The 72,089-nt window shown below is 45.0% G+C and overlaps 2 long non-coding RNA genes across 2 annotated transcripts; both read left to right on the forward strand.

Moving 5' to 3' along the window:
- The first annotated feature begins 2,466 nt into the window (after positions 1-2,466).
- Positions 2,467-56,874, forward strand: LOC142070553 (uncharacterized). Its single transcript, XR_012666409.1, has 3 exons — positions 2,467-2,698; positions 2,918-3,083; positions 54,491-56,874. It is a non-coding gene; the product is annotated as an uncharacterized LOC142070553 (long non-coding RNA).
- On the forward strand, positions 6,779-7,862 carry LOC142070551 (uncharacterized). Its single transcript, XR_012666407.1, has 2 exons — positions 6,779-6,937; positions 7,325-7,862. It is a non-coding gene; the product is annotated as an uncharacterized LOC142070551 (long non-coding RNA).
- Positions 56,875-72,089: the final 15,215 nt, after the last annotated feature.

A 72,089-nucleotide genomic window follows, 5' to 3' on the forward strand; every position in this document is an offset into this window, starting at 1 on the left:
TTGCTTTGGTAACTTTCTTTTTGTAGTTGTCCTTACAAAAGATACGTGTACACAGAAAAAGGCTTCGCAAAGCTGCAGTCAATCCAGAGTATAGTGCCAGCACTTTCCAGACAGTGAGGTAGATTTTGATCTCACTGAAATCAATGGTAGTTTTGCCATTCACTTCAACAGAACTAGAATTTAGCAGAGTACACTAACAAGGCCCCTGCCCTGAACAGCTCTCAGTCTATATGGAAAAATATAAAGTGATGCATTTTATCTATCCTTGAATTAGGTACCATTTTATTCATCTAAATCCCGAATGGCTTTTGATGCAATAAACAGAAAAAACCCACCCAATTACCAATTAGAATCCTTGAATTAGGTACCATTTTATTCATCTAAATCCCGAATGGCTTTTGATGCAATAAACAGAAAAAACCCACCCCCATTCCCATAGATTAAAGTCACACAGGTTGAAAAGTGACCAAAGGTAATCCTGTGGCGTTGGCTTTGTTGTTCACTTTAATCTGAGGGGCAACAGTTTCCCACTACACCTCATCTCTTTTGCTAGAGAGAATTTTTGGAACTACCCACAGATCCACACACAGTTTTTAGAAGCCCTGCTGGAGGGAGAGAGAATCTCTTCCCCCTTGAGACAGGTATTTCAAAACACAACCTCTGTTTGATTGATTTGGTGGTTTCTGTTGTCAACCAACTTTGGAATAAGTAGTCTGAAGAGCTGAGTGCCATTTGGAGAGATGTTACTTTGTGTTGGCTGTCTTTAAAATAAATAGCCAGGCTTCTTTCCTAGAAGAGGGGTTTTCTTCTGAAATGTCTCCTGTTTGTGAGAAGGACTTTGGAACTGAGCTCTGCCACAGTAAGATGCTAAAACAACGCAAAACACTGAAATGTATTACTCACTGAAAATCATAAAAACTAGAAATCACCAAGTTCATCCCTGATGCCACTGCATTGACTCTAAAGGCAAGAATATAAGGTTGAATTTCGTGTGGAAAAAGATAAGAAGCCAATGAAGGCACCTGAGGAGAGAGGGTCAGTGTAATGGGAGACTAGAGAAAGGCACGTAAGGAAAGTGACATTTTGGGTAGTCAGGAGTGGGGTGGGGAGAAGGGAGCTGCAGAAAGTTCAGAGAGGAGAAGGAAGAAACAGTTGCAGTGAGGAAGGAGCAAAGCCATGGGGGTGAGGGAGAGTCAGTGGATTTAAAAACTCTTATAGAGCCTAGAGGAAACAGCAACAGAGGACTGATGAGGGGGAGAAGGAGGGGATGAATCAGTGGTGGCGATGTCATGGTTATAAGTGTGGATGAGGGGGAGTGTTGAGGATGCTAGAGGGAGGAGGGGGGGTGGGCAGAAGAGCAGGGAGGAGAGGTGGGAAATTTAACACAATAAAAAGTTCATGTTGTTGGGTTGTTGTTGTTTTTTTACTGAAGTGTGTGAAGTTAGAAAAGCCCTGGAATTCTAAATATTTGTAGAAAATCCCCTAAGTACTATAAACAAAACCAATCTGAGCTATTCATGGAAGCACCATCAATTCCTTGCTCCTGGAATAGCAAAGGAGGCGGTGAGGTAAGTGGCCAGGGGAAGCAAAAAAAGAAAATGGTATAAAATGTAACATTAACATTTGGAAAACAGTAGAATTTTCAGAAGTGCCTAATTGACTTAGGGTCCTACGGCCCATTTTCAACAGTGACTTATGGTCCCAAGGGTCAGATTTTAAAGGCATTTAGGTGCCTATAGGAGTTAAGTGCCTAGGTGCTTTTGAAAACCAAACTAGACAGCTACCTGCATCTTTAGGTGTCTGAATACCTTTAAAATTCTGGCCATAAGTACCATTGGGACCTAGGATCCTAAACCACTTAGACACTTTGAAAATGTTACCCTTTGGCTGTACTTATATACTGATACATATGTCTATGCTTACCTCCTTACAGTGCACCTGTCTGGCTGTCTGGAAGGTGCCAGCTGTAAGGGTTAATGAGAAAAGTCCACCTGACTAGTCTTATTTGTATAGCTCCTTCCATTCTCCAAACTGCCGTTGTCATTTGAGGGCTTTCGCCTTGCTTTTGGCACAGTTAAGGAGTGACACTGAACCCTTGCCTTTGTCCTACTTGAATGCCACTCTTTGGCGTGGTGCCAAGGCATTAATGGCCAGGAAAGATCTCCTTTCCAAAGTACATACTCTGAAGTCATATGAGACCCTTCTATATAGGAGAGAGGCTAATGGAAGTTCACAGGGAAAATGCAGTGTGCATGTTTCTTATCTTGCAGGACGGGGACAGCTTTGTGGCTTTCTTTAGCTGCCCATAATACTTGGAAAGTGGTGGTATATTTTTGCAGGCGCTGAGCAGAACAAAAACATGATCAAAGGAGGTTTAGGGCATGAACTAGGCTGCTGAGAGAATAGTGAGGAGTACAGAGAAAGCACCTCCCTTTTGAAGAATTTCTTATCATGGAACTGAAAGATTTTACACTTCCACAAGCCAAGGACTGTGAGAGAAGAATTTCAAGGCAGGAGGGGAGAGCCCCAGTAAATTGTTCCATGATGCAAGTTCAGGACCATATGAGAGAATGTTTCAATGCTATTTTGCTAAGGGAATAATCCAAGGACAGGCAAGGATGGCATTACGGGGATACAAAGAAGAGACTGCCTGGGGAACCAAGGGAGAAGGGGCACTCTCTATTGCTAACTTCCCCAGGTGTGTTGGCCAACTAATGGCCAGACTACTAACCATTTTTCATTTACAGGTTCCCTGTGCCTGCAAGGGGACCTGAAAGTGCTAAAACAAAATGGTGGGTGGGGTTGGGGGGAAGGAGGTGAATAGTCAGGTTAGGAGCTAAATGCCCCAATGAGCAAAAGTAAATGATCTCTTCAGAACAGAAATGTTCATCTTATCCCCTTCCTCTTCTCTTTTTAGGTGTCATGATTCTGAAGCTGTGGTTGGCCAGAAGGTGCTTATCCCACTGTGATACCCCTGTGATGGCATAACTTCCAGGGAGCCCTGCTGGACCTCAGAGGGGTCATAGAATCATAGGCTCGTAGGACTGGAGGGGACCTCAAGAGGTCATCTGGTCCAGGGTCAGGTAAGTTTCCCCTCCACCACTCCCCTTTCTTTTTTCTATCTTTTGTAGCTCCTCAGGTTTTCTGAGGGGGGAGGGGAAGGCCTTTTCTGTTCCCTTTTGGGGTTCTCTTCATAATTCCAGAAGCCTCCAGTTTCATAAGATCTAGTTTTTAAAATGACCGCATGAGAGACTTCTCAGGGCCCTGCAGTTTCCTTGTTCAATTAATTAGACTGCTTGGGCACCTTTCAATGAATCCGACTGTCCTTGACAGGAAATTGTGAGGTTCCCATCAGAGTATTTCTTACACATTTTTCCACCTTGTGTAGAGATAGAATTTGCCCAGCCCCTCTTACAGGTGAAGCAGGGGCAGCATTTGCCAACAAAACCCAGTGGCTCCTCCATGATCTGTGCCGAGCTCTGATGGAGTAAGTAAGTAGGTAGGCATGGGGCACCTGTGTAGAGGGTCTTGGCACACTCTCTTGTAGTGTGGCTCTTGTAGGAGCCTTACTCTCAGCACATCCCTTGCTGGACTTTTCAAAACCCGCCCCCGCCCCGCAACTCGTCCACTTGGCTGCACTCCAGCAGCACAAAGCTGCCTAAAAAAAAATGGCTTAGCCAGCCACAGGATGATCACTCCAATGTGCTAAGGGGATCTCGGGTTGCCACAGCTTCCCCTTGGGATTGTTGGCAGCAGGCACAAGCTAGAGCAGCTGAAAGGCTGTGCTCTGACATGCAATAGGGGACTGGCTCAGCACAGAGCAGCACTGGAACGTGGAGAGTACAGTAGTGACATAAAATCACCCTGTTGTGTGAGGCCACCCTCAGGTGGAGCTGTGGGTCAGGGCCTGGGGTGTTTCTCTTTTACTACATCACTTGCCTTGTTGCTGTTTGGGTGCCCTGAAGGGCTGCCGATTCTTTCTCCCTTTCTCATTCCTAATACCGCAACACATGGGGCCCTGCTCACTCATTCTCTAAATCTGCCCAATTTGCTCTGTTTTAAGTGCCTTCATTTGACTGATTACTGTTATCTCTTTTTTTAATACTCAAATAATGAAACGAATAGGTGCCCCTAGATTCCCCCCGCCCCTCAGCATTTCTATTTACCCAGTCCAAGAGAGCCCCACTTTCCACTGCATTCCTAGCCCTTTGTGGAAAGGACATACCCTTGTGGACAACGATGTAAACCTTCCTTGGTAACCTTTGTTTGTCTCCCCACAAACACAGTACTTACCATGTGTATTATCATGAGTTCTTTCTTTGATAAATCATTCATCTTTCTTTCCTTTGAGTTTAGTCTGTAACAAAAGTGATTTACAGTTAGATTTATTCCTTTGTTGCTAATTTTGATTACAAATTTCCAATCTAATATCATCTTTGAATTTTATATTTCACCAGTTCTAAACAGTCCTCTACGTGTGCCATCACCCCTTTCTCTCTCTCCCATACAGAGCATGTCCTTCAATACTGATGTGTCAGTTGTTTGAGTCAATTGTAATAAATCAGTTAGGAGAGCTCATAAATTTCTTTGTGGAGCATTATCCTCATGCCGATCCCTCAGGGAATGAAGAATCATTCTGCATCTTACCTTTTCCCATAGATTCACAGATTCCAGGGCCAGAAGGGACCACTATGATCATCTAGTCTGATCTCCTGTATGGCACAAGCCATAGACCTTTCCTAAAATAATTCCTAGAGCAGACCTTTTAGAAAAACATCCAGTCTTGATTTAAAAATTGTCAGTGATGGAGAATCCACCATGACCCTTGGTAAATTGTTCCAGTGGTTAATTACTCTCACCATTAAAAATGTATGCCTTATTTCCAGCCTGACTTCGTCTAGCTTCAAGTTCCAAGCATTGGATTGTGTTGTATCTTTCTCTGCTAGACTGAGGAGACCATTATTAAATATTTGTTCCCTGTGTCGATACTTATAGACTGTATTTGGTTCACCCCTTAACCTTCTCTTCTTTAAGCTAAATAGATTGAGCTCCTTGAATCAATCACTATAAGGCATATTTTCTAATCTTTTAATCATTCTCGTGGCTCTTCTCTGAACCCTCTCCAATTTATCAACCTCCTTCTTGAATTGTGGACTCCAGAATTGGACACAGTATTTCAGCAGTTGTTGCACCAGTGGCAAATACAGAGGTAAAATAACCTCCCTACTCCTACTCGATATTCCCCTGTTTATGTATCCAAGGATTGAATTTGCCCTTTTGGACACAACATTATGGCAGGAGCTCACATTCAGCTGATTATCTACCACAACCCCCAAATCTTTTTCAGAATCATTATTTTCCTATGTGCTACTTTGATTGTCATGCACATGGTTGCTCTTTTCTCTGTTGTTCTAGTTTTAATGTCCTTGTAACGAGAAATGGGAACTGACCTTCAGCATTCAAAACCAGCTCAGCTTAAGAAAAGAAGATCACCACCACCAAATACTCTCCATTCCTTATTAAGGCCTTAATTCAGCAAACCGTTCCTGTTCAGCAAAGCACATAATCATGAGTTTAATGTTTAAAGTCATACATACATTCCATGGTTTGTAATGGGATTTAAGCACATGCTTAAAGTACTTCCCCGAATGGGAATGGAGGAGTTAAGCATGTGCTTAAGAGCTGTGCTGAACTGGAACCAGACAGCGTATCAATGCTGTCTAACTCCCAAAGCCTCCCCTCTTGATCAGTGCTTCAGCCAATGATTCATCTCCGTGATACAATGCTGATTTCTTTTCTTGTTCATGGCACTAGAGTAAGTGTCTGTGGCAATAGATCCTCTAAAATGATCACCAATTGAGATGATCTATACGGCGTCCTTTCCAGCTCCCAAAAGTCTTCATTAACACATGCAACCTTCCTCTGGAAGGGTCAGTCCTGACTTGGCCATTGATGGCTGGGTTCTCCAGAACTCATTTCAGAATTCCATTCATTACTCTTAGCCCTGGTCTACACTAGGACTTTAGGTCGAATTTAGCAGCGTTAAATCGATTTAAACCTGCACCCGTCCACACAATGAAGCCCTTTATTTCAACTTAAAGGGCTCTTAAAATCGATTTCCTTACTCCACCCCTGACAAGTGGATTAGCGCTTAAATCGACGTTGCCGGCTCGAATTTGGGGTACTGTGGACACAATTCGATGGTATTGGCCTCCGGGAGCTATCCCAGAGTGCTCCATTCTGACCGCTCTGGACAGCGCTCTCAACTCAGATGCACTGGCCAGGTAGACAGGAAAAGAACCGCAAACTTTTGAATCTCATTTCCTGTTTGGCCAGCGTGGCAAGCTGCAGGTGACCATGCAGAGCTCATCAGCACAGGTGACCATGATGGAGTCCCAGAATCGCAAAAGAGCTCCAGCATGGACTGAACGGGAGGTACGGGATCTGATCGCTGTTTGGGGAGAGGAATCCGTGCTATCAGAACTCCGTTCCAGTTTTCGAAATGCCAAAACCTTTCTGAAAATCTCCCAGGGCATGAAGGACAGAGGCCATAACAGGGACCCGAAGCAGTCCCGCGTGAAACTGAAGGAGCTGAGGCAAGCCTACCAGAAAACCAGAGAGGCGAACAGCCGCTCCAGGTCAGAGCCCCAAACATGCCGCTTCTATGATGAGCTGCATGCCATTTTAGGGGGTTCAGCCACCACTACCCCAGCCGTGTTGTTTGACTCCTTCAATGGAGATGGAGGCAATACAGAAGTAGGTTTTGGGGATGAAGAAGATGATGATGATGAGGTTGTAGATAGCTCACAGCAAGCAAGCGGAGAAACCGGTTTTCCCGACAGCCAGGAACTGTTTCTCACCCTAGACCTGGAGCCAGTACCCCCCGAACCCACCCAAGGCTGCCTCCTGGACTCAGCAGGTGGAGAAGGGACCTCTGGTGAGTGTACCTTTTAAAATGCTATACATGGTTTAAAAGCAAGCATGTGAAAGGATTACTTTGCCCTGGCATTTGCGGTTCTGCCTTTGCAAAAGGTTTCTGGGGAGGGCAGCCTTATTTCGTCCTTCATGGTAGGACACTTTACCACTCCAGGCCAGCAACACGTACTGGGGAATCACTGTAGAACAAAGCATTGCAGTGTATGTTTGCTGGCATTCAACCAAAATCCGTTCACGCGGTGGGAGGAGGCAAAATGCGACCTTGTAACGAAAGCACATGTGCTATGTATGTAATGTTAACAGCAAGGTTTACCCTGAAAGAGTGTAGCGACTGTTTTATAAAATGTGTCTTTTTAAATACCGCTGTCCCTTTTTTTTTCTCCACCAGCTGCATGTGTTTCAATGATCACAGGATCTTCTCCTTCCCAGAGGCTAGTGAAGCTTAGAAAGAAAAAAAAACGCACTCGCGATGAAATGTTCTCCGAGCTCATGCTGTCCTCCCACACTGACAGAGCACAGACGAATGCGTGGAGGCAAATAATGTCAGAGTGCAGGAAAACACAAAATGACCGGGAGGAGAGGTGGAGGGCTGAAGAGAGTAAGTGGCGGGCTGAAGAGAGGGCTGAAGCTCAAAGGTGGCGGCAGCGTGATGAGAGGAGGCAGGATTCAATGCTGAGGCTGCTGCAGGACCAAACCAGTATGCTCCAGTGTATGGTTGAGCTGCAGCAAAGGCAGCTGGAGCACAGACTGCCACTGCAGCCCCTCTGTAACCAACCGCCCTCCTCCCCAAGTTCCATAGCCTCCACACCCAGACGCCCAAGAACGCGGTGGGGGGGCCTCCGGCCAACCAGCCACTCCACCACAGAGGATTGCCCAAAAAAAAGAAGGCTGTCATTCAATAAATTTTAAAGTTGTAAACTTTTAAAGTGCTGTGCTTAAAGTGCTGTGTGGCATTTTCCTTCCCTCCTCCACCACCCCTCCTGGGCTACCTTGGTAGTCATCCCCCTATTTGTGTGATGAATGAATAACGAATGCATGACTGTGAAGCAGCAATGACTTTATTGGCTCTGCAAGCAATGATTAAAGGGAGGAGGGGAGGCTGGTTAGCTTACAGGGAAGTAGAGTGAACCAAGGGGTGGGGGGGTTCATCAAGGAGAAACAAAGAACTTTCACACCGTAGCCTGGCCAGTCATGAAACTGTTTTTCAAAGCTTCTCTGATGCGTACCGCGCCCTCCTGTGCTCTTCTAACCGCCCTGGTGTCTGGCTGCGCGTAACCAGCAGCCAGGCGATTTGCCTCAACCTCCCACCCCGCCATAAACGTCTCCCCCTTACTCTCACAGATATTGTGGAGCACACAGCAAGCAGTAATAACAGTGGGAATATTGGTTTCGCTGAGGTCTAACCGAGTCAGTAAACTGCGCCAGCGCACCTTTAAATGTCCAAATGCACATTCTACCACCATTCTGCACTTGCTCAGCCTGTAGTTGAACAGCTCCTGACCACTGTCCAGGCTGCCTGTGTATGGCTTCATGAGCCATGGCATTAAGGGGTAGGCTGGGTCCCCAAGGATACATATAGGCATTTCAACATCCCCAACAGTTATTTTCTGGTCTGGGAATAAAGTCCCTTCCTGCAGCTTTTGAAACAGACCAGAGTTCCTGAAGATGCGAGCATCATGCACCTTTCCCGGCCATCCCACGTTGATGTTGGTGAAACGTCCCTTGTGATCCACCAGAGCTTGCAGCACTATCGAAAAGTACCCCTTGCGGTTTATGTACTCGGCGGCTTGGTGCTCCGGTGCCAAGATAGGGATATGGGTTCCATCTATAGCCCCACCACAGTTAGGGAATCCCATTGCAGCAAAGCCATCCACTATGACCTGCACATTTCCCAGGGTCACTACCCTTGATATCAGCAGATCTTTGATTGCGTGGGCTACTTGCATCACAGCAGCCCCCACAGTAGATTTGCCCACTCCAAATTGATTCCCAACTGACCGGTAGCTGTCTGGCGTTGCAAGCTTCCACAGGGCTATCGCCACTCGCTTCTCAACTGTGAGGGCTGCTCTCATCTTGGTATTCATGCGCTTCAGGGCAGGGGAAAGCAAGTCACAAAGTTCCATGAAAGTGCCCTTATGCATGCGAAAGTTTCGTAGCCACTGGGAATCGTCCCAGACCTGCAACACTATGCGGTCCCACCAGTCTGTGCTTGTTTCCCGAGCCCAGAATCGGCGTTCCACAGCATGAACCTGCCCCATTAGCACCATGATGCATGCATTGTCAGGGCCCATGCTTTCAGAGAAATCTGTGTCCATGTCCTGATCACTCACGGGACCGCGCTGACGTCGCCTCCTCGCCCGGTATCGCGTTGCCATGTTCTGGTGCTGCATATACTGCTGAATAATGCGTGTGGTGGTTAATGTGCTCCTAATTGCCAAAGTGAGCGGAGCGGCCTCCATGCTTGCCTTGGTATGGCGTCCGCACAGAAAAAAGGCGCGGAACGATTGTCTGCCGTTGCTCTGACGGAGGGAGGGGCGACTGACGACACAGCTTACAGGGTTGGCTTCAGGGAGCTAAAATCAACAAAGGGGGTGCCTGTACATCAAGGAGTATTTCAGGCAGGACTGCACGGAGGGTTCCAATAAGAAATGGTGCACCTAAGTTATCGTTGTTATTGGAACAAGGAGGTTAGCCTGGCCTCTGATTGATACATGGCTAGATTTACCTCGCTGCACCTTCTCTGTGAGTGACTGCAGTGTGACCTAGAGGAATGAGTCCCCTAGACAGGGGAGGAGGCAAATGAGTACAAAACAAATCTGGTCTATTTCTTGTTTTGACCCACTCCATCTATCTTTTACATCTTTGGCTGGCAGCAGACGGTGCAGAAGGACTGCATGCCATCCACATCTCATGGCTGCTCGGCAGAAGATGGTACAGTACGACTGCTGGCCATCCCCATCTCTTGCCTGCCTGGCAGAAGATGGTGCAATACGACTGCTAGCAATCCTCATCTCTTGCCTGCCTGGCAGAAGATGGTACAGTACGACTGCTAGCAGTCCGTATCGCCTGCCCGCTCACCATAAGACGGTTCAATAGGACTGACTGCAGGACTAAAGAGAATGACCTGGTCAAGTCACTCCAAATTTAGTCCCTGCGCCCATGTCTGCCCAGGCGCTCCCAGCCGACGCGGCCAGGAGCACCTCGGACATGATGAGGACGACTACCAGTCGTATTGCACCGTCTGCTGCCAGAAGGCAAGGGGTTGCTGCTACTGTGCAGCAAAGCCGTACCGCGTCTGCCAGCACCCAGGAGACATAGGGTGACGGTTACCTGAGCGGGCTCCATGCTTGCCATGGTATGGCGTCTGCACAGGTAACTCAGGAAAAAAGGCGCGAAATGATTGTCTGCCCTTGCTTTCACGGGGGGAGGGAGGGAACGGGGGGCTGACGATATGTACCCAGAACCACCCGCGACAATGTTTTAGCCCCATCAGGCATTGGGATCTCAACCCAGAATTCCAATGGGCAGCGGAGACTGCGGGAACTGTGGGATAGCTACCCACAGTGCAACGCTCCGGAAGTCGACGCTTGCCTCGGTACTGTGGAAGCGCTCCGCCGAGTTAATGCACTTAATGCACTTAGAGCATTTTCTGTGGGGACACACACACTCGAATTTATAAAACCGATTTCTAAAAAACCGACTTCTATAAATTCGACCTTATTCCGTAGTGTAGACATACCCTTAGACCATACCTATCTATTATTCCACTATGGGGTCTCATGAACAGGCACTTCGGGAAGACACATAAAGCTCATTTGACTTCTTTTCTACATCAGATTTAAAATGAAATAGCCCCAGCTTCAAAAGTGTGTACATTAAATACATAGTAACACTTACTGTATTAACATGCATATTTTTAGAAGAGGCGAAAGGAGGATTCTATTTATATACTCCTCAAAGATCTATTCATGCAAACCCAGAGTTTAGGTATTCTGCTTTCTCTGTGGAAAGGAGGGTCTTCCCTCCATTTCAGCAGCTGCCTGAAGAAAATATTGTAGAGAATACAGCAGTTTATAGATAAACATAGAGTATATACAGTCCTATCATTCAGGAAGACCTCTTACCCCAACCTCTGGAAACTTAGTGCAGGATTTTTTGTCAATTGGTGCACATAAGAACCCCTGCTTTTCCGTTCTCTTTCCACCACAGGCCAAGTTAATCCCTGGTGGAATTCTGTGGACATCTGTGGAGTTACATCTAAAATGATTTTAGCTCATTATTATGGTAAAATGATGTGCTTAATTGTCCCTGAAACTAGATTTCAGGAGGGGGAGGAGAAGGGTCTAGTGAGCTAAGCAGAGGACTGATAACCAGGAGCTCCTGGCCTCTGCACCCTAGCTCTGAGCTGACTGTCTCTGGCCATAACCAAGCCCCTTAACCTATCCCCCTCACTTTCCCAAATCTGCAAAATGGGAATAATAATAATACTAACCTCAGAGGAATGTGGTGGTGATAAGTTTGTGTTTGGATAGTGCTTAAAATATAATGGACCAAATTCATGCCTGATTTAACTTCACAGAATTGAATGGGCTTAAATGTTACTTTTACAATGATTTTCCACGTGCTCATTCTCTTGAGAAATCTGCAACCTCAAATTATATGCAGGGAAAAATTTGGGGCCAGATTTTCCTCTCACTTATACTGGTGCAAATCAGAAGAATACCCTCTGAAGCCAATGGAGTTACGCTATTGTAATACTGGTGTGTAAGTCAGAGGACAATCAGGCCCATTTACTATAGAATGCTGAGATTTGAAGAACAAAAATCATAGGGCTTAGTCATCAAAAATAGGGCTTAGTCATCAGAAGCAATTTATTTCTTTTCCTCCTAAAATATAAAGCTGTAAAGTTTACAATGGGATAAACAAAGCAATAACAGACATCCCTGTATCGCTTCTCATCAGGTAACGTTCCTTCCCCATAGTTTGATACAGGGATTCTGTTTCATGTCTGTAGCCAAATGCTTTAGCTCTGGTGCCCATAAAAGGTTTCTGGTCTGACTGTCTTGTTATCAGCCCATCAATATCCTGACACTTCCTAGCAATTAATCCTGTGCTGAAATGAAATTAAGTTTCCATTTATTTGGCAGAATGACCCCAGGACTTCCTATTTGGGGAATACAAAGAATAATGCATCTGCAGTTTACAGGAAGTTAAAGGCTCTGATTTCCTGCAGAGGCAGTACAAGAACAAACAGGGAACACATATTTCACAACGGCAGTCGAAAGTGCACGTAAGCACCCTGGCGGCCTCCAAGATGAAAACAATTGGAAGGGGAACATCCCTGGTCCCAAAATCATGAGATGGTGTTTTGTTGCTTACACAACATGCCATTAGGAAGTAGATGTAGTTCAAGGTTAATTATTTTTCCAGGTGATTATAAAATTTCCCCTTGGTATGTGTCTTGACTCTTACATCAGTAAGATTGTTCTAATGAAGAAAGTAAGCTACAACCATGATCTTTATATCTATTTCTGCTCAGAACAATACGGTGACATATTCCTTTCCGGCTCTGTTTAAACAAGCTGGACCAGATTCATCCTGGTGCAAACTCCACTGAAACAGATGGAGTTACATCAGGGTGTACGTGTCTCGTCATGTTGAAGGGTGAGCCTGACTGAAAATACTGTGTGTACTTGTCATGGTTGTTAATCAGCACAGAATTTAATCTGGACAAATTGTGCAGCAGACTAAATCTAGTGGTTTAAAATGAAAGACACATGGATAAGTGCAAGTAGCAGCCAACCTTCTGGGGTTATTCAATGTGAAAAGAGGGCAGAGGGGAAGAGAGCTTCCCTAAGAAAGAGGCTTTAGTAGTTCCATCAAGCAACTGAACACTTCTTTATGCACAAAAGGTAACACTTTAAATCGTCCCCAAAATTGCCTTGCAATTGTTGTATTTAAGGTACATCATCAACTTAAATCACACTTCTACCTTAATTTTTTCCTACTACAGTTACAAGTAATACTTTTTGGGGGTGGGGGTGGGGGAGTCAGACCACTCCACACAGCTCTACTTCTAACCTTTGTAGATGAAAGCTAGTCTGTCCCTAGACAGATCGTTGCAAGATGGTGACCCCTGAGTCACAGTGCGAACATCAGGCAGGGCACACGAGCCTGTGAAGGTGCCAGGAATGAGATAAGGCATCAGGGAAGGGGAATATGTTTGAAAATAAGACAATAAACTATGAGTTGGAGCATGTGGAGGGAGCATCAGGCAAACTGAGAGCAGTGTAGGCAGTGCAGGAGTGTGGTGGTGGTGTGGGGAGTTGCAAGGTAAAAGGCATGACATACAGAGGGAGAATAAAATGGGTAGCAGAATGTTAGGGACATATGGCAGGCCAGTGAAGATAGGACGGGACATTTGAGGGACAGGAGATTGTGCGGGAGCGGTCAGGGAAAATGCTAATGGTGCAGCTGCCTATGTCTAGTTAGAGAGGAGACTAAAGAGGGATAGAATGGCAGCGTCCCTCACCCCAGGGGATAGGAGAGTGCAAATCGAGTTCTCTCTTACCAGTGAAGAGGGAGGCCACATTCCTGTGTATGTATGTAAGGTTGAATTCTGACCCTGAGATAACTGCTCACAAAGTACAGATGGGTGCCTTCCTGCTGAAGGCAAACAATCAATCAGAAAACAGGCAAGAAACTGTGGGACCTTTTTTTCTTTCCTTTTGATTTTGGTGTTGGTTTATAAGTGCCTGAAATTGCAGTGGTTACAATGTACCTCTCCAGCCCCAGTGATGCGTATACGCTGCCTAGAGCCAGATTCCAAACTAAGGTGTGTGTTGCAGTAGAACCTCAGACAACAATAACAACGAGGAGTCCTTTAAGGTGCCACAAGGACTCCTCATTGTTTTTGCTGATACAGACTAACAAGGCTATCACTCTGAAACCTGTCAGACAACAATGCGTGACTGCTTTGTGGGCAGATTTTTCTTTGGCCTTTGACATGCTATGGAGTCTGAGGCTCCTTTGAAACAGATATCAAGTCAGGGACTCAACTGTCTCACCCTCCACCCTGTTGCATGCGCTGGAGCATCTCTCTTCATCCTTGACTTTTGGTATATCTCACTGCAATTCCATGTTATACATGTGTTGTCACATAATTCTTCACCTTCTGCAAAGAGTGGGCTTGGCTCAGTCCCGGAGCCTGGCAGAGGTCCCTTGGTGATGGACAGTCTGCATCAAGGGAGATCACTTCACTCCACCAAGTGGTGTGCAGTCAGCTGCCACAGCCCCAGATGTGGGCTCACTGGCTAGCGACGGGGGGTAGCCAGAGCATCTGGAAGATTTGCTGGTTCGGCTTACAACCTAAGCAACCTTCCCTGGAAAGGCTCTGCTGGAGTCTTGGAGGCAAATTAAAGCTGCCTTCCCTCAACAGAACCCATGGGAGTGTGGCAGTGGAAACTACTCCTGGTCCTCATCTTGGGGGAATTTCCCAGCAGGGTGCAGCTTTACCCGGCAGCAATGGAATGTTGACGGGATCTGCAATGTTAGGGTGTACTTTATACATCAAACAAACAGCTGCATGTGAGCTACCACTGCTGCATGCCCAGAGCTGCTCATGAGTTACTGCTGAGCATGTAATGGCAGCCAGATTTGCCTATACAGAACTGGTTCCCATATTTCTTCTACCAGCAATGCTTCAGTTGCAAGCAGTGGGAGTTTGCCTGTAGGGGGAATACAGGATCGGGCCCATGGTCAGTGACTGTACAACTATGGGATACCTGGAGTAGGGTAGATGCAAAATGTGATATGACATTCTATTCTCAGAGAGGTTTTTAACTTTCTGCCTATTGTCAAAACCCGCTCTCTGTTGAGTCAGCGACAAGATAGACAGTTGCTCTTCATTAGAGAAGTCGTTCATTTGCAGTTTCTATCAATCAAAGCCTGTTCCTTCTGTGGGAATTTTAATTAGTCGATTATTAGTCCCTTCATCCTTTTAGCCTTGCCTGCAGCAGGCTTTTCTTGCTGTTATTCTCAGCCTCCATCTGATGAGAGGTAGTAATTACGCGAAGCACCATCGTGACTGCTACTATATGCTTTGTGGGCTGCTGTGAAATGTCTTTATATGCAGTTTTAATGTGAGCATCTGGAAAGCTACAGTAAAACTATATAAAAACCCCTTGTTCTAATTAAAACCAGGGGCCTGCTTCTCCACTCATCTGCAGCAGTTGTACGGTGGGGAAACGCCACTGAAGTCAGTATTATATATGAAAGCACACATGTGATTGCATTGCAAGGGGGGGGAATAAAGTCAGGAAAGGGCTATAGGGCCTGGTATTCCTCTTACTTATACAGGACTTTATGTTTCCATTGATTTGATTGATTACTGAGGAATTTCAGTGGCGACACTTCTATTTTATAACTGTGAAAGGAGAATCAGGCTCCTGCTTTATGAGGGATAGACCAAGTTCTGGTGACACAACGCACGAAGCACCATGCAAATGCAGATGGCTAATTATGTGCTGCATCTTTCAGAAGCTGAAGCCTCGGAGGAGGGAAGGCTTTGTCATCTTCACCACTCCCAGATTCTGCAGGTGCAGCCCCAGGAACTGCTCTAGTTTACAGTAGCCTCCCCCTGGCTTCTGATGGTCTGCTCCACAGGCCAGGATAGCTGTAGCATTGAGTATTATGGCTATACCTCCTTCTGCCCCAGTTTGTCCCTGTACATTGGTGTGGGGGACAAAATCTGGGCCATTTGTTTAGGGTTATTTTCTTTGTCCCTCCCTTCCTTAACTTCCCCTGTCACCCACCTGCAATGACTTGTGCATCTAATATATCAGCTGTGTTCCTCTTTTTAATTTAAGGAAACAATGATACACACTCCAAAGTTCTTTAAGTAACTTTGATTTATTTCAGTCAAGTCAGCTTCTTTCCCCTATTTATAAACTCCCCAAAATGTACAGTTTGGGGGGGACGACACAATAATCTAACTACTTAATTTCCAGTACTGGTCACATGGAGGTAAATTAAGGCAGAGGTTCTCTGAGGCCCTCCCAACATGCTATAAAAATTCCCAGGCCCAAATATGTTAGCCTTAATCCTGTTGTCAACATTTAATAAAGAAATGGGACAATAAGTAAAATTGTGAATATTTTTACATTTTAGTAAGGATTTATGACATCATGTCACTTGTTTCACCTGCAAATGTACTCAGAAATATACCTGGGAACAAAAACTAAGATCTTAATATTAAGCATGTAGGCCCAAATCATTAGCTCACTTCCTAGCCTGAGTAGCCTGCAATGGTGAGAAGCTTCCATGGGACTTTTGTATTACCCTTCTGCTATGGAGGGGAAGAGCGAGATGGTAGGATCAGCTTTCACAGTGGATTCTCTGTCCCGGCCTGAGCCTCCTCTGGGTCTCCCTCTGGCCTCTTTAGCACAAAAACCAAGCAGGGGACATCTATGCCTACCAATCCAGACCCCACCTGAGCAATGCAGCTATATTGGTTCTACTGACCAGGGATTGTCCATATCCGTACAAGAGGGTGGAGAATTTGCTTCTTCATTTGCTTCTTACAGTGAGAAGCTGATAGATTAGTATTTATTCCTCAAGGTGAAGAATACGTTCTATGAGTAAAATATAATGTTGGATCTTGTATTATGAAGCTTCATGTCATTTACATAATATCCAATACCAATCTAAATCTTTTGAAGTTGACCTTTGAGGCCTCCTGTTTATACTCTAGGCTTGGCTTGATATGCAGAACTTCTGTGCCTGAAAGGATGTTCTGAAAAGTCTATGTTAAACTTTTAAAGTGAATGAGGTCTGTGAGATAGTTCTGTGGTTAATGTGATAGCACAGAATCAGCTAATACTTTGCTTACAAACTCTTTCCCTTGGAGGTGCTGTCAAGGTTCCTCCCCCACTCTGAACTCTAGGGTACAGATGTGGGGACCTGCATGAAAAACCTCCTAAGCTTATCTTTACCAGCTTAGGTCAAAACTTCCCCAAGGTACAAAATATTACACCCGTTGTCCTTGGACTGGCTGCTACCACCACCAAACTAATACTGGTTACTGGGGAAGAGCTGTTTGGACGCGTCCTTCCCCCCAAAATACTTCCCAAAACCTTGCACCCCACTTCCTGGACAAGGTTTGGTAAAAAGCCTCACCAATTTGCCTAGGTGACTACAGACCCAGACCCTTGGATCTTAAGAACAATGAACAATCCTCCCAACACTTGCACCCCCCCTTTCCTGGGAAATGTTGGATAAAAAGCCTCACCAATTTGCATAGGTGACCACAGACCCAAACCCTTGGATCTGAGAACAATGAAAAAGCATTCAGTTTTTTACAAGAAGACTTAATAAAAAATAGAAGTAAATAGAAATAAAAAAATCCCCCCTGTAAAATCAGGATGGTAGATATCTTACAGGGTAATTAGATTCAAAAACATAGAGAACCCCTCTAGGCAAAACCTTAAGTTACAAAAAAGATACACAGACAGAAATAGTTATTCTATTCAGCACAATTCTTTTCTCAGCCATTTAAAGAAATCATAATCTAACACATACCTAGCTAGATTACTTACTAAAAGTTCTAAGACTCCATTCCTGGTCTATCCCCGGCAAAGACCCAGCATACAGACAGACACAGACCCTTTGTTTCTCTCCCTCCTCCCAGCTTTTGAAAGTATCTTGTCTCCTCATTGGTCATTTTGGTCAGGTGCCAGCGAGGTTACCTTTAGCTTCTTAACCCTTTACAGGTGAGAGGAGCTTTCCCCTGGCCAGGAGGGGTTTCAAAGGGGTTTACCCTTCCCTTTATATTTATGACAGGTGCCTATAAAGCTGTTCAGTATTAACACCAGTTTGGTTTAAGTTTTTCAAACAAGTATATGCTTCCCCCCTGGTCTGTCTGAAGGAGCTCTCTGAGCCCTTTGTTTCCCAATCCATATAGAAGAGTTTTTTCTAGGCCTGGTGGAGATTGTGCTAACTCCATTATCAAAGCTGTAGGAGTACAGAGTAACAGCTAACACACTTTATATGTCCGTTCTGGAGGATGATTGTTATGATGGGATTTGTTCTAGCATTAGAGAGCCATTCAAATTTAAATACATGTATTTAGGTGTTACCAGTGTAAGGGGATGGGCGATTTAATGCTGAAGTGAGGTAAGGGTTTGCAGATGGGTTATAATGGAGCCATTCTAATACAATATGAAGGGAAATTGCTAAGTTTGATAGACAATCCATATGGTTTAGATGATTGCATTTTGGCTAGGCTTATCCTTGTATTTTTTCCCCTCTCCATGTAAGAGCTTTACAAAGATGCTCTAATTTCTTTTTAATTATTAAGGGGAAAAGGCACTGGGAAAACCAGAATAGGACTAAATAAACTGAATAGCATATTCAGTTGTCATAAAAAGATTAAAATTTTATTTGAGGAGATATCAATAGCAAGGTCTTCCTCCTTCACTGCTGGATAAATGCCATTTTATTAAGGTTGTTATATTTTAATGAGATATTTTAAAGATGGAGTGGATTTCAACAGAAAGGTACCAGAATCTGAGCTGCAACTAGCTGATCTGAAAATCTTGGGGTAAGAGCCGATGTGTCATACTTCCTAGCAGAGTTTCTTTTGTTTTTCGTACGGCAGTTTTCAAACCATAAAATCCACCATATTGCTGAAGAGCTAAGATGAGTTCAAGGTAATTTTCAAAGATATTTCAAAATGGGTAGGTTATCTGCAAATAAAGACACTTATATTTATAGGAGCCAATACTAACCCTCAAGATATCTGAATGGGATCTAAGGGCAATAGCTAAAGGTTAAATAAATAAAGCCACAAGATTGGGAAGTAGGACATTTCTGTCCCAGACTGCTTTTTTTTCTTTTTAAATAATCAGAGAAGGTGTCATATAATAATAATAATAATAATAATCACATTAAGGTGTCATCTACACAGGGAAAAAATTTCAGTATGACTTAAGATGTGAATTTAAACCAATATAGTTATACCAATATAATACACACACACACACACACTCGCTGTTACTCTCTCATGTGGACGCTCACCAGAAACGTCACTTTTATGCTGGAATAAGAGTGTCTATGATTGGGGAGTGGAGGGGTGTACAGCAGAACTCTGCTAGTATAGCTACACAGCTATAACTGGTAAAACTTTCCCAGGTACATGCAATTTTAAAGTAACACAAGCTTTGGGGTGATTGTATAAAAAGAGCAAGTCTAGGTCTAAATTTGGGCCCAGCATTAAAGGCTTTAATCCTTTAAATATATTAGGGGCCAGAACTTCAGTTGGTGTAAACTGATATAGTTTATTTCAGGGTAGCTATGTCAGTTTCCACCAGCTGACAATCTGGTCCATACTTCCAACATTCTCCATCAAAGACTTCTCAAAACAAGGTTGAGGAGAAAGGCCTCTGACTGATTTCAGTGAACATAATAGACATTTGTTTTAATAGACTTCTTAATTTTATTGGCAGCCACTGTATGAGGAATGAAAACAGATGAGCTAGATGAACAATAGGAGAAAACCTATGCGGAAATATGTTAGCCTTAATCCTGATGTCCACATTTAATAAAGAAATGGGACATTAAGTAAAATCTTCAATATTGTTACATTTTAGTGAGGATTTACAACATCATTAAAAGTGGGTGAAAGGGAGTCTTGAGGAATTGATGTTATATTTCAATAGATAGGGTGCTAGCTCCATAGCTGGTATAAATGGCATCGCTCCACTAACTCTTCTATTAAATATGTCACTTCACACCAGTTGAGGTTCTAGTGCAGACTGTGATTAGAGATTTTACTTCCTTCTAAATATTCTTTTACTAGATTTCCAGACCTGCAGTTTCCCCTGCTTGTAACCCTTTAACGGTGTGATGTTCCCCTCTGGTGTTATCCAGACCGGTGATCTGCTAGGCCACTCCAATCCCTGACTCTAGGAGCCAGCCTTACCCTGCACTGCTGTGAGAACTCCCATTCCTGGGCTGTTCACGCACAGCCTCTGGCATGTAAGCTGCTCCTTGGATTGTACAACCGAATGACACTAGCCAATATCTCTGGTCCCAGACACAACCCTAGGAACCTCCGTCTTGCAGTGTCCGGTTATGCCCACTGGACGCTGCAAGCTTATATGATTTTGTCAATTTAACAAATAAATTGATATGTACCAGGCTTGTTATCCCAAGGGGAGTTTCTTACATGCTTCAAACCAAATGCACTGCTTCAGGTAGAATAAACAAACAGATTTATTCACTATAAAGATAGATTTTAAGTGATTATAAGTCAAAGCATAACAAGTCAGATTTGGTCAACTGAAATAAAAGCACAACGCATTCTAAGCTGATCTTAACAATTTCAGTGCCCTTACAACTTAGATGCTTCTCATCACAGGCCGACTGGTTGCTCTTCAGCCAGGCTCTCCCCTTTGATCAGTGCTTCAGTCACTTGGTGTGGTGGCTGTAGATGTAGGTGGAAGAGAGAGAGAGCATAGCAAATGTCTCTTCCTTTTATCATGTCCTTTCTTCTCTCTTGGCTTTGCCCCTCTGTTCCCTTCCCCCCCGCCCCGCTTCAGAGTCAGGTGAGGATTTCCTCATCACAGTTTCAAACTGACCAAAGGAAGGGGGTGACTCCCTTGAGAGTCTAAAAACAGATTCTTTTGTTGCTGCCCAGGCCAGCGTCCATTGTTCCTGTGAGGCTGGGCTGGGTTTGTCCCGTACCTGCCCTGATGAGGTGTGAACTGCCCCTTTGCTCCTGGAGAGTTTTTTATTTGGGCTTGCTTTAAGCCAGAAGGATACATTTTCAGCCTCATAAATATATACATGAAACGATAACCTATAACATCACTATAACAATTACTATAACAGCCATGCTCAGTGCATCATGAGCCTTCCGAAGACACCCAACATGACAGACTTTGCATTGGCTACCACACAATCGTTTTACAAGGATGAACATGGGGGTCCTGGGTGTTCCCCCGAGGTACAGAGTGTCACAAACGGCCAAAGCAATCTCTGCAGAATTGTAATATTTGTGTGTGTGTGTATATATGGTCTTTGGGCCTGATTTTGAGTATTGTTTAGGGCCAGATTTTCAAAAGTGCTCAGCACCGAGCAGTTTGCCTTGAGAACCAGAGGAGATGTTGGGTGCTGAGCTCTTTTGAAAATCTGTCCCTTGGTGACTTCACAGGATCAGGCCCTTTCTCATAAGAGAAAGATCTCTTAATGTCTGCTCAATGTGCTGCATATAAAAAGATCATATCCAATGTTCTATACAATTAAGCCTTAAAAGGTTTTGGGCTGGCTGGAAGTCTGTCCAAACAGGGATTAGAGACAACGTTAAAATCTCCTCCAAGAACAAGAACACCCTGAGGGGAAGAACAAATATCAGACAAAACTAGAGAGGCAATTCAGATCAGCTGCAGGGGGCATATATGTGCTTCCTCAGTTAATTCTTTCACAATATAATTTGTTAGTGGGGGATGTATTTGTCATCAGCTATCGTTTTCTCTCTGGAAAGGCAGATTTTTGTGTAGGAGGATAGCAGCTCCTCCAGGTTTATGTGCGCTAAAAGATGTAAACAAAAATGTGTCCAAATGAACCTCTGAATGAACTTTTCCTTTTCTCAGTCATTACTTGCAAATAAGCATGATCAATTCTCTATTTTTAGAAACAAGAAAAACTGACACCTCCCTCTTTTATCTGGATCTGGGTATCCCCAATAGCCCAAGAAGACCTCTTTTTATTTCTACTGGGGCTTGCTTTACTCCTGTAGGTGCAGGATTTGCACTCTGGCCCCTTTTGCACATTAAACTTTAAACTCTGTCTATAGCTCAATAGGAGGCTCCCCAGGAGGTGGATGAATCAACGCATCTCCCATGTGCCCTGTACCTGATCCTTCCTAGCTACCTCTTTCCAATTTGTGGGCTTCTTGTGGCACCAAAGGGGTTGCAACAGGCAATCTATGGTGCTGCACTCTGTTCCCAGGAGGAGTTTCCTCTCAGTAAGCTCTGCCAATAGAAGCTGGCGGATCCAGAAACCATGCATGGCTAAGTCTATGGGCTACAGCATGGTATCAGTGGTGAGCGGAGCTGTTCAGCCATGTATAAGGCTTCCGGGAGCAGAGGGGCAGAACATCCACCAGCCCTGAAGATAGTCCAGCATAACCTCCCCACCAGCCTAGGAATACCCCCTTCCTTGCTCCTCCTAGACAGTCTAGCACTGGCAATAGCACTGCCCTTAAGCAGTCTTGGTGCCTGGGGAGTGCAAGATCTATGCCTGTGCCTGGCCCCTCGCATGGAAGGTGTGGGAGGCTCCTTGTACTCTCTCCACCTCCCTTCCTTTTACATACCTCTGTAGTGGCCAGGTACAACCAGACCCTGTGGGAACACCCTGAACATATGTCAGGGTTCCTTCCCCACTCTGAACTCTAGGGTACAGATGTGGGGACCTGCATGAAAGACCCCCCCTAAGCTTATTTCTACCAGCTTAGGTTAAAACTTCCCCAAGGCACAAAATCTTTGCCCTTGGATTAGGTAAACGCTGCCACCACCAAGCGATTTAACAAACAATCAGGGAAAGGACCACTTGGAGTTCCTATTTCCCTAAACTATGCCCCCAAGCCCTTACACCCCCTTTCCTGGGGAGGCTTGAGAATAAACAAGATGAGCACAGACCAGCCTTGGATTTTTAAGTCCCAAAAAACCCAGTCAGATTCTTAAAAAACAGAACTTTATTAGAAGAACAAAAAAAGATAACAAAACAACTCTGTAAGATCAGAATGGAAGATAATCTTACAGGCAGTCAGATTCAAAACACAGAGAATCCCTCTAGGCAAAACCTTAAGTTACAAAAAGACACAAAAACAGGAATACACATTTCCTCCAGCACAGTGAATTTCACAAGCCAAAACAAAGAAAACCTAATGCATTTTTGAGCTAGATTACTTACTAACTTTACAGGAGTTGGAGGGCTTGCATCCTTGATCTGTTCCCGGCAAAGGTATCAAACAGACAGACAAAAGCCTTTTCCCCCTCTCCAGATCTGAAAGTATCTTGTCCCTTCCTTGGTCATTTTGGGTCAGGTGCCAGCCAGGTTATCTGAACTTCTTAACCCTTTACAGGTAAAAGGACTTTGCCTCTGGCCAGGAGGGATTTTATAGCACTGTATTACCATTGTGGTTACCCTTCCCTTTATATTTATGACAACATACATTGAGAAATAATCACCTGGTAATTACATGGGTCGAGAACAACACCACCACAAAGGTGTAGCGTTGGATCAGTCACCTCATTTTGCACCTCCAGGTCACTAATAACCCAGCAGAATAAATACACCACTTTATACATGTGTGTGAGCAGAAGGCTGGTCTTGTTAAGGCAACGAACTGAGATTCAGAAGGGTGGTGTTCATTTCCCTGACTGACCTTTCGTGAATCACTTCATCTCTCTGTGTCATCTCTGGCTTTCTCCTGAAGTTTGTCTGTCCTGTCTAATTAAAGTTTGACTCCTATTAACTGCAGTGGGCTTTGAACCCGGCCCTTAGGCTGTAAGCTCCTCAGGACAGATACTACTGGAAGATACTATTCTCTACTCCCTGTGTGTACAGCACCAAGCACGGCGGGGCCCTGATCTTAACGGGGGCCTCTCGATGCTACTGTGATGATAATAATAATAAGAATCACCTTGGCCACAGCATTTGTGGCTGCTGCCATCAGAGGATTCTGCTCTTGGGAGCTTTGGGCCTTTAAAGAGTGAATGCTGTTACCCCATTTCTCCCCTGCTGCTGGAATGTAGCTGCGCCCCTCTGTGGTACTGAGTGCCAGCTAGGCCGTATGTGGGAAAACACAATGCTGTACAGTGTCATCCTCTCCCTGCTCCATTTCATGCAACCCGTTTCCCAATTCACAGCTGGCAAAGATCATATGTCAGAAATGTCAGGTTAATTCAGTGGCAACGTAAGAGCTGCAACTGATCATGACCTCCATCTGCTTATTTCTTTACACAATGATAGCTTGTTTATGTAGTGCCTATGCCCTTTCTCCTTGTATTCGTGTCCAACAAGCCAGTTGCACAAACAGCTCACTTGAAAATCAACACTAGTTCCCGTACTATGACTCCACAGACTGTACGTGGAGGGGGTAGAAGCCTTTCCTAGAGACCATGCACTCAGTCACCTTTGTCCTATAGAGGTGTGTGTTTGCCTCTTGATTGTCTGCTAGTACTCTATCAGTGCAGAGCGATGCAATTCTGGCTGGCCTTTAATACCACACTCCCTTGGGGTGAAGTCCTGGAGACGACAGAAAACCCAGACTGCTGAAAGTATTAGAGCTGGATCAAAAAATGTTTTTTTTCTTCCTTCTCACATGGACTAGTTTGACTTTTCTTTCTTTCTTTCTTTCTTTCTTTCTTTCTTTCTTTCTTTCTTTCTTTCTTTCTTTCTTTCTTTCTTTCTTTCTTTCTTTCTGCGTGAGGGTGGGGCCAGAAATTCAGATACTGAAATATTTTGTCTGAAAACCAAACCCACATACAGTATCTCATTTTCTAGCCCTTTGATTTTTTTCGACCACAATTCAAAATTTTCCATGGAAAACAGTCTCTTCTTGTGGAAAAAATCATTTTGTGAAGAATCCAAACCCATTTTTTTTGTCAAAACAATTTAACTGGAAAATTTTCAGCCAGCCCCTATTATTTTTCTTGTGGACGTACCTGGAGACTTTAACTAGGGATGAGACCCCCTTGTGCTATGCATTATATGGCCATGTAAAAGGGCAGACCCAGCCGCCAAAGAGCTTACAGTCTACAACAGGCAGGTGCAACAAACAAAGGGGATGGTGGAGGATAAGGAACTGTTGCAGTCCTGCTATACAGGGGTGCTGGGATGTGAGGGGCTTGGAAAGTCTGGCCCTAATGGAGCCTATCTCTGACAGGGCCTACCCTGCAAGAGGGGAGAGCAGGCTCCAGAACCAGCAAATTGCATGGGTCCTACTGAAGAGTCCCTTCTGGATGGATTGGTGGGTTTATAGGGATCTCTTTGGTTGCTATTGCACCGTGGATTGCACTATTATACCATGTGGAGTCCACAAATGAGGGCTGTTCCCATACTGTATGGTGATATGGAGGAGAAGCCAGTTTGTATCTTAACCTGTTCTGCCTGGCAGGCCTCTCAAAGACTTCTCCACTGAAGCAGGGCTGCAGTCGACTGCCTGCATTTTCTTTTTTGTGGAGATTGGTGGGTTTATGGATGCAAAATTCCCTAATCCTGCATCTTCACCAGTAGAGACAAAGCTCCAGTGGCTTTTTTAAACTATCTGGGTACAAGAGTTACACTTACCCAATCAGGGCTGGATTAAGGCAGATGAGCCCCCACAACACGGGCTCCCCAAGGTTCTGCCCGTAGGGCTGTGCCCTCCACCTAGAGTGATGAGGGCAGGAGGTCCCTATCTCAGAGAGCCGGGGGCAATGGTATGGCTCCTCCATATTCCCCCCTGGAGCAGCAACTGGGATTCTCTCCCCCTAGAGAGGAAGGGGTGGCAGCAAGAGGACCCTCCAGCAACCAATATATATCTGCTTTGGTAGATGGGCCAGGCCTGCTGTACTCTTCCTCTCTTGCCACACACAGAGTGCCCAGTAGGGGAAGTGTTTGTAGGGCCCCCTCGGAGCAGTGGCTCTTGGAGCTAGTGTAACCCTCATACTTCTATTGCAGCACTGAGTGGTGCAAATCAAGGGAAGGAACAGTGGGGAGGAGATGGGATTTTTTGTTTTTGGGACTGTGTGTGTGTCTGCAGAGCGGCCAGAGTCAGGTGGGGGTGACTCCGCTGGATCAGCCAGAATCGTCTAGAATTGGGGTGTGTTAGGAACTAGGAATGCTCGATAGCTGTTTGAAGCTACTTGGATAACTTTTGTTGTGGGCAAGCTGCCTGGCAGGACGCACCCAGAATTGCTCGCTGAAAGTGGAACCAATGGGAACTCAAGGGTAGGGAGAGGAATTTATAAATAGGAGGAGTGGGAGCCTGGTAGATGGACTTAGTAAACGTTTTTCCTTTAGAGACTTTTGTTTGCTCAGAGATTTAACTTTTTTTTAAAAAAAATATATGAAATATAAGTCCTGGAAGGACTTAACTGTGGTCTATACTCCAGGAGAGAAGTAAGCTGGGATAAATGAAAGGGAAAGAAATATTATACCTAACATTGGCAAAGCACTGCCTCCATGACACTAACGCTCCATTGAGATAGGAGAGTTGGATTCTCTCAGAGCTGTTTTTTCAGGATGTCTGCCTACTCAGGCAGACATGTCTGCAGCAGTTACATTTGGGACAGGCTTTCAAGTTTTTCTCTGCAACCACAAGGGCTAGAAAATTACTTTTCTTTTGAATGAAAGTTGAGGTTCTGATGTAATCACCTGATTCCATGAGCTGGGACTGTAGGAATGGGCCCGTAGTGCCTCCACCTAACCGTGGCCCTGGAAATACTACCTTGTGACTTGTGTGATGAGGGAGGGGCGGGGAGATAAAATGATGTGATGAGGAGCCAGGGTGGGGGAGGAGAACTGGACCTGCCTGGGCAAAGAGACAGGGACTGGGTGGGAGGCATTGGGACAGAGAGTCCAGAGGGGTGAGACGCTAGGGCTACGTCTACACTACACACCACTTTTGGTGGTTTGTAGGGTATGTGTAGCCACACGACACAGTGACAAGCGAGCTGTGCCCTCACTGCGGTGTGTAGCTGCACATGCCAGTGAAAGGCTCTGCCAGGGGTAAGGCAGCAGGGAAAAGCTTCAGTAGTTCCCTCTGCTGGAGCTTTCGCTGTGGCGAGGAAAGACTCTCACCAGGGGCAGGCCATGGAGAAAGACTGAGCCTTTCCCCCCTGCCAGAGCATTTCCCCACTGCCAGAATTCTTTCCCCACTGCCTCACCACTGCCAGACCTTTCCCCAGGTCCTGCAGTCTTTTCCTGCAGTGGGAAAAGACTCCAGCAGCTGGGAGGCAGTGGGACACTATACAGCTAAAAAGAGCCGTGTAAATGGGCAGGCTCAGCTTGGGCAAATAGAGAGCCATGTTGGTTGTGTTCTCGCATACATACCCACATCCTTCAGGTGTGTCTGTACTCTACTCACCTAAGTCATGCCTCACCATCTACACTGCTGCTTAAAACTGTGCGAGGCAGACTACCTGAGTGCATACTCTACATGCCACTGAAAGACGAATGCAGTGTAGACATAGCTTAGAATTTGCTGGGCTGGGCTGAGCAGGGAGACTGGAATGAGAAGCTTGATGCATGGAGACTGGGATTGGCTAGGTGAGGATAATGGGACTTCTATGAGGAACCAGAGTGAGGAAGAGGAAGAATGGGGACAAGGGGACGGGACTAAGGGGTCAAGCTTGGGGGGCAATGGGCAGAAAAGTCTATGCCCACTAGAGAACACTTTGCCCCAGGGCCTGCAGTGGAATCCAGGATGCTTGAGTCTCACTATTACTCTGCTGTCATGAAATATCTGTGAAACCCCAGAGAAAAGGGTGTGTCTCATCCCCCTTCAAAGCTGGTCAGCAGAGAGGATGACAACCTACTACTGCTGTCAGTTATTTCATTAGCTCAAATGACAGAGATCTATGAGGAGGATCTAAAGGTTCCAACCCGCTGATGACCCATGTGGGTGTCAACATGATGCCACATGATGGAATTTCTGTTTTTTTCGGTTGGCTTTTTTAACTATATAAGAAATTACACACAAAACCCCCTACATTATTAGGCTGTAAGTTGAAGCACTCAGTAATGTTCTTTTAACATTGCGTGTGTGTGTGTGTGTGTGTGTGTGAGAGAGAGAATGTGATTTACATCCTTTCTATAAGGAAAGGATGTTTAAGAGCCTAACCAGATCAGCAGCATCCCTTTAAACCACTGAGTTTTTTCTTGTGTGACTAAACAGGGAAACGACCTAAAATAAAATTTCTATAAGCAGTTTCTTACCGTTACTTACGTCATTACTTTGCGTAATGAGCTACACTAGCAACCCTGTTGAATGGGATATCATACTGAAGGACCATATGTCATGGTTTGGGCTGCCAACAAATCAACGTTGCAATAATTTGCAGACTGTTTTATATTTCTTTGATTTGGGAGTCTGTGTAATTAGTTCCCCAGAACAGTCTGGTGGAGGAAATACAGTCTGCTATTCAAGCAGAATTAATGCCCTGTTCTCTAGATTGTGCTTCAGTTTCCCAGCACTGATGCCAGACTGGAGAAGAGATCAGTCTTGCGACATTCTCTCTTCAGTCCTGCTTTCATTGCAAAACTATTTCTGCTCCTTTGCCTGGTTCTTTTGTGGACCTGCTGACTGGCACAAGATGTGCTTGTGCTGTAATTAGAAATACCTTCTGCAGGTGGCAAGGAAGGATTTGTAGCCATACGTACAGATCTCAGCAAAAAGGAAACAAACCTGAACATTTATATACAGAACCAACACAATGGCAGATCTAACAGCACTTTCCTCCACCTTGAAAACAGAGCTAGTTAGAATTTCCTATGGACTGTGCTTCAAAGACCTGGTTAATAAACCTTTACTGACCATGGCAGGGATCATGCAGGAAAGGTAATTTAAGTTACATTGGGAGGTAAGAAACCCCTCTAGATCCATTCCCTATCAACAGTTATAGCTCGCTGTTGGATGTAAGATTATGTTGGTACTCTTTCCATTTCCCTTTTCTTTCCTCCCCATGGATTGTTTCATGCCAGTTGATTTTAAGCACCACTTACATGCATTCAAAAAGTACTCTTGTAAAATTTAGTGTCTTTCTCCTTTCCATTTAGGTCTCATGTTAAAACTAAATATCAAATACCATAACCAGTCCATCTGTAATTTTGGGACAAGGGGCTAGCAGGTGATTTTCCCCCCCCCTTTACGCAAACTCAGTAGTGTTCACAACTGATTGTGACTTTGAATGTTGGGTTCCATTCACAGTCCTAACTCAGATGGTGGACTGATTAGAGGACCCAGTTAGCTTGGCCTTTGCAGTGAGAATCACTGCTTGCTTTCATATGTCCAGTGGAAGAAATGCTTAAATTCTTCAGGTCTCTCCCTGGTTCTGAGAGCTAGGACTTAGCAACCCTGGGGTTGGAGGAGGGGGACAGGGAGGAAAGTGATAGAAATATGGGGCAGAGGGCTCCTCAGGGCTCCAAAGAAGCTATGAAGGAGCCCCTGAATTATAAATGAAAATTCCCCCAGCCTGGCCTTGGTATCAACATGTCTCATGATGTTTCATCTTTGAAACCTTCCTTAGAAAGAATGTGGTAGGAAAAACCTTTCCACTCAAACATGACATGACGCCAGTAAGTGGCAGCAGCTCCCCACATGACAAAGAGACCATCTGCATCTTACATCATCTGCCTGTTCCATTTTGTTTAAAATAACGGATAAGTCATTCCAACTGTGTCAGCAGAGCCCAGAACGCTCCACAGGATTGACTGGGGAGATTGACTAACAGAAGGCTTGAGAAAGATAAACTGAAAGCTGGGAGAAATCCTGTTCAAAATGCCTTGAGAAAGGAACTAAGGAAATTGTGCAAACATGGAGTGAAGAAAAAGATATTTTTCGAAAATATGGGAATACTTTATATGAGAGAGACTTGCATTGGTATTCACGCTTTTCTGTATCTTTAGTCATCAAACACAGCTGGCATTTAGCTTTAGATAAATGGTAAGAAACAAAGCATTGTGTGATAGTAGTTCAGACAATCAGTCACACCCCACATCAGCCTTTTAAGGCATTCTTTTTCACATTGCAATAGCAAATACAATAATGAACCGGTTACTGTTAATAGGCACTGAATAGTACTGGCCAAAGCAATGGAATATCCCGATCAACACTGTATAGCTGAGCTCTTTCCATCCATAGATCAAGTGCCTTACACAGGAGGGTAAGGATCATTATCACGCTCCACTTCTTTTAAAATACAGGTGGGGAAACTGAGGCATAGAGTGATGAAGTGACTAGCTGAAGGTAACACAGTGGTATTAGCAGAATTGGGACTAGAATCCAGGTCTCCTTGGCTGAGGCCCTAGCCGCTGATCCATACTGCTGCCATTAAACAGTGTCCTGAAGGTCAAAGATTTTGAACAGAAGCAACAAACGAAATTGAAGTCAATGCGCACTACTGTTACTTAAAACCTTTGAAAATTAAGCCACTGATTTTTCACTTGGGTGATTCAGAGAAAAAGGAGGCTTCCTTCACCTGCTCACTGCCCCTGTGCTTTTTAAAATATCTATATAAGTTTTCTCAAATTAAGGAGTAAATTTGGGGAATTTGCATTTTTTAAAAAAATGTAAAAAAAGGACACCATAGCAAGGAAGACACTAGCATTTGGAGGGAACTCGTGACCACACAGGGTGAAATCCTGGGTCCATTGGAGACAATGGCAAAACTCCTATTTACTTCAATGGGGGCAGGATTTCACCCATACATCTTGTCTTGACTAGAGTAAAAGGGGTTTGTTGCTTAAAGAAGTATGATCTCCCTAACATACTAAACCCCTAGTGCAGGCAGGACAGTCATACTGGAGCACATCCCAAGCTGGTTGAGTTAAAGCCTAGGTTTGCATGAGCTAAGATGGTCACACTGAGGCTTAGCAATGAGTGCAGGCTTCAACTTAACCAGCTTAGCACGTGCTAGAGTACCACTGCCCTGTCTACAGTAGAGTTTGGTAACGTGTGTGTTAGATTGTGGTAGCTAACGTGATCTAAAAGTCCCCACTTTTATGCTAGTCAAGAAGAAGCTGCAGAACCTGATTCTCCCTGGATCTGTAGGTACTGTAATTATTTACACCTGTGCAAAGCGAGAGCAAAATGAGTGTAAAATGCAACCAACTCAGGATTTGTTGCTCTCTTTCATCTTTGTGGTCACTCGGCATAGGCACAAATGACCAAAGTGTTGCACCTTGAGAATTGGACCCTCAGCTGCTTCTAAAGAAGGGGTGGGAGCAGTTCATTTTGTACAGGTCTTCTACTTGCTCCTAGCCATGGTTACAGCACTAACTCGTGAGCATAGGCCACACCTCAGTTGGGAGTTACCAGACCTCATTTTCATTACACTACCCGTACTATATCTACAGTGACTAGAGAAATTTAGGACATACTTACGTTACTAACCTATTGCAACACTAAGCTAGACACACTCTTTAGGCTCAGAGGCACACTAAATTGCCTAATGTGCTGTAATGAATAGAGAGCCAGATCCTGACCTCAGTACAGCCTCTTTGTCCTGCTCTGGCAGCACAAAGCGGGCATAAAAGCTACCACAGTGGAGCAGCAGAGGATTCTGTCGGGTTGAGGGAATCCCCAGGGGGCATAGGTGTGCCCCATAAAGTGCCCAGTATAGGTACCATGTATACACATAGTAAGAGAAAGCCCCTGCCCAGAAGAACGTGCAGTCTAAACAGACAAGACAAACAAAAGGTGGAAGGGTGTTTAGGGCAGTAGCCTGGGACCTGAGAAAGACCAACCCACTAAGTAGAGATGGGAAACTGGACCTCCACTACCACAACCCCTCATTTGTGCTGTCCCACAAGGATCAATTCTCTCTCCAGTCTTTTCAACATCTATATGCAGCCAGCAGGTGAACTGGTCAGATGGCAAGGGCTCAAGTGCCAGCAATATGCAGACACCTCACAACTTTACCACATACAACCACACCACCACCAAGATGGCCCATTGCTTGGAGGAGTCAACGAATGGCTATGCAGTTGGTGTCGGAGAGAAGGCTTTGGATTCTTTGACCATGGAATGGTGTTCCAAGAAGGGGCAAGTGCTGGAGGAACCAACTAGGGGCAGAGCTCTTCTTGACCTGCTGCTCACAAACCGGGAAGAATTAGTAGGGGAAGCAAAAGTGGATGGGAACGTGGGGGGCAGTGACCATGAGATGGTCAAGTTCAGGATCCTGACACAAGGAAGAAAGGAAAGCAGCAGAATATGGACCCTGGACTTCAGAAAAGCAGACTTTGACTCCCTTAGGGAACTGATGGGCAGGATCCCCTGGGAGAATAACATGAGGGGGAAAGGAGTCCAGGAGAGCTGGCTGTATTTTAAAGAATCCTTATTGAGGTTACAGGGACAAACCATCCCGATGTGTAGAAAGAATAGTAAATATGGCAGGTGACCAGCATGGCTCAACAGTGAAATCCTTGCTGATCTTAAACACAAAAAAGAAGCTTACAAGAAGTGGAAGATTGGACAAATGACCAGGGAAGAGTATAAAAATATTGCTCGGGCATGCAGGAGTGAAATCAGGAAGGGCAAATCACACCTGGAGTTGCAGCTAGCAAGAGACGTTAAGAGTAACAAGAAGGGTTTCTTCAGGTATGTTAGCAACAAGAAGAAAGTCAAGGAAAGTGTGGGCCCCTTACTGAATGAGGGAGGCAACCTAGTGGCAGAGGATGTGGAAAAAGCTAACATACTCAATGCTTTTTTTGCCTCTGTCTATGTTTTTTTGCCACAAAGCTTTTGACGCTGTCTTCCACAGTATTCTTGCCAGCAAGTTAAAGAAGCATGGGGTGGATGAATGGACTATAAGGTGGATAGAAAGCTCGCTAGATTGTCGGGCTCAACGGGTAGTGATCAATGGCTCCATGTCTAGTGGGCAGCCGGTATCAAGCGGAGTGCCCCAAGGGTCGGTGCTGGGGCCAGTTTTGTTCAATATCTTCATTAATGATCTGGAGGATGGTGTGGATTGCACCCTCAGCAAGTTTGCAGATGACACTAAACTGGGAGGAGAGGTAGATACGCTGGAGGGTAGGGATAGGATACAGAGGGACCTAGACAAATTAGAGGATTGGGCCAAAAGAAATCTGATGAGGTTCAACAAGGACAAGTGCAGAGTCCTGCACTTAGGATGGAAGAATCCAATGCACCACTACAGACTAGGGACCAAATGGCTCGGCAGCAGTTCTGCAGAAAAGGACCTAGGGGTTACAGTGGACGAGAAGCTGGATATGAGTCAACAGTGTGCCCTTGTTGCCAAGAAGGCCAATGGCATTTTGGGATGTATATGTAGGGGCATTGCCAGCAGATCGAGGGACATGATCGTTCCCCTCTATTCGACATTGATGAGGCCTCATCTGGTGTCCAGTTTTGGGCCCCACACTACAAGAAGGATGTGGAAAAATTGGAAAGAGTCCAGCGGAGGTAACAAAAATGATTAGGGGACTGGAACACGTGACTTGTGAGGAGAGGCTGAGGGAACTGGGATTGTTTAGTCTGCGGAAGAGAAGAATGAGGGGGGATTTGATAGCTGCTTTCAACTACCTGAAAGGGGGTTCCAAAGAGGATGGATCTAGACTGTTCTCAGTGGTAGCTGATGAAAGAACAAGGAGTAATGGTCTCAAGTTGCAGTGGGGGAGGTTTAGGTTGGATATTAGGAAAAACTTTTTCACTAGGAGTGTGGTGAAACACTGGAATGCGTTACCTAGGGAGGGGGTAGAATCTCCTTCCTTAGATATTTTTAAGGTCAGGCTTGACAAAGCCCTGGCTGGGATGATTTAGTTGGGGATTGGTCCTGCTTTGAGCAGGGGGTTGGACTAGATGACCTCCTGAGGTCCCTTCCAACCTGATATTCTATGATTCTATGATCAGCTCATGGATGAAGAGGAGCTGGTTGAACCTGAACCCAAGCAAGACAAAATTGATGCTGGGGGGCAGAGGAACATGTTTTGACAATTTTGCAGCCCTGATCCGATTGTCATTAGTAGAAGACATAAACTCACAACTGGTCAAGTCAGTCCATAGATTAGGAGTACTCTTGGATTCCACACTGATGCTAAACTCTCACACAGCAGTATCCACAAGTAGCCAATGTGGATAAAAATTGATGATTTTTTAATTTTAATTGGATTTTTTAAATTTAAACTAAATACAGGTTTATTTTTTATAAAATTAACTTATTTAACATTGTCAACCTATATTATGATCTAAACTTATTATAAGCTATTAAAATAGTTTCAATTAAATAAAAAAATAAAGCAGTATGTGTTTGCTGCCAAATTTTTAAGAAAGTTCTACAAGGTCAGTGGTTTGCGTAATTGGCTATGCATCTGGGACCAGAGTTTGCTAAAGTGCTAAACCAGCTTTTGATAGCAGGTGCCTCTTCTGCAGGGGCAGAGAGAATATTTTCTTCATTTCAGTTTGTTCAACTAGTTAAGTTCAATGACTAGTTCATTCGAAGTTAAGAAAACAACTGGGAGTTGAAAACCTTGTTTTCCTTTTCCAATCTATGAATAAAAAATAGGTGTGAGAGGATGAAATCTACTAGTTCTCAAATCTTGATGGACATGATGACCAGAAACAATCAGTTCAGTTCATTAACTGGGGGGGGGGAGTGGGACTTTTTGGCCAGAGGGCCACATCGGGGTTGCGAAATGGTATGGAGGGCCGGGTAGGGAAGGCTGTGCCTCCCCAAACAGCCTGGCCCCCACCCCCTATCCACCGCCTGACTGCCTCCCTCAGAACCCCTGACCCATCCAACCCCCCCTGCTCCTTGTCCCCTGACTGCCCCCTCCTGGGACCCCCAGCCCCTAACCGCCCCCCCAGGACCCCACCCCCTATCCAAATCCCCCCTGCTCCCTGTCCCCTGACTACCGCAACCTATCCACACCACTGTCTCCTGACAGGCCCCCTGGGATCCCCGACCCATCCATCCCTCCCCCACTCCTTCTCCCCTGACCGCCCCCTTCCAGAACCCCCGTCCCTAACTGCTCCCCCCAGGAACTCATCCCCTGTCCAACCCCCCCTGCTCCCTGTCTCCTAAACACCACCTCCCGAACCTCCACCCCATCCAACCTCCCCCTGTCCTCTGACTGCCCCCTGGGACCTCCTGCCCTTCCCCCATCCCCTTACCAGGCCACTCAGAGTGGCAGGACAGGCTTATTTGGAAGCCTGGGGGTGGGTGCAAGCTGTGCTGCCTGCGTGGCAGTGGGGACAGTGGGGGAGGGGCCGGGGGCAAGCCTCCCGGCTAGGAGCTCAGGGGCTGGGCAGGATGGTCCTTCAGGCCAGATGTGGCTCACGGGCTGTAGTTTGCCCATCCCTGAACTAGAGCTAATACTACCTTTTAAAATAACTCAGGATATCAAATGGAGGTCAAGGTCCCAGTCCTTATCTACAAGTTGCTCTGTGGCCTGGGCCGAGGATATTTAAAAGATCAACTAAGGCTTTGGGATGAAGACTGTTATTGACAATTCTGCTCCTCAGGCACAATGGAACTTTCTACCATAAGGGTAAAACTTGTCTGTGAGGGAGACAGAGCTTTCTTGGGAGTCAATCCAAGATTGTGAAATACTCCCATGAGGACGAAGAGAGATCATAGAATCATAGAATATCAGGGTTGGAAGGGACCTCAGGAGGTCATCTAGTCCAACCCCCTGCTCAAAGCAGGACCAATCCCCAACTAAATCATCCCAGCCAGGGCTTTGTCAAGCCTGACCTGAAAAACCTCTAAGGAAGGAGATTCCATCACCTAGGTAACCCATTCCAGTGCTTCACCATCCTCGTAGTAAAAAAGTTTTTCCTAATATTCAACCTAAACCTCCCCCACTGCAACTTGAGACCATTACTCCTTGTTCTGTCATCTGCTACCACAGAGAACAGTCTAGAACTCTTTGGAACCCCCTTTCAGGTAGTTGAAAGCAACTATCAAATCCCGCCTCATTCTTCTCTTCTGCAGACTAAATAATCCCAGTTCCCTCAGCCTCTCCTCATAGGTCTTGTGCTCCAGCCCCCTAATAATTTTTGTTGCCCTCCATTGGACTCTTTCCCATTTTTCCACATCCTTCTTGTAGTGTGGGGCCCAAAACTGGACACAGTACTCCAGATGAGGCCTCATCAATGCCGAATAGAGGGGAATGATCACGTCCCTTGATCTGCTGGCAGTGCTCCTACTTGTACATCCCAAAATGCCATTGGCCTTCTTGGCAACAAGGGCACACTGTTGACTCATATCCAGCTTCTCGTCCACTGTAACCCCTAGGTCCTTTTCTGCAGAACTGCTGCCTAGCCACTCAGTCCCTAGTCTGTAGCGGTGCATGGGATTCTTCCTTCCTACGTGCAGGACTCTGCACTTGTCCTTGTTGAACCTCATCAGATTTCTTTTGGCCCAATCCTCTAATTTGTCTAGGTTCCTCTGTATCCTATCCCTACCCTCCAGTGTATCTACCACTCCTCCCAGTTTAGTGTCATCTGCAAACTTGCTGAGGGTGCAATCCACACCATCCTCCAGATCATTAATGAAGATATTGAACAAAACTGGCCCCAGCACCGACCCTTGGGGCACTCCGCTTGATACCGGCTGCCCACTAGACATGGAGCCATTGATCACTACCCTTTGAGCCCGATGATCTAGTGAGCTTTCTATCCACCTTATAGTCCATTCATCCAGCCCATATTTCTTTAAGTTACTGGCAAGAATATTGTGGGGAGCCCATATCAAAAGCTTTGCTAAAGTCAAGGAATAACACGTCCACCGCTTTCCCCTCATCCACAGAGCAAGTTATCTCGTCATAGAAGGCAATTAGGTTAGTCAGGCATGACTTGCCCTTGGTGAATCCATGCTGACTGTTCCTGATCACTTTCCTCTCCTCGAAGTGCTTCAAAATTGATTCTTTAAGGGCTTGCTCCATGATTTTTCCAGGGACTGAAGTGAGGCTGACTGGCCTGCAGTTCCCTGCATTCTCCTTCTTCCCTTTTTTAAAGATAACATAAACCTACATCTCTCTCTCTCTCTCTCTCTCTCTCTGTATTATAAAATCAAACTAAACAAATAGGCCCAAAATGCCCCACTACTCATACTTCTCCCCGGTGAAAGGATGCAAGAAGCAGCACATGACAAATGTTAATAACATTGCTTAATCCACTATTGAAAGGCATTCAAATACTGAGGTGATGAGCATGGTATACACACCTATACAAAATAGAATAAAGTCTCAATTCCTTGCTGTGCCACAGGCTTCATATGTGACCTCGGGCAAGTCACTTAGTCTCTCCGTGTCTCAGTTCCTCATCTGTACAATGGTGACAATAGCACTGCCCTGCAGGGGTGTTCTGAGGATAAATACATAAAAAGATTTGGATGCGCTCAAATGCTCTGGTGATGGGGGCCATCTGAGTGCCTAGGATAGACAGAAAGAGTGGGAGACAGGACATTAGAGACTAGGGGGGAGGGGAATTGCTCAGTTGTGCAGGGTTGAGTTTCAAGCTGTTAAGTACATGTAGCTGCCATTAACTTTGGTTGGAGTGTTGTGTGCTCAGCATTTCTCAAAATCTGGCCCAAGTTGAGTTCCACCTACAGTTGGTTGGACATTGTTCACTGGTTCTGATTATTTTTTTTTTAAATTAAAAATGCCTTTTCAAAATGAAATAGAAATTTTTGCAAGAAAATTAGCAGTTTCATTTCAATGTTTTTGGCTTTCAGTTGTATGACATAAACCAAAAAAGTCTATAAATATTTTCAGTGAAAAAGAAAAGTGGGTTCTTTGAATTTTTTCACAAGAAATAAGATGCAGTTTCTGACAGACCTGCTTTGATTCCACCTCTGTTTTCTGATTTTGATGAGACTGGCCTATGTCCTGCAAACAGAATATCTTCTGGGGAATCCAGTCCAGATCAGCAGTGATGGAAAGCTATTGCCATCTGAGATCCCTTTTATTAAATGAATTGGTGGCCTCAGTTGCATTCTTAGTGGAGGGTGAAAGACTACCTGCCCACCTGGCATTAATTAACATCCATGTTGATAATCTCAGAAGAAGATCCCAGAGACTGTGTGGGTATGAGAATAAACTTCTCTCTGACTCCTGAAACCGGTCCCTCCACAGCAGGTTGAGATACATGGGCAGAGCAATGTGGGGAAGTCTGCTTCCATTGTCTTACCTGTTCTACAGCTACAAAGAGGGCTTTGGTCTCTAGGCTGTCAATCTGCTACATTTCATAAGCACTACATTCACTTACAAGAGTTTTAAATGAGGAAAATTAATTTTGAACTGATGCGATGTCATCATACTTGACATGGCATCATATGTCATTGTGTTACAATGCTACCATTTGTGCACATCACATCTTTGTCCTGGAGGCAAAGACATAAACATGGCCAACTCAATACACTGGGGCATAACATGATGTCCAACTATTTCTGCCAGTATCAATGGGTCTGGCTTTCAGACCAGAAGCTACTAAGAGCAAGAGAGAAAAAAGGGAACTAAAACACCTTCCCCAGCCCTGTAAAAAAAGTTATCAGATGTCATTCTCAATTATCACCCAGCTAGCTCGCAGACGTCAGTACAGAGACTAATGTGACATCTGTAATGCCTGAGAGAGTGGAATTCAAATTTGTTTCTGGGCAGCTGGTTGCTGCTTTTTCAGCCCATGCAGAACTAATGTTTGTGAAATATACTGTGCGTGATGAATTTCCTCTAGCTCCCCAGACTGATAGTGTTCTTCTGTCCCCTTTTTCTTTCTAAGGGCTGAGAACACGGGAACTGCATCATCTCTTCTTTCAGGTGTCATTATTTCACTTACTAACTTGTTCCATCACTGCGCTTTCCCAGGCAGCTGCTATCTTAGACTTGCATTCCATCTGCCCGCAGTCAGATGATGTGCCCTGATAGAAAACAGTAAAAACAAAACCAGTCTCTGAAAGGCATTTTCCAAAACAATGCTCAGTTCTGGGGTTAAAGGCACCTCTGACTGTGACCTCTTCATGGCCTCCTTGGATATGACTACACTGCAAAAAAAACAAAAACAAAAAACAGAAAATCAGTGGTGAGTCACAGAGCCTGTGTCAACTGATTCAGGTTTTCAGGGCTCATGCGACAGGGCTAAAAATAGCAGCGTAGACATTCCCATGTGGGTTGGAGCCCAGACTCTGAGGCCCACCCTCCTTGCTGGGTTTCAGAGCCTGAGCTCCAGCCTGAGCAGAAATGTCTACACTGCTAATTTTAGCCTCCTAGCATGAGCCCTGTGAGCCTGAGTCAGTTAAACTGGGCATTGAGACTTGCTGCCTCACGGTTTTGTTTTGTTTGGGTTTTTTTTTTTTTTTTTTTGCAGTGTAGATGTGCCTCTTGCCCTCACCTTGCTCAAGGTGGGAACTCATGTTCCTTTCCCTCCATACTAGGCCTTTAAATTGCAGTACCACCAGTTCTTCACTGTGATCATCATAGCAAGTCTAACTTGCAGCCCTGCTTTTTCCCAGGGGCTCTGACATTTGTTACCAGGGACCAGCCAGCATTCCCAAAGCACAGCACATTTACTTAGGTCAAAAGCAGCACACAGAAAACATATCATAACATAACAGTCACCATGCATGCTAAGCTTAACGGGTGTCACCCATCAGACACATGAGTTCCTGGTAGGTCCGTGCCATTCTTCGTTACGGAATGAATCTAAGTTTGAGTCAGATCAGCTTGACTTTTGATTCAAATTCTTAGTTCGTTGTTTGCTAGGTCTCTTGAACCCAGTCAAAACAAGTATGTGTATTTTCCCCTAGCAGGTTAATCTTTTTTACTTGTCCAGATATTTACATTAAATTACCCCCTAGTGATTCTGTATTCCACAGGAAGCCCAACCAGTGAGCCAGGAACATACAGAAACACATACTGCTTATTGACATAATCGTCTATGAATATCCTATGTGCCCAAAGCAGCTGGCACATCTCAGTACAATAGTCTTTGAAGTATCCCCGCTGCCAGGCTCTCACACCTGTCACAGTACAGTATACAAAAGCTCAGTTTTCCAAAGGGAAGAACTTATGCAAGTCACTTTGTGACATTTTGTACATGGGGTATTACAGGGACACTTTGTGACGCAATGTAACAGGATGGTATCAACATGTCATTATGTTTCAATACAAACTTGCAATGTGGTGATGTTGTGTGGGCCCTGAAAGTTCTTTGAGCTGGGCTTTCAGGACATTGGATTGCTCCATCAAAACTGAAAAAATCCTGGTAAACCACACAGATGCCAACCAGGTTTTGCTTAGCTTCATTTTCTAACACGTGAGAAGTTCTTGGTATTAAATAAATAGCTTTTGAAAAGACAGTTTATATTCTTAGGACAGAGTGATTTGATTCATAGTTTATGAAGCAAAAACAACGAGGAGTCCTTGTGGCACCTTAAGGACTAACAAATTTATTTGGGCATAAGCTTTGGTGGGCTATAACCCACTTCATCAGATGCATATGTGTGAAGTGGGTTATAGCCCATGAAAACTTATGCTCAAATAAATTTGTTAGTCTCTAAGGTGCCATAAGGACTCCTCGTTGTTTTTGTTGTTACAGACTAACACGGCTACCCCTCTGAAATTAGTTTATGAAGGAATCTGGTATGAATCTGCCCAACTTTTGACCCTTCTTCCCCCATCTATGTAGAGAATCATTCTACTCCCTCTGCTTATTTCTAGCATTAAAAGGCTATCATCCAAGCTGGGAATCTGAGCTGTAAAACCATGTGCATATATGGCATGTTTCAGGCTGTGGTCCAGCTAGGGGCAGCTGTTGGTTGGATGGAGATGAAGGCTATATATTGAATGAAAATCAGTTAATGCAATCCAGGTGAACAGCCCTATTCTGTAACACATCAACTCAAATGAAGTGTGTAGAAAACAATCCAGTATGAATAGTTTGTGTTAGGCTGAAATAATCTCCCTTCCCCCTTTCTCCCAATGCCGATGCCTGGTCTCCTGGTGTGGAACTTCTCAATCCACTCAACGAAATTAGAAGCACTTGTACATCTACCTCTGTATGTGTGAGGAAAAGTATATAAAGAGATATTATATCAATGCTATTGTTCAGGGTGGAAATTGAATGCGAATGAAATCAGCACTGAATCTCCCTCTACAAGAACCAGCTTGCCTGCTTCAGTTTTTCTGCAGATTTTTTGTGAATGCTACATAGTGTAGAGGAAAAAAAATCTCTTCTTCTTCCTCCACCACCTCCCATCCCTCCCCCTGCAGCTTGGAATGATGCACAAATGGTTCTGTTCATTTCTGGAGTTATAACAATTGAGTCCGGTAGCAAGTTGGAAAATAACAAATTACTTTAATAAGAGTTTAAAGGGAGGTAATGACCGGAAAAGTGACTACAGTATGTAAAAATGGCACTGTCTCCTTCTGTAGCTCTGTTCCCCAAGAATTCAGAATCTGTGTTTGCTTTGGCCAAACACAAGGTATTGCGCTAAATACAGAGGTAAATGGATGAAATGTCATGGACTGTGCTATACAGGAGGTCAGACCAGGTGATCTAGGTATGTCTTCTGGCCTTACAGTCTACGAATGATCTTTGCTTAGTTTGCTAATAAAAAGAAATGTTTACTCCTTTTTTCTCTGGCTAGCCCTCCAGAGCCAGAACAACAACCGGAGAGCGAGCTGGATTTTGTTTCCGGCTTGTGTGCTCTAAATGCTGACTGCAGCTTCTTTATTGTTGGTGCTTACATGTGAATCACAAAGAACCGAGCTTGACTCTCAGCGTTCCGGTTGAGTTTGCTAGTGTGTCAATTAGGAAAACATCTTTTTATGTATAAATTGATCAAATTTGCTATGGAGTCATTGATAGATAACACACTGCCTTTGTTTGTTTGTTTGTTTTTTCCGCAAAATACCTTGTCAAAATACAGCCACACTGAAGAAGCAAAGGGATTTCTGAGCTTCCACATATTTATACCCATAAAACTCTCCAGAAGTTTATGTATGGTATGCATACATGCAAGACATGAATGGTATGAAACACAGAAATATTGGCTCACTGATTGACCATTCCCACAGGGACTGATACTGTTTAATCCTTTCATAAGAACCATGGTACCATTCTATACCCTTCTATAGAATCATAGAAACATAAGGTTGGAAGGCACCTCACAAAGTCATGTAGTCCACCCCCACCCCAAGGCAGGACCAAGAAAACCTAGACCATCCCTGACAGGTGTTTGTCCAACCTGTTCTTTAAAACCTCTAGTAATGGGGATTCCTCCCTTTGAAGCCTGTTCCAGAGCTTAACTACCCTTGCAGATAGAAAGTTTAAGCACCTGGCACTGGCCATTGTTGGAAGACAGGATATTGGGTTAGATGGACCTTTGGTCTGACCCAGGATGGCCGTTCTTAATTACTTCTTGTGCTACCTTCAGTGGAAATAGAGAACAATTGATCACAGTCCTCTTTATAACAGCCCTTAACATATTGAAGACTTATCCAGTCCCTCCTCAGTCTTCTTTTCTCAAGACTAAACATACTCAGATTTATTTTTAACCTTTCCTCACTTGTCAGGTTTTCTAAACCTTCTGATTAAGTTGTCTCCTTTAAAACTATAACACTTCCACTTTGTTAAAACTGGAGCTATGGAGTCTTTAAATTAAGACTGGATGACTTCCTAAAAGATATGCTTTCAGTCAGCCACAAATCACTGGGCTCAATAATGTTCACTTATACAGTAATGAAGAATAATTCCCTCCACTGCAGAAAACACAGTAATAAAGTAAAGAGCCCATGCAATCATAGGTCCGCCATGCACCTCTAATCTTTACCCACTCATTGTTACAGCAAGCACTTCTGAATGCATGGGCTCATCAGCCATTGTGGGCATGATGTTAACCTGATTAATATGCCTCTGGTTAGAAGTGCTGTAAATTCCCTGAGCTCATGGTCCTCTTCCTCCTGCCCTCGTCTCTCTTAGTAATATGAGCACTTCGGGGGTGGGGGAGGCATCATTGTGATTTATCCCGTGGGTTTGCAATGAGAGTGATCTGATGACCCTGCACATTCATCAGCTGCTCCTTCAGCCTGGTCCCATCTGTGATTTTTTTTTATCTGCTCCGGCTGCTTCGGGATATGTGGCACGTAGGCACATACGTCCTTGCACACACACGTTTGCAAAACTATACTTGTATAAACTTTGTCAGGAAGTCATCCAGCCAATGTTTCCAGAATGCTGCTTTTAACTCTTCACTGATCAGTATCTGGTATCCTGGCTATTCCCACAGCTGGTGGGCATTCGCTCTCCTTCTCCCATTTTGTTTATTGATCACAATTGCTATCCTTCATGCAGGCTTTTTAGATCAATAGTAATAAGCAGTCTACAAACACCTGGGAGGAATTGCACACCTGACATCACACTACTTCCCATGAATACGCACACACATGGCTTCACAATAAAATGCTACCTTTGCTTTACAGGAAGATGATACACCAAATGTATCTGCGTACATGTAATGTGTGGGAGGCTACCTGAAATTGGCTAGAATAAGCAGTGTTAGTGAGTTAAGAATGTCTATGGGTATGCAGGCATTTTGGAGTAGTTTTTTAACATCTGAATTCTTAACAGGCACATGAGTTGGGAAGGAAGTTCTCATAGCCTTTAAATGTTTACCCTGGTCAGGAAAAACCACTTCCTAAGGGACCACATCTTCAGCAAAGACATGGCTCACTCTGAAAAGAGGCAAGATCACACACCCACACGTGCACACAAACATCTCATGGGGATGAGAAAAGAAAACTTAGCTTATTTACTTGAGTCAAAAGGGTGCTGTTCTTTCTGCTGTCATGAATGAATGACAATTACACGTAAATGATGGTAAAAGTATTTGCTTAGTGTCCTTTAACCCACTATTAGTCCAGTAACATTTTATCAGATTTGAATGGCTACTACAAGAATTTGGAGCCCGCTCTAAAGGGATGGAGTGGGTGGGAGATGTTATCCTCTGCAAACAGGTGCAGAAAGGGGATGTCAGAGCCAGCATTGGCATTTGGTTTCCATTGCAGGTCAAATTCTGATCCTACTTTTATCACTGTAAACCTACAATATCTGTTATGCCAGGGGAATTACTCTGGATTTACACAATGGTAACAGAGATGGGAATTTGACTGTACATTTTTACATGAAGTTGAATCTCCCTTAGTGTGTATTTATACCATGCTCATCATCATACCTAAATACCTGCTGGCTGATCCCTTATTTGGTTGTACACATTAATCTTCTATAATTATGTAAAAAATAATAACATGTAAGTAGATGAAATATGTGAGCTTGATTCTTCTCTCACATATGCTAGTGTAAATTAGGAGTAGCTCCACTGAAGTCAATTGAGTTACACTAGTATGAATCTTGCTTCCCTATTAGAGGTGTTACAGACATGTGATCTAAGTGGAAGGGGGTGTGTGTGAAAGAAGGGATGGCGGGGGGGTGTCTCACTCAGCTTCAGAAGGAAAGGGAGTTAAATGTCAAAAATTCCAGAAAAGCTAGGGATGTCTTTTACGGCAGGCAAATCCACTCTAGCTTCTCCTCTCTAACAGCTGTTCATGTGCCATAAACAGCAAAGAAACCTTCTGTTTCTAACTCCTACTGAAATCCATGAGCTTCAAACCACAACTGCTGACTGCTTCTAGTCAAGTGTTTTAACAGTGTTTCCTAGTTTACCATCTCTTCTACAGGCTTAGGGATCAGGAGTGATCTTTCAAGTTTGCATATTGGGAGCTTGAAGATGTTTTGTTGAGAGCTGTGGAACATTCAAGCTTTAGACCACAGGATACTCAGTGTGTGTGCCTGTAGTTATGTATTAGCTTCAGTTCTTTAGTTTTTCTTAATTTGCCCTTTCCCTAATATATCTTGTCGGGGTTACTTACAGGTACTGATATTGCTTTCTCTCCTGAGCCAGAAAGTCATGGGCTCACATTCTGCACAAAAGTTTAGGCTTATAACCAGCTTGACAGTACATTGCTGTGCTGAGATTGGGGATGGAGCTTGAAGCATATTTAGAGGTATGTTAAGTGAAGGGGCTATAAACAGACATTAAATGAAGAGATTCTCTGCCTCTCTCTGAAAGTGAAAGATCTCCTGTGTCTAGGTCACTATGCCTGGAATGTCTATTCTATTCTATTCTATTCTACCCAGGTTCTTACATTGCCTTCATTACCATAGCATCTGAGTACCTTCCAGAAGTGCATAAAGCAATGTGACTACCATTTGCAAATGTGATTCTCTTTCTTTTCCCCTATTAATGGTGGAAGAGAACTAACTGCATAAGAAAGTGCTAGACCCAGAAGATTCCAACTCCACACCTATTGCAAAGGGTGGGATTGCTTCTTCCTCACTGTATCACCGTATCACTAGACAAACTGGAGGGCACAGGTGCTCCTTTTGTTAGGGCTGCCACTTTCAATGGCAGTGACAGGCAGAGTCTTGTCTCCAGGGAACCTCTGTCTTGTGGCTAATGCTGGCTCTACTGAGGGCACCATGGATGACTCCCAATATTGAATGGGTCTTCTCACTAGAAAAGAGATAGTAGTCAGGGCTGGGGAAAGAGGAGGGGGCACAATGTGCTTGACACAAATACATTTTTAATAGACTAGGGTTGAGCTTTTACTCACCATGAGCCTCATCTTTATCCTATGGGCCTGATCCTGGGCACTGTTGAACACTCTCATAATAAAACCCAGCTGATCCAAAGCTCATTGTAGTCAGTGGAAAGACATCCACGAGCTGTGGTGGGCTTTGGATTAGGCCAGTGTAGCTCTTTTCATCTGTAGATCTCAAAGTACTTTGCAAAGGGGTCAGTATCACCCCATTTTTAAAGGCAGGGAAACTGAGGCACAAACAGGTGACGTGATTTGCTCAGGGTCACCCAACAAGCCAAAGGTAGAGTCTGGGGTAGGGCCCAGTCTCTTGAGTTTCAGTCCAGTGCCTTATATACTGTGGGTTTCTGCCTCTCTCATTGGTCTCCAGTGAGCTTTAGGTGAGGGTAAGCACAAAAATAACTACTCCAGCCACGCTTTACATGTAAGCCTAATGTAGTACATTACCATCCAATTTCTTCCATGAATTATTCATCAAAGAATTCAAATTAATACTAAGGACCACAGAATAGAGTTAAAAGGAAGGTATCCTCCTAATGTGGTAAGTCAGTGTGTGGACAGCACATAACCTTGTATGCTGAATGGAGAGACAATATTCTTGTAGGTGCATTTTCATCTACGTGCCATATCCTTTAGGGATTAGATGTACAATATTTAGGAAGAGAAAGGGCGTACAGTGCTGTAGTTCTGACCTTTCAGTAACCTGTTCGGGAGCAACAAAGATTCCTTTTAACCATGTATGGTGTAAGCAGAAAGCAGCAAAATTAGAAAGGAATCTGATTGATAGCCCCAAAGATAAATGCCACTTTAGCCCCAGTTAATCTAAACTGTTGACAGAAGCCAGTTCATACTTGAACTGGGAGAGCTAAGTGCTCCTCTGCTTCTGGGTGGGATAAGGTGCCATGTAAAATGTGTTATTTGTTTTTTGATTTATCTGCCTCTCTTGCATTTAACTCCCACTCTTCTTCTCCAATGAGTATGCACATGCTGGAAGCATTAAAAACAGACAGCAGCAAGTTCTCTTCACTAACACGTCTCCACATCAAAGGCTTTACTGGAATCTATTGATTCTGTCAGACTCACGTAAACACTGTGATGGTTTTAGTGAGAAGTCATGCTCTTTTCTGTTGACTTTAAAAAAATGTTCCACTATGTATAAATATTCACCTTACAAAGAATTCAATACATTGCATAAAGCTTTTCAGAGTTCTCCCTCAGTGCCAATGAATATTCAAAAATACATATATTGACAAACAGCATTGACCTCACTTATATGGCATCACAAAAAAACGAGCCATTTAGCTTTTAAGGTTTGCTTTCACTGTTGTTTTGTGTTTTGCATGTAGCTGTTCTTATCTGACCTATTGTTTACTTCCTGTTTTTAAAATGAATGCACTCTATAACAGTGTGAATGAGTTTGGAATGCAGCCAGGTGAAGTGTGTTCAGAAAGCCCAGAAACCATTTGATGATTCTGGAGAAGAACAACAAATCTTAATAATGAATTTCTGGGGAGTTCTGAGTCAGATTCATCTCTATTTTAAACATGCCAAGTGTGTCTCATTTCGAGTCTCCTTAGAAGCTTAGATGTTGATCAAAAGTTCAACAATTTTTTGACCAGAAATAGACCTGCATTTAGTTTTTCATTACAGCCACTAGGATTTTCTAGTTGTACATAGTTTCAACACAATGCTGAGTGAAACATAAAGGTTACTATAGAGATTTTCTTTGAAATATAGGGGATATTTGACCTTGAGACCCAAAGCAAAAGGTGGAGCGGATGGGAGCCTACAGCCCATACAAACAAAAACAGTGGCATGAGGAACCCCAGCTAAGGGAAAGTGTTAAGGTTCACCCAGCTCTGTTCTGGGTGTTGTAACATGGGTAGGAATCTCTGACTTGATCTTGTTTGTGCATTGAAAAGTGTCCTAAATGCAATACAAATGAAATTTTACACTATGAATGTAGTGAAAGTGAGGGACTAATACACTGGCTTGACCCACATATAGTACAAACAAACCCTGATGCAGTGCTCATGGGCACAATACTAAAGTGGCCTCTTCTCCAGGAACATCTTACTTGGTGACTTCCTGCACCCTACTAACTCTCTTGAGTGCAGGGTTGCCCTCCTATAGAATTTCTCTCTCCCCCCCCCCATTATGTCTTTTTGGGACTGCTCCTTTAAATTTAGGAACACCAAGTAGCTACAGTCCTAAAATGTCAGTTTTGCTACAAGCTGCTGCTGGCTGTACCCTTCTCTCTCTTACCTAATATGTTTCCCACATAGTTTTCCCTTTCTGATTGCTGAGGAAAATGGTACATTCTCATACGTTTGTATGAAAGCCTCTTTGTATGAGAGCCTCTTTGCACAGGCTTATCAGTGCACCCCAATGCTGACCTGCAATGCATCTTGCTATTCCATGATTGGGCTTCTCTTGAGCAAAGACTGCCAATAATGCCTAATTATATGGACTTGAAAAAAATCCATTCCGGACTAGGATGATAACCTAGCATGATATTGATTTAAAGGTGTGTTTTCCTTATAATTCCCATAGATATGTCTGTTTGTCTTGGCAGGATACCAAGGCAGACCAGGTACTTCAAGCCACCTTAGAGATGCACCTGTTAAGCAGAGAAAAAGTTAAAGGGTTGCAGCTCTCTTTGCTTTCCCCTTCTATTTCCGTTAGCTACCGAGTCCTCCCAGTCTACACAGTCACACAATATAATGCCTCCCATAATTCACACGCACACATAGATAAAGAACTTCCTGTGAGGGGTTGGGGGTAATCTTTTGGGGATATTAAATCCAAGGGTGGAGCAAGTTGAACCCGTGTCTTTACAAAGGGCTCTTTCTGTCATTCCTCCCACAGTTAGACATGTCCATTCCTGTTTCAGCCAGGAGTGCTGACCGGAGTCCCATTCCTGGTGCTCCTGACTGCCTAGCAAATGCATTTTTTGAGCACCAGGCTCGGGTAGCGAGACCAAGACTGAATCTGAAATCAAATCTCCTAGTCTATTCCTACTCTTGTTGAAATCAATGGCAAAATCCTATTCACTTCAATTCGAGCAGAATTGGACCCGTAAGGCCTGATCCAAAGCCTGGGCTGTTGTTCATTTTAGGCATTTACCATGTTCTCTTTTAGATCTTAATTTTAGGGATCCTCTCCAAAAACATGAATAATCTAACTCACTGACAGGACAAAACTGCCAGGAGGTGGCTGAGATTTGACAAGCAGTGATATCAGCCTTGGGAAAGAAACTTTTCCGTTGACTCAAATGTGAGGCTGAGCCAGGGGTGGCCAACCTGAGCCTGAGAAGGAGCCAGAATTTACCAATGTACATTGCCAAAGAGCCACAGTAATATGTCAGCAGCGCCCCATCAGCTCCCCCCGCACCGCAGCTCCCAGCACCTCCCACCCACAGGTAGCCCTGCCAATCAGCGCCTCCTCCTCCCTCCCCGCACCTCCTGATCAGCTGTTTCGTGGTGTGCAGGAGGCTTTGTGAGAGAGGAGCAAGGGCACAGCAGGCTCAGGGGAGGTGGCGGGAAGGGGTGGACCTGTGGCAGGGGTTGAGCAGTGAGCACCCCCCAGCACACTGGAAAGTGTGGTATTGTTCTCTCTGTTGTCACTGCACCAGGGATTACAGTCCACGCCTAGGGTTCACTTATACCTACAGGGCGTGTTGCCGTAAGAGGTGTGTTATAGCTGAGCTGGCCTCTTGAAAAGCTTTTGGGATCAATCTCACCTGTGTGTGATTTATCTCCCAGAGCATGTGTCGAAGAACCAGGCCTGCAGGGGAGCCTACAGGCCAGCCTGTGCTCAGTATGAGATGAGACCTTCAGAGCAGTGAGCACCCCCCAGCACATTGGAAAGTTGGCACCTGTAGCTCCAGCCCCAGAGCCGGTGCCTATACAAGGAGCCGCACATTAACTTCTGAAGAGCCGCATGTGGCTCCGGAGCCACAGGTTGGCCACCCCAGGCTAAGCTTTCGACTTTTAATAAATGATTCCCCTAGCGGTAACTTGACTGTTCCCCGTTCCCAGTGTCCTTTCCTCAGTACATAGCACCTAGGCTAACAGAAAATGTACAGCATTCTTAACTTTCCTTTAGACCAGTGTTTCCCAAACAGTGGGTCACCACCAAGCAGTGGGTCATGGGAAGACTCTAGATGGGTCCCCACATCCAGGGCTGGATTAACCCACCATTGGGCGTTGCATAGGCAAACATACACTTCTCTTGGCTCAGTGCAGGGGAGACACCCTGTGGGGTGGGGCTTGGAGAGCGGGGTGTTGAAACCTGGCACATGGAGTCACTGCACCACTCACTCAAAGTTGTCCCAACTGCCTCCGGCATGACTCCAGGTGCCAGCTCACAACCCCAGGAGTGGGGAACTTGGCCCAGTGCCGTGGGACAGGAACCACTGCTGTGGGGTAAAAATGGGACAGGATCCCCTCCGCAAGGCTTCACCTCCTCACTGGGCTGGGCTTAGGGTTGCAATGCCAGTGCACATATGTAATTACGGATCGCCCCAAAAGACAAAATGCAACTGGTGGGTCAAGTTCATAAAAAGTTTGGGAACCACGGGTCTCCTATGGATGGTCCCATCTTCAAAATTGTCCACACTGATATTTTTAACCCTTGTATTCAGTTAAATGCTCTGAATATAGATGCAGTTATTTTGGATTGGTTTTTATTATTGTTTGATTTCCCCAAAAATGGGAGGTACATGCACAGTGTCCAACTGCTGAGAGAGTGAGCTGGTTTCACTCCAGCTTCTCTAAGTATGTATCTCTGTGTCCTGCGTTGAATTCCATTTGTCACGTTCTACAGCAATGCTCCTCTGTGAATCTTAATGTACATTATTACTCCTTTGCCTAAAACAGCATGCCGACAGGACTGGTTTTCATTTTTATGTGGCGTTAGGGTTATCAGGATTCTGCCTTTCCAATCCAATGCATTGTCCGCTTTGAGCAGAAACCCAAGATTCTAGTTTAGTCTCAAGTATCAGGGGGTAGCCGTGTTAGTCTGTATCCACAAAAACCACAAGGAGTCCGGTGGCAAAATAAATCTATTAGTCTTTAAGGTGCCACCGGACTCCTTGTTGTTTTTGTAGTTTAGTCTCAGTTACCAGTGGCCTATGGAGACTTGATGAGTGTCCCAAGTTATGGAGCTACATAGGCTGCAACTTAAATGATTCTTCCTCTTTGGCAGTGCCTTTATAACACTAACACCGGCATCACACAATTACGTGTCTTTCCCAGAGGCAGTCACAGACTGTCTCCTAGATCAAGGGGGCTAGGCAATCCCGTCAGAACAAAAATTCCCCCCACAATGGGGATCAGAGAAAGAGGAAGTGAATTTCTTACACTGATTGGGAATGGCCACTTCATAACAATGCTGGTGGGTAGTGGGTCCTCTCCAGCAATTGGGGTGGGAGCTCCATTTCCTCGCTGAAAAATAACTTAGCTTATGACTAGATTTTTTAAAATGGGCAATCTGGCATTGTTCTCTCTGTTGTCACTGCACCAGGGGTTACAGTCCATGCCTAGAGTTCACTTATACCTACAGGGTGTGTTGCCATAACAGGTGTGTTATAGCTGAGCTGGCCTCTTGAAAAGCTTTTGGGATCAGTCTCACCTGTGTGTGATTTACCTCCCAGGGCATGTGTCTAAGAACCAGGCCTGGAGGGGAGCTAACAGGCCAGCCTATGCTCAGTATGAGACGAGACCTTCAGAAAATAGGAAGCATGGAAAACTCTTTAGTAATAGAGATTTGAGCTAGGGGTTGGGGGAAGCCTCCTAGGAATCAGGAATTTTGTGCAGGGAGTGAGTTGGGACAGAGACTGAAGGGTTCTCCCCGAGGAGACAGTCTCCAGGGTAAATGCGCCAGGAAACAGTTAAAAGGGCTGCGTAACGTGTAAGTGAAGGAGATATGCTGCTGCCTCGTTTTGAGTCTCTGGGTTGGAGTCTGGAGCTGAGAGAGGGAGTGGGCTCTCCTCCATTTTAGCTGTGCCACCAAGAGGTGACATCCTGTCACGTGAAGGGGAAAAGAACTTACTGAATCTGAGCCTGTGGGGAGGACTTGGAAGGGGGCTGCTAAGGGGGGGAGCCCTGTGTTAATAGAGTAGAAAAACTACCAAGGCTGGGAACAGACTCTTCTAGAGAGTTAAACCTCCAAAATCTCCCATCTAGTGGGAGAACCTGTGACTTATCTGTTGGAAGAGGAGGAAACTGAGGCAGCAGCTGTCTCTCCGCTCTCGGAAGTGGTATGCTGCTGTTACAGGGGGCAGGAAGGAGAGGAGTAGAGAGTGGTTCAGGAATGTGATGTACAGGGACTCATCTGTATGAGCTCTCTTTCCCATGAGCTGCTCTGTGCAACTGAGCTTCCTCACTCAGTCTTGCTCAGTGGGTGTCAAGGTTCCTTCCCCACTCTGAACTCTAGGGTACAGATGTGGGGACCTGCATGAAAGACCCCCTAAACTTATTCTTACCAGCTTAGGTTAAAAACTTCCCCAAGGTACAAACTTTGCGTTGTCCTTGAACCCTATGCTGCCACTACCAAGCGTGCTATACAAAGAACAGGGAAAGAGCCCACTTGGAGATGTCTTCCCCCCAAAATATCCCCCAAGCCCTACACCCCTTTCCTGGGGAAGGCTTGATAAAAATCCTCACCAATTTGCATAGGTGAGCACAGACCCAAACCCTTGGATCTTAAGAACAATGAAAAAGCAATCAAGTTCTCAAAAGAAGAATTTTAATTAAAGAAAAAGTAAAAGAAAAACCTCTGTAAAATCAGGATGGTAAATACCTTACAGGGTAATCAGATTCAAAACGTAGAGAATCCTCTAGGCAAAACCTTAATTTACAAAAAGACACAAAAACAGGAATATATATTCCATTCAGCACAGCTTATTTTCTCAGCCATTTAAACAAAACAGAATCTAACACATATCTAGCTAGATTACTTACTAACTTAACAGAAGTTCTGAAGAGCATTCCTGACCTGTTCTTGGCAAAAGCATCCCACAGACAGACAGACCCTTTGTCCCCTCCACCCCAGCTTTGAAAGTATCTTGTCTCCTCATTGGTCATTTTGGTCATGTGCCAGCCAGGTTATCTTAGCTTCTTAACCCTTTACAGGTGAAAGGGTTTTGCCTCTGGCCAGGAGGGATTTTATAGTTCTGTACACAGAAAGGTGGTTACCCTTCCCTTTATATTTATGACAGTGGGTCATCCTGGATATGGTCCATTTGCATTATCCCTTTGTGTGGGCTGTATCTAGGACCCTTTGGGGACTTGCAAGAGCTGCTCAAAAGTCCACAGATGGTTTCAACTGTCTTAGAGACTTCAGAAAGGTGCAGCAATATGTCAGAAAAAGCTGGGTTGTGAAGTGAAGTCTTTCTGTGGAAGCCCAAAGCTATGGGCATCAATGAAGATCTCAGGACTGGTGGATTAGGGGCCCATCCATGTTCAGATGCCAATTCTAAGCTGCTTTTAACATGTCTAAAGCAACCGAGAATCTGTCACTTGAAACAGGTGCTTTTTACTATTAATAATGGCTTGGCCACTTTGAGACCCGTTGAGACGCTGTAACTGATTGCAAGATGTAAATTTAGCTGAAATGTGCTTTAGAATGGCATTCCACTCTGAAGGAGTGTCATTTAGCTCTGTCCCACAAGGGGTGACGGAATGAATGAATATGGGGGGGGAGGGGTTGAAACTGTCTTGATGGCTCTGTCTTGCTGTGCACTAGGTGGTATTATAATATTCTCTATCTTTACATGGCACCTTTGAGCTGAAAGAGCTTTACACCCTGTGTGTATAAAGAAACCCGGAAAGCTGCTGTTCAGATGGTGGCAAGGGAGAGCTGAAATGGTGGCCGAGAAAACTGGAGCACATAGCATTGGTGATAAGAGTAGGCTACAGGCTCAGCAAGAAGAACCAGTTTCAAATGTCTTATTTTCAAGGCCTGCCCCACTCTATTGCATGGGATACTCTTTATTTACTTTGGGAGGAATGAAGGGGAATAGTCAGCACTTGGTGGGACTTGCACCTGTGGTTCCAGAGAATCAAGGTTTTTCAAACCTCCTGTTCAGGCCATGGAATTGCATCTTCTGGTATAGTGCAGGATCCCCTTGTACCAGAGCAACCAGTGGTGCCTTGCTCCCTGGCTCTGTGAAACATAAGCTCATTACAGGGATGTACTTGAGCAAAGGGGAAGTTTCTCCAACAGATGGCTGTTCACACATGCACTTTCTGGTAGATTCAGGGATTAGCATTGGTGTTGGCATTAGAGTGGAGTAACAGTTAAGGGCAACTGCTCCTGTATTTCCCCTCCGTGTTCCAACAAGGACACCCCTTCTCAGCCTTCCAGCTCCCCAGCTGTTGCTTTTCTTATGTGGAAACCCACATCTTGCTCCCTTCAGACTGGGATATTTCCAGGCTGCAGTTTTCTCCCCTCACTGTGTTGTTCCCAGGAGACAGGCCCCCCAAGCAGGCCTACTTGTTTTTCCCTTCAGAGATGGTTAATAAGGTGACTGCCCACAATAATAGTTAACACACAACTTTTATATGCAAGTCTATTTTATTCTTAAAATGAAAACTCTACAGACAAAACATATTCAAAACAAAAAAGAGTCTACATATTACTAAACTTACCAGAGATCACCCTAACTCTAACATTGGACCCACACCCCAAAGGTATTAAACCTAATTCAATAAGGTTTAACTCAAGTTAATTCAGGATATTCTCAGTCTGGCACAAGCAGATTGCCTGCTCTCACACATGTTTGTCAGATGAGAGGGCATTACATAGGGGACTGAAATCGGGCACTGAGCTCTTCAATAACTTGTATGGGCCAGAAAAAGAACTCTCACATAGAGGACAGGACATTAAATCATTAGGAGACAAGGACAATGGGTTCCTGAAAGGGTGATTCCCTATAACAAGAGACCAAGGTCAGTGGCCAAGTAAAAGGAGATAGTGAAAAAAGAAATAAAGGATCCTATAAAGAGGAACTGGGGAGAAATTGGAGCGTGGTGGGGAAGAGGAAATGCAAAGGAGGGAGTGTGAGAGAAATGGAAAGCAGACGTGTTAGATCACAATCAGTAGGTGGCACATGCTGTTTCAGTATAAAACAAACTCGTAGCTGTTTCCCTGTTGTCTCCCTGATCAGGTAACCACTGCTGCTTTCTGGGACTGCTAACTTCTCTCCATACTTCCAGTGCCTAGGACAGTGGCAATCAAGTGACCAAGCAGCAGATGGATTTGCTGTTTCTCCCCTTCCCTCATAGAAATGAAGGGCTAGAAGGGATCTCAAAGTCATCAAGTCCAGCTGCCTGCACTGAGGGAGGACCAAGTAAACCACATGCCAACGCCAGAGATGATCAGATAAGACTGTTGTCAGAAGTCAGCAGGGACAGGAGTCCGCCTGAGGATACAGGTGCTATACTGGAAGCTGTTGCATTTACAAACATTACCAGGCAAAGGTGGAGATTGAAATACCATGAACACTGGGCTGCGAAGAGAGGCAAATGTAGTTTAGACGACATCTAACAGTGCTGCCATTATAAAACTGTCAGTAACTTCAGAGCATTCGTTTTACTAGACTTCTGCTGCATTACCTTGACTCTTCTGCAAGAAGTGAGCCTTCATCCACACAACTTTGGCATGTGATTTTCTCCAATTTTGATAGCTTTTGAAAACAGGTCATTTTGCATTTAACCTTGAGGGTACTGCACTGTACTTGATTCTGTATCAGAGTTACCTGGTTTGGACAGTTCTGGCATAAGATCAACTCCTAGTTGTTTTGAGTCCTGCTCTGATTCATCAGTATACCTGGTGCTTCACCCACTTTGTCACACCAAGACAGGCTGAGTGAGTCATTGGAGCAGACTCTGAGCACCAGCACTTGAACTGGGCACAGCAGTGGTGCCAAAATACCATGCAGGACCTTGATGAAACGAGTAAATGGATCATCCTAGGTGTGGCCTGTGCAAAGCCTGATGCTGTGTGGGTACTGGGGAGTGTATAGTATTGGACCTGTTCCCTGATTGAACAGGGCAAGTTTATTGACTACACCTGACCTTGGACAAAGGAGGAAACTGCTATCCCTAAGGATTCTACTGGGATCATTCTGCACCTCCAGGTTACATGTTCTATTCGTTCTTATGCTAGTGTTCGCTCTTGAGTAGGGAACTGAAGCTGAATGCGACCACCACAAAGGAAGCATTTATTTTCAGCTCTGGAATGTGAAAGGCCAGGGGAGGGGGCAAAAGTTTCTTAGAGGACTGAAAACTTAGCAGAGCTCTGCTAGGGCTTGGTTCTGCACTCCTTACCGACCTGAAACTCCCTCCGAAGCTGGGATATTCTAGATGCAAAGAACGCCAGTTGAGCCAACCCAAACATTTTAGGGTGGACCTGAAAAACACTTTAGGGAGCTAGGGAGGGCACTCTTCCACACACTTAACCAACTCTTCTTCTTCCCCTTGATTGCAGCACTATGTGCAACCTTAAATATAAATGTGCGCTATTGATATCATTAGCGAACCCTCCAGCAAACATCACCAGGCTGGCACAGGCCCTCCACACAATTTAAGACCTGCCGGGGGGCTGATCTGGGGAGACCACTGGCTGAGCAGGGATGTCTCCGTACCCCTTACATGCCAGGGAAGCTGTCTCTGTGCTGGGCCCCCACTGGCTAAGAAGACCACAGTGGCAGTGGGTGGTGAGTGACCAGGAAAGGAACTGCAGACCTGCATCTGTGGGGACCAGAGGACCCAATACCCTCCACTAGAGCTGTTCTGGAAAATGGCATTTCTGTCCTGCAGAAAACTCTGATATTTCAACACTTGTTTTCATCCTGGAACAGGGCAAAAAGTCAAAATAGCAGGAACTTTGACCAAAAAAGTTCCTATTTCAGTTTGGAAATATTGGCATAAATAACGTTGGTGGGTTTGATGAAAATTAAATGGGGTGTTTCAAAACGTCAGATACTTTCTGACTGATGTAGAGTGGCAGGAAAACTTTCAGTCAAAAATCTCTACCAGCTCTACCCCCACACAGCTGGCCTGGAGGGGCCACGGTCCCTGTGCCAGTCCAGAGGCTAGAACGGGCAAGGGTGGGGCAGACAAAGGGGATGCATAACATTCCTTCACCCTGGGGGGAGAAAGTGGCATTCACATCCCCAAGCTCCTCTCACTCCACTCATCTCGAACCCCCGTCTCAGACTTTGAGCAGGTAGGGTGGGTATACTGGGAGTGTCTGGGAACCAGAGGGATGGGATCACTCCTTGTGATTGTTTTTATGCTACTTTTCTTGATCTGAGACCAGGAGAAACAGATGCAACACACAACAGTGGAGTTGTCTTTTGCCTCAGGCTCTCTATATCGCTGATCGTTGCAGATGTACCAGTCTATGAAGTGCAGTGGTGCTTTTAATTTGGTAGTGAACTCTACTGTTTTTTCTGTCTGTGATAAGGTCAGCAAAGTCTGATAAGGCTTGCTTTACAGTTTCCAGCAGTAGAGAAGAATCTATTACATATTCCCCTTGAGAAGGGCCCCAGCCTACAAGTGAGCCTGCTTCATCTTACTAGTGCAGTGTCCGTCTTTGGTTGTCTGTGCTGCGCATACACCTTGTCAGTCTCAATCTGAACGGAAATGCTCATTTTGATGGGGTGTAAAAAGATCAGATTAATAAATCATTAGGCCACACGCCTAATGACTCACCATCACAAATATTTAGACTGCTCTGACAGATGGATTAAGCCTGAATTTATTAAATTTGACATAGGTCGGTTTGTTGGTGAACTTTTCACTGTTGGAATTAACACATGACACTTCACAATTATATTGCGCACTTTAATCAAAGTTTTCAAAGCAATGTACAAACATTAATTAAGCTTCATAATTCCCTCAGGAGGTAGCAATTACACACACACACACACACCCCGTTGATCTGATGGGTAATAGGAGGCCTAGAGAAGTTCAGTGATTTTTGCCCAAGCTGTCTATGCAAAACCAAAAGCAGATGTCTTAACAAAGTACGCTGCAGTCATCACCAGAACGCACAGCTTCTCCTCTTCTTGTGGTGTCCAGGTAGTTTTGTCAGTATGAAAATGAATAAACCCCAATGATGTCATGCATCACTAGGGAAAAGAGATCCACACTCACATATGGACTTGCGGGGGAGGGGAGAGGTTGCGGTGGGAAAGGGTTCTGCTGAAGGGGTTTTTTACAATATCATCAGTCTCATCTGATTGAGATGGAAACTGATAGCAAAATTTCTGTTCTATCTTTATCAAAGATAAGGTTGATCAAGTATTTTAAATACTGTACCACATTCATGTTTTTAACATTAAGATGAAAAGTTGAACCTGATATAAAATAACTGGAAACAAACTCAAGTTACATAATTAACGAGTTAGCTTCCCTCAGTGATGAGGTGTAATTTCAAAAGTTGCTGTGTATCTTTCACCTTGTTGAGCTGGTTGATGTTCCTCTCTGCCTTCCAGTTAGGAACCATTTCCTTTGGTCTTTCTGACAAACCCTTTTGAGTTGTGTAGAGCCAGATCTTGGCCCTTGTTCTGGCCACTCTGCACTTCCACAACAGTACAGAGGCCAGGAAACATTCCTAATCCCAAGAATCCCCCAGTGTAGACGTCTCCTGCCATCCCACATAGCTCCATCAGCAGAGTTAAAGCAGCCTAGTCTGCCCTAAATTCCATTAAAGGCCAAAGGTGATGCGGGGAGCACAAAGATGACTTAAAATGACTTTCTTCCCACTATGCACTCTGAGTGCAGGTACACTGAGGATCTAGCTCATAACACTTGGGCACCAGTGAGGAAGCATTCCTCATTTCTTCCCTCTAAGACAGTTTAACCTTAAAACTAGTACAGCTTTCTTTAGAACTTGGAATTTATGAAGAACTTTCAAGACTTAAAACTCTCTGTTTGCAAATCAGTAATAGTAATTAGCAAATCTCCCATGTACGTTTATAAGAGCAGGACTAGGCCCTGATTTTCTAATCTTTCCTCCAAAAAAATCAACATCAATATTTACAATATACAACACACAACACTGTAGAATGTTTTGCAAATACTCTTGTGCAAATGTTCTGAATGCTCCAATTTGAATAATTTTTTCCAGGAAAATGAGACACAGAAAAGCACTCTTCTTTACAGGAAACTGTTCTTTTCAGCCAAATGTAGCTTCCCCCATCCCCAGGACTCTGATTTCAAAGCAGTTTAATAACCACCCACAAGTACTTAATATGCACACTATATTCTTCATTTTTTTTTTAAAAAGTGAACACTTTTGCTTGTTTCCTTAATAGCTGTTTGTTCATGAATATTTTGACTTGTTTTGATTAAATGTCAGATGTAAGCATTTCACAATGTTAAAATGTAAGAATCTTGAAAGAATTAGAGAGAGTCATTTTAAGCTGCTAAACTGTGATCCGCCTTGAATCTTGATCAGTGCTCCCCCACTACAGCTTGTGTGATGCTCATTGTAGGATCAAGCCTGTGTTTATCAAACACAATAACTAATATCTATGTTCTTAATCTCATTAGCATACTAATCCAAATTCAACTGCTTCTCATGGACAAAAATGTCTGATCATGCTAATTAATTAAATCTATATTGGGTTAGAACCTCGGCTGGGGTAAAGGGGCGGAGCTCTATTGAAGCCAAGGGATTTACCCCCTTGAAAATTTGGCCCATTAACTTTATTATAATTAGAATTATTTCCACATTAATCACAATCAGTTTGTAACAAAGAAGACAAATGCTGTTTTTCTTTTAACTGACTTGGTCGTGTGTCCATCTAGCCTCACTAGTGCATACTTTTCTTTTTTTTTTTAAAGACTATATAGGGGGAAATCCTGGCCCAGCTGAGGTTGATGGAAGTTTTGTCACTGATTTCGGGTGGGCCAGGATTTCACCCTCTAGACAAGGATTGTTTTCCTAGTGCTTCCTCACTGTTATCACCACTGCTTCAGATCCAGGGCTGATAGTTGTGGAGAGAGCAAGAGTGCGGATGGGGTTCCAGGAGGCTGCTGGCATTTTAATTATTGTGTTCGCTTACCTGGCCCTGAACAAGCCTAGATCACCCGCAGAGGTTAAAGAGCTGCAGCCAGCAGCACCTTGTCTATACTTGCTCTCTTTCCATTGCTACCACTGGTAGAGATGCACTGATGGTCAGAAGAATTGGGAACTTCCAGAAAACAAGTCTAGAGTAGACAAGATCAAAGGGAACTAGCGATGACAATTCTTCCCTCAGATGATCAAAGCAAGGCCTCTTTATGTAGCATAGGTAAGACATTAACTGTGTCCATAAACTGTGCTAATGACACAGTTGCTACCAAATGGAAGCTTGTTTTACGTGGGCCAGGGTTCAGCTGTGCTTTAAGCAGGTCTCCTGATCCAGTTGTGCAGGCAGGTTTTCTGATACTGTCTTGGTTGGTCTTTATCTGTATTTTCCTGCATTTCATTTTTCTAGCTGCTGCTTTTGTACACTTGGCTTTTTTTTTGTGGCTGCCACTCCTATCCCAAGTACTTCCTGCCTGGTAGTGATGGACTGGATGAAAGCAGGAACCCTGTCCAACTAGTGAGCAATGCTCTGTTGCTTGCCAGAGATAATGAGTTTCCTTATGTGTTGAGTCACCGGTTCCAAATGGCAGCTACCTAGAGCTCTGTGGAGGGAAACCTTTACTATGGTTGGCAGAGGGTTTGCAGGGCAACTCTCAGAATGTGGAGGGGGCTTCTCACTGTGTAATGAGTTCTCTGGTGGGGGTTGGGGAGGAACAGGCTGGATTATGAGTAAGGCTCTGGTTTTGTCACAGAGGTAACAGAAGTCACGGAATCCCTGACTTCCAAAGACCTCCATGACTTCAGCCCTGGTGGCTGGGTGCTGCAGGGTCCTGCCACCTCCCGCAGCGGCAGGCAGCTGTAAGGCCCCCAAGCTCTCAGTCGCCATGGGCAGCGGAGGTACCTCGCAGCTCCCAGCCACTACAGGCAGGGGGGTTCACCGCTGTTCACCCGCTGTTCACCGCTGCTGCTGTGGTGGGGACGGGGGACCTCCACAGCTTCCCACTGCGGTGATGGCAGGGGGACTCCCACAGCACTTCCCGCCGCTGGGGAGGAGGCAGGGGACCCTGCAGTTCCCCTCTGGTGCTGGTGATAGGGGGACTCTGGAGCTCTGAGCCCCCATGGGTGGTGGAGGCCGCAAAGCTCCCAGCCACCCTGCAGCTGCCCAGTCCCTTCCCACTTTATCTTGGATATTTTTAGTAAAAGTCCAGGACAGGTCACGGGCCTCTGTGAATTTTTCTTTATTGCCCATGACCTGTCTGCAACTTTTACTAAAAATATCTGTGACAAAATCTTAGTCTTAATATGACTCTTAGACAGAGAGTTCTCATCTTATCTTCACATGCCTATCTAACTTGCACGAGAACTGGCTGACAACATTAAAGGAGCAGAGACTGAGCATCACTTGTGAGGTGGCTAATGTCCTTTGGAAGCCCAGTACTTACCACAAGTAGCATCGAGCTATCAATACACAGAGAGACTGATTCATCCTTGTGCTGTTGTTGAGCCCAGCACAGGGACCAACAGAGGAGGCAGTTTGCCTTCCCAATCCCAAAGCAGCCAGGACAGGGGCTGGATCAGCCCGTGGAGCAGGCTAGAGTTGCTCTGAGGGCTGCATAACCTACATTCTAGTTTCACTGCCCCAGTGGCTCCTGCTCCGGCAGTGTCACAGAGCTGGTGCACAGAGGCACCCTGGCTGCACTCCATCCCTCCTCTGTCCCACAGCCTCCATCATGGCCCCTGTGCTGGGGGAGTACTGTGGGGGTGTCATGGAGCTGGTTCAGCATGTGGGGCCCCTTCTCCACAATGTTTCACTAGGAGGCTTTAGGGCTGCTTTGCAGTCTCTTGTCACTGCTATAGTAGGCAGTGCAAAATGGTCACAACTCCGGGGTGACCCCTCCCCGCCAATAAAGTCTCTGGCTAACTAACAGACTTCAAAGGATCAGTTCTCAGCCATCGTCTGGGTTATGGCAATGCAGCTGGCAAAGGCCTCAGGTTTATGCAGCTGCTCATGAAGAGCCAGACTGCAGAGGGAGGAGGTGGGGACACAGGGAGCCACTTCCCATCCCCATGCTGAGAAATCAGGCACACAAGCTCAGGCCGGTGCAAGGCGACCACCCACAGCAATGCTAATACTATCCAAGGGGTTAGAGAAGGACAAGGGTGGGCGTATGGCCCTAGCCCCCCCTAAGCACACCAGTGCAGAGCTGGAAGTGGAAGTGGAGTAGCAGTTGCAGTCCCCTGCTCCTCTTCATGCCTGATGCCTTTGGGAATTCCTGCTGCTGTGCTGAGTTAGGGGAGCTTTTCTCTGCTCTTTCCTGAAGGCTGGGACAATTGTCTGCACCGTCATAAATAGCAGAAGGCCCTGGTGGGAGGGAGAACAAAGGGGTGTGGAAAAGAACAAATAAGGGTGCTGTGGAGTGGGATTATGTTTGTGGCTGCCTACATTCTTCAGTGGTGTGTTCTCGGATTCTTCTGTCCGAGTTCCCATTCTTCAGATGCCAGCTTCGCTCTTGCCACGCTGCTCGCTTGTCAGGGCTCACCTCTTGTCAACCCTGCCAGTCACGCCTCTTCAGACCCCCGACTATCCGCCTGTATGACTTCCCTGCTGCTCAGCCCCTTACTTCTCTCTCAGACCCTCCCCTCAGTCAAAACTGGGGTTAGGGAAGGACAGGCAGGGCAGAAAAGGTGGGGGAGTAGCACTGTATGTAAGGGAGCAGTATGACTGCTCAGAGCTCCGCTGTGAAACTGCAGAAAAACCTGAGTGTCTCTGGATTAAATTTAGAAGTGTGAGCAACAAGAGTGATGTAGTGGTGGGAGTCTGCTATAGACCACCAAACCAGGGGGATGAGGTGGATGAGGCTTTCTTCCGGCAACTCGCAGAAGCTACTAGATTGCACACCCTGGTTCTCATGGGCGACTTTAATCATCCTGTTATCTGCTGGGAGAGCAATACAGCAGTGCACAGACAATCCAGGAAGTTTTTGGAAAATGTAGGGGACAATTTCCTGGTGCAAGTGCTGGAGGAGCCAACTAGGGGGAGAGCTTTTCTTGACCTGCTGCTCACAAACCGGGAAGAATTAGTAGGGGAAGCAAAAGTGGATGGGAATCTGGGAGGCAGTGACGTTGAGTTCAGGATCCTGACACAGGGAAGAAAGGTAAGCACCAGAATACGGACCCTGGACTTCAGGAAAGCAGACTTCGACTCCCTCAGGAAACTGATGGGTAGGATCCCCTGGGGGAATAACATGAGGGGGAAAGGAGTCCAGGAGAGCTGGCTGTATTTCAAAGAATCCCTATTGAGGTTACAGGGACAAACCATCCCGATGTGTCGAAAGAATAGTAAATATGGCAGGCGACCAGCTTGGCTTAACAGTGACATCCTTGCGGATCTTAAACATAAAAAAGAAGCTTACAAGAAGTGGAAGATTGGACAAATGACCAGGGAAGAGTATAAAAATGTTGCTCGGGCATGTAGGAATGAAATCAGGAGGGCCAAATCGCACCTGGAGCTGCAGCTAGCAAGAGATGTTAAGAGTAACAAGAAGGGTTTCTTCAGGTATGTTGGCAACAAGAAGAAAGCCAAGGAAAGTGTGGGCCCCTTACTGAATGAGGGAGGCAACCTAGTGACAGAGGATTTGGAAAAAGCTAATGTACTCAATGCTGTCTTTGCCTCTGTCTTCACAAACAAGGCCAGCTCCCAGACTGCTGCGCTGGGCAACACAGCATGGGGAGTAGGTGGCCAGCCCTCTGTGGAGAAAGAAGTGGTTAGGGACTATTTAGAAAAGCTGGACATGCACAAGTCCATAGGGCCGGATGCGTTGCATCCAAGAGTGCTAAAGGAGTTGGCGGGTGTGATTGCAGAGCCATTGGCCATTATCTTTGAAAACTCATGGCGATCGGGGGAAGTCCCGGACGACTGGAAAAAGGCTAATGCAGTGCCCATCTTTAAAAAAGGGAAGAAGGAGGATCCTGGGAACTACAGACCAGTCAGCCTCACCTCAGTCCCCGGAAAAATCATGGAGCAGGTCCTCAAGGAATCAATCCTGAAGCACTTACACGAGAGGAAAGTGATCAGGAACAGTCAGCATGGATTCACCAAGGGAAGGTCATGCCTGACTAATCTAATCGCCTTCTATGATGAGATTACTGGTTCTGTGGATGAAGGGAAAGCAGTGGATGTATTGTTTCTTGACTTTAGCAAAGCTTTTGACACGGTCTCCCACAGTATTCTTGTCAGCAAGTTAAAGAAGTATGGGCTGGATGAATGCACTATAAGGTGGGTAGAAAGTTGGCTAGATTGTCGGGCTCAACGGGTAGTGATCAATGGCTCCATGTCTAGATGGCAGCCGGTATCAAGTGGAGTGCCCCAAGGGTCAGTCCTGGGGCCGGTTTTGTTCAATATCTTCATAAATGATCTGGAGGATGGTGTGGATTGCACTCTCAGCAAATTTGCAGATGATACTTAACTAGGAGGAGTGGTAGATACGGTGGCAGGTACGGATAGGATACAGAGGGACCTAGACAAATTGGAGGATTGGGCCAAGAGAAATCTGATGAGGTTCAACAATGATAAGTGCAGGGTCCTGCACTTAGGACGGAAGAACCCAATGCACTGCTACAGACTAGGGACCGAATGGCTAGGCAGCAGTTCTGCGGAAAAGGACCTAGGGGTGACAGTGGACGAGAAGCTGGATATGAGTCAGCAGTGTGCCCTTGTTGCCAAGAAGGCCAATGGCATTTTGGGATGTATAAGTAGGGGCATAGCGAGCAGATCGAGGGATGTGATCGTTCCCCTCTATTTGACATTGGTGAGGCCTCATCTGGAGTACTGTGTCCAGTTTTGGGCCCCACACTACAAGAAGGATGTGGATAAATTGGAGAGAGTCCAGCGAAGGGCAACAAAATGATTAGGGGTCTGGAACACATGACTTATGAGGAGAGGCTGAGGGAACTGGGATTGTTTAGTCTGCGGAAGAGAAGAATGAGCGGGGATTTGATAGCTGCTTTCAACTACCTGAGAGGTGGTTCCAGAGAGCATGGTTCTAGACTATTCTCAGTGGTAGAAGAGGACAGGACAAGGAGTAATGGTCTCAAGTTGCAGTGGGGGAGGTTTAGGTTGGATATTAGGAAAAACTTTTTCACTAGGAGGGTGGTGAAACACTGAAATGCGTTACCTAGGGAGGTGGTAGAATCTCCTTCCTTAGAAGTTTTTAAGGTCAGGCTTTACAAAGCCCTGGCTGGGATGATTTAATTGGGGATTGGTCCTGCTTTGAGCAGGGGGTTGGACTAGATGACCTCCTGAGGTCCCTTCCAACCCTGATATTCTATGATTCTATGAAAACCATGATCCCAGCAGTTACCTCTGCCCTATTCCTTTCTTTGACTCTCTTGTCCTCTTTCACTGCCTCTCTGTCTGCCCTACCAACCCCCAGGCTAGGTTTGCTGTCTCTGCTCCTGTTTCCAGACTGAGTAGATTTAAAGGAAGAACTGTTCTCAGGCATTTTCAAACATTATACATTTGCCTTCTTACCTTTCAGTTCCGATCTATTCTTTATTTATTAACCCTAATCCTTCCCCTATGCAGAGCTCCCATGTCACCAGCCCTGGCAACTCTCCCACTTTCCCCTCTCCAAAAATTTCACCTCCCTTACTCTTCCCTGAATCTTGGCTATTTGAAGTTAAGATTATTTTGGCAAGACTCTTAATCTCTGCCCCTTCCTCCTCTCATCTTCCCTTTCCTTCGCTCGCTTGGTCTCTGAGATAGAGATCTCCCTGCTTTACATCTTTAAATCCTCTACTTAATCTGTTGCCCACACTTCCTACCTACCTTTTGTCCTCAACTGCTTCCTCACTTATCCTCTACTTTTTTCCTTTGACTCTTTTCTCTCTGCCTTCAAGCATGCTTGTGTCTTTTTGATCCTGAAAAAATCTTCTCTTGGCCCAACCAGCCTCTCCAATTACTGTTGTATCTCCTTCCAGTTTGCTACCAAGCTCCTTGAGTGAGTTGTTTGTTTCTATCACTATAGCGTCCAGCATTCTCCTCATGGGACTTTGGTCTGTGTTCCATCTTCTTCTCACAAAGATCACCCTAGGACTACCTCCTACCCAGACCAAAAAAGCTTACTCTTTCGGTATTAGTTGTCCTCGCTCCCTGTCTTCTTGAACACTACCACCTCCCTTATGCTTCTGGTCTTCTCCCTGTGTTTCTGTGGCATCTCACTTTCTTGGCTCCCCTCCTACTCTCTCTTAGTGCTAAAAGAAAAGGGGTACTTGTGGCACCTTAGAGACTAACAAATTTATTTGAGCATAAACTTTTGTGAGCTACAGCTCACTTCATCGGATGAAGTCTCTAAGGTGCCACAAGTCCTCCTTTTCTTTTTGCGAATACAGACTAACACAGCTGCTACTTTGAAACCTCTCCTAGTGCTGTAAGTGCTGTTCCTTCCTCTCCCTCTGCATATATCCCTTAGGTGACCTCATCCACACCCACAAGTTCTGCTACCAGTACGTTGTATGTTGGTGATTCAGAAGTCCACTTCTCTACCTCTGAGTTGTGCCCAAACATCCATAGTCCTGCCTCTCCAATATCTCTTCCTGGATGTCCCACAGGTTTCTCAAGCTACGCATGTCAAAAACTGAACTTGCCTTTCTTTCTGTCACAGATAACTGTTTCCTCTATCCTGTCACTCAGACTTATAATCTTGGGATCATCTTGGATTCCTCCGTCCTTCTCCCTCTGCAGCCAGTCTCGTGCCAAATCATGTTGCTTCCATAACTTTTCCATGCCACATTTTCTGTCCTATCTGCTAAAATTGTGAGTCATCACTTAGACTTGTAACCACATCCTTTCTGGCCTCCCATCTCCAGGTTATCAAAACTGGTTCAACTGAAGTCATACTTCCCTCTTGCTGCTCCAGTCAACCCCATCCCTGCCACTGGCACCCTGCTCTACATCTCAGCTTTGTCTTTCCTCCTACTCATCCTTTCACATCCAATTCTCTGCACACTCCTCTCTCCATCACATTCTCCCACTCATGCATCCATGACACTTTTCTTTTCATGCTGCTCCCTGTGACTAGAACAGGCTTTTTACTTTTGTACACCAAGCAACCCTAGCGTCTTCCAGATGTCTCCTCAAAACTCACTTTGTTCAACTTGTTTTTCATCCGTGACCTCAACTCCAGTGCTATCTGTTCCCCTCTCATGCCCAAACAAGACAAAAATAACCCCCCTGCCTAACAAAACTAATGATCAGACTTCCTTGTGAGCAGTCTGTTTATTTGCTGGGCAAATAAGTTTCCCCAAAGGAAAACAGAAAATAGCCAATTTTCCTGTGAAAATTCTTGTGCTTGGTTCACATGTTGCTGCTTCTTTCCTTTTTTTTTTCCTCTTTAAATTCTCTTTAGTATACTCTTGATTGTCCCCTTTCCCCCGCTCACTCTCACATTGACATTAGAGGTTGCTATAATGTTGCAATTCATTCACTGAAAAGCACCCACTGTCCACAGTAAGTGCCAAAAGCTTCAAGGATCAAAGTCATACATATTGTTAACATGTCACTCCTGTTTGCTCTCTGGTGAGGTATGCTTTGAGTCTGCAGCTTGTGTGCTCTTCCCTGGGCATCCACAGGTCTCCTCTCTGTCACCTGACAAATATTTGCTTTTAATGAGCTTTGACCTGATGTGGTGTGGTCCTTACAGTGGAGCACAATGGAGGGGGGAAAGGGTAAAGAGTCTTTCCCTGTTCTTGCTTGCCTCATGTAAGACTCAGGCAGAACTTCAGCCCCTGGGCTTGGAAGTTCCTAGTGCAGAGGCAACATGTGTGCTCTTAAACCCCTTCATAGGGTGCAGCCAGAAAGTGAGACTGACTCTACAGTCGAGTGGGCGGGCACTCACCTGGGAGGGATGGGAGAGACACCTGGCTTCTGGTTCCTGTTCTTATGCACACTTATACAAAGTGGAACAGCTCCACCAGGAGGGATTAAGATCTACCCAAGAACATCCCATAGCCTGGTTCGGGCAGTCATGTGAGGTATGGAAGACCTGATGTGGCTTTCAGACCCTGCTCCAGAGTAGGGATGTGAACATTTTTCCCACATCTCATGTCAGTATGCTAACCATTGGCAGTAAAGGGCGGGACACCACCTCCACCAGCTGTTTGCTGACTGGTGCCTAATCTCCTTGTGAATCTAGTCTAAAAGACCTACGTGGTTAAGAAGTGTCAGACTATAGACATTTCCACTATATATATATATATATATATATATATATATATATATTTTACCAAAACAATTTACTGAAGTCAACACTGAAACACAAAATGTTTATTGAACCAAATCTGCACTTTTTGGCCCAAAAAGCCCAAAGCAAAACAACCCTGTCCTCTCCACCCAAAAACCAAGCTTTGGCTGAGGATTTTCATCTTGCTGTAGCAGTGGGTGTGCTGTGTTCCTCAGGAGCTCTGATGCTCCCTTTGCGGCAGAGCAACTTCTTGCCACCGCCAATGCAGGCCAGTGTCCAAATGTTGGGCAAACCACATCTAAATGCTGTGACCTGCATCCCCTCATTTAAGAGATAGCTGTAAGAGACAGCTCAAGAAGTCCACCCTGAGATACAGAGGGTATATGAGCTCACGTAGAAATGTTGACCACATAGGCAGAGGACTTCACAGGTATTGTCTTTGGATAAGGGTCTGTGGGAAGACAGACGTGAGAGAGAGTTTTTGGAGGGTGCTCACTGAATGAGTTTTGGTGCGGTGAGCAAGGACGCTGTCTGCGGGTTGGTTCCTCCTGTGGTAACGGAACTTAATATGTTATTTGCAAATAAAGAAAATTGCATCAAAAGTACCAGACTCCATCTTTAAATATCTCCTCCTAGCTGGAACCCCCTACAGAGCTCCAAACTTTGATTAGATGCTTGAGTTAAAGGGTGTAATAACATAATCTCCCCTTTGGGGTTCTGGATTCCCTCCCTCAGCTAGCAACAACAAATGGCCAGTGGGGATATAGCAAGTCAGCACTCAGGAGCAGCCTTTCATTCAGTCTCAGGGCTACTTCTTCCATTCCTGGGGCTTATTCCTATTATGATTCCAACTCTGACACCACCACTCCACCCTCACACCTAGTGCATTTCACTTCCCTGACTCAAGCCTTTGGTGTTCTAGACATTAAACATGCCAGTTGATTAAATGGTATTATTTATTGTGCACCAACAGTGTGCTTGGCTCTGTACCTAAAAGACATGGCTCCTGCTACAGGGAACTTTTGCTGTAACTCTGATACCGATGAAACATGTCACACACAGTCCCTGGTGTGCCAGTATGAGATGGAAAGTACTGGGGTGACCTAGGACTGGTCATTCCTGAAAGCGTGTACAATCTTGATTACCAGAATGTCAGGTTAATGTAGCCTACCTTCCAGGTTCTCTGGGTTGTTGCATTATACCCTGCCTGGCTGTATTTTGGTGCCCAGTAGCATTTGAAGATTACCAAACACATATCTGTCTCAATGTGTCTGGCATCTCTGGGTGCATTCAATTAACTGGATTTTTTACTGAATTATCACAAATGAATGGTCCAGCTACAATGTAATAGAAAGGAAAGGGAAACAACCTCTGCAGAATGCTGCATGAAAGCAAAATACCGTGCTTTTGCTACTGAGTGAAACAGAAGCTGGAAGGAACTAAATCTATGACTAATGGAGCAAGCAGTGCATCCAAACAGTACCGCAACCTCTAGGAATGTGGGTGATAAAATCAGAATGATGTGGGGACTGGTGCAGGAATGTTTTGGAAGGGAAGCAAAGGACACTAAAATTCAAATGCGAGCATCACTCTGGGGCTGGGACCAGCTTCAGGCAAGCTGTAGCTTAGCTATTGCACAAACCACTTCCCATCCCATTCCTGATGATGTCATGACAGCAATTGGTTTCATAGAAAAGTAATAGGAAAATATTCAATGTGTTTTTAGTTTCTTTCTTTCTTTTTCTTTTTTCCCCCCTCCCTCCCTCATTATGGGCCTGATCTAAAGCTCCTTGAAATTCATGGGAGTCATCAGGTCCTAAGTGATTAGCAGTCAGCCACACAGTGCACTCTGAGAATCAGTGTGCTTCTTGCAGAATTCTCAGTCCAGCTGAGTGCAAAGATTTGAGCTTGGAGACTTGTTCCCACTGCAAAGACTGTGTTTCAGAAAAAGCTACGATCACATAGTCTCACATTCATAGGAGCAGAATGTGTTTTCCTTTCCTTAAAGAGTAGTGTCACTCTCTTGACCCTGGCTGGGTCCTGGCTATTGTAGGGGACAGTAGGAGCTGGACTGAGAGGTTGAACTTTTTTTCTTCCCTGTTTGTCTGAATTCTCTGTTTTAAAAAAATATGAACTTCAGTTTGTTTTCAGGCTTTAAGTTTGTTGCTGCTTACTGAACTGGTAAATAAATGTTTCGTGGGCTCATGTTTAGTTGATTTAAGAGTTCTTTCAGCAGGGGTTGGGAGAAACAAAAGGTGACTGCTGGATGGGATCACAGTGTTAAGAGAAGACCTCCATGATGCAAATACACTTCTGCATGAAATTAATTAAAGTTAGATCTTAATGCTGATCACTAAGCAGAAAATCTAAACTAATGGGTGGGCACTCCAGCCTGCCAGCCTCACTACATCCACTGCTAGGGAAACCTAGAGTACTACCAGGTCTTATCCAAATCCTCTGAACAAGGCTCTGCCAAATTTTGCAGACACTTCATATTTATTTCAGGATCAGTAATGCAGCTGCATTGACCCCACTGACTATGTGGTGTTGCTTAAGCAGAAATACAGTACAGCCTTTGAAGCTAAAGCTCAAAACAACACAATTTATGACAGGGTGTGCAGTTTCTTATAACTTCTGCAGTTACCTCTGGTGAACTCCCTGTATGGCACACTGGAGCCAAAAGCTCATGAAGATTAAAGTATTAGGAGTACAGGTCCTCTGTTGCCCCTGTTTACCAAGTAATTATGCTGTAGTTTCTGTTGTCTTTGCCGTGTCTTCATACACCATAAAAATTGAGATTGCAGGAGCAGCTAGAATGAGCATCCTAGTCACAGAAGAAATGCTAATAAACCTGTCTTCCCTAAAGTCAGATCTTGATTAGCCAAATGTAATGAAGGACACTGACTCTGGATTAGGATGATCAGATACAAGTATGAAAAATCAGGACAGGGGACATGGGGTAATAGGCACCTATATAAGACAAAGCCCCAAATATTGGGACTGTTCCTATAAAATTGGGATGTCACTGGATCACTGAGGGAATTTTCAGCACAATTAATACGTACTGGGGGCATTTTTGAATAGTCAAGGTTTGATAGTATGGCCTTTCATCCCAAAGGCCTCCAAACCAAGTTACAAGTTACAGGAACCATGTTCCCCACCAGTGCAATGCAGCTGTTGTATAGTGTGCGTAAACACAAGGCAGCTGTTTGGGCCAGAAAGAATATTATACCCACTAGAAACTGCGGGGTAACTCTTAGGTAGACAGAATGCAGTTAGTCAAAACTACTTCCCGGAGCTGATGTGCACCAATTATTCTGGTTTCAGGGCTACTGAATGACTCAAGACCTGCTGTGAAGGCTTTCAAGGAGAATGTGCTGGATCAGGAAGGAAACCACAGGGGTCAACACACATCTCCATTACCTAGGAGTAATGGGGGGGGGGAAGACTCTCATCCCTCAGGCCGCTCTGTGGCCTGGCCCCTTCTGCTGATGTAGCTTGTGCTCTTGGTGGTGCTTCTCTCTTATAAGGGAGGCAAGAATTTCTGGTTGAGCCATGTCATTCTAGAATGACTGCCCTGTCTCTCTCCCCTGCCCCCTTTTCACCCCCATCAGTAGCGCGGAATGACCTGCTGCACAGCTGGCTTCATTGGCGCAGAGGGTGCATGGGCTTCTGGCACTCTGCCTCTGACTCACACAGCGCATCTACACCAGTTCCGTGGCTGTCAGGGACTTCAGCAGCCGAGGAGGAGGAGGGGACAGGATTTGCCCTTGGGGAAAGATCTGGCATGATCAGTAGTAAAGCTAGACCTTCCTGTGCTTGCCCTTGGCTGGGGCTATGTTAGGAACCCAGACAGTAAAGAGTTCAGTCAAAGTTCCCAGAACAGAGTCCCTATGAACAGTAAAATACAATTTTAACAACTTCTTCCAGTGTCTCCGCCATCTGACAAATCTGAACAGTCACAGTACCTTTCTGCCTATTCACTTAGCAGGGGAATATGCTGTCACATGGTGGAATACCTTACATGTGTTCCAGGTTCTCAAAGTACTAAACAAATAGTAGCCCTGTGAGAAAGGTCAGAATGATTGTAAAATGTGCATAAATGGGGAAACCAAGGTAAAGAGAAGAGAAATGACATCATACAGCAGGTCACTAGCAGAGCCGGGAACAGGCAAAAGGCATCTGGCACCTGCATTCAAGGGTGCTGGAACAATTTTTATAGTGGGGGTGTTAAGATCCATTGAATCAAACTGTAAACCCTGTATATAATGGAAACCACTTCAAGACAGGGGGTGCGTCAGCACCCCTAGTTCCAGAACCTATGCCTGCATTTTCTGTACAATACTAAAATGTGATTTTCCCATTGTTCACCAAACACATACACAGAAATATGGAGAAAACGCTCACCCCCCTTCTGAATTTGTCAGTACTGATTTTCACTCT

The sequence above is a fragment of the Caretta caretta genome, chromosome 1, assembly GCF_965140235.1.
Source record: "Caretta caretta isolate rCarCar2 chromosome 1, rCarCar1.hap1, whole genome shotgun sequence".
Lineage (NCBI taxonomy): Eukaryota > Metazoa > Chordata > Testudines > Cheloniidae > Caretta > Caretta caretta.